A 72,089-nucleotide genomic window follows, 5' to 3' on the forward strand; every position below is an offset into this window, starting at 1 on the left:
CTACAGGATTATGATATAGTTATGTCAACAAATACCTTCAGAGCTCATCAAATAAAAAGACAGCTATATAATTAACTTGGGATGACATGCAAAATGCCAAAACTGGGTTACTTAACACTGGAAGGGTTTTTCGATTTTTGTTTTCTCCCACAGTTCTAGAAGCTTGCCAAAATGGTCGGGTTCTGAAAGAGGATCTTCTTCCTGCTTTGCAAAATACCCAACCTCTTGCTGTATCTTTGCAGAGAAGATGGAGAAGGGAGGGAAAATTCTGTTTATAAAGCCACAGTCTAGTCTGGCAAGGGCCCCACCATCACGAACCGTTTAACCTTATCTCTTCACTAAAGACCAAATCTCCAAATTCAGTCATACCGGAAGCATTAGCATATGAATGGGGTCACATATTAATCGCTGTCACAAGCTTCCACCCAGGAGGGACCCTTCACATTTTTTTCAGCAAAGAAAATCACACAGCCATGCTTAAAGTCAAAGGATGAAAACTTTTTCATATTCATGGAAGGAAAGGAAAAGTAGAAATACTGAAGTAATACCTACCTAGAAGCACCAGAAGGTTGGAAGCAGATTCGTGATATAATCATGTATTATAGAAAGCTCCCTCTTGGACCATGTAGAGAATGGAGTAGAGCCTTACAATCAAAAACGGTTGCATTTGGGGCTGTCTAAATGGTTCAGCAGGCCAAGGTGCTTCCCACTAAGCCTGAGTCTGATCACCAGAACCCACATGGTGGAAGGAGAAAACAGATTATTACTGGTTGTTTTCTAACCTCCACACATACCTGCACATGCACATATACACACACATGTATGTACACACACACACACAAATCATTAAACCTTTAAAGACAATCTTGAAATTCATCATGTGGTCTAGGGGAAGAATAACATCAAAACAGAGCTATTATGGTAGGTATGGAAGAAACCAGCGCTTAGAGACTTCAACAGAGTGTGCCAACTTTGACTTCCTCCTGCAAAATGAAGATTCAAGAGACACAAATACTGCAAGGTCAGACAAAAGTATCAGAAATGTGCTTCCAGTTACAACCATAGGTTCCAGATCACTACAGCTCGATTCCTTGAATTGAAAACATGTTTAATTAACTGCCTTGAAATACAAACCTCTACACATCTTTAAATTGAAAACATGCTTAATTAGCTGTCTAGAAATAAAAATCTTCATATAACAAAGAGTACATTGAAATGGCTTGGGTTACCCTCACACTGTTATTATAAATACCATTTGTTATGGCCTTTAAACAAAAAGGTCAACAAACACAACGGCCTATATATTTTTTCCTTTTTTTCATACTTTTCGTAATCTCATTCCACCAAAAACGATGATGGATGAAGATGCATAGGTATCACTACTGAGAACATCATAAAAGTGAGGCCCCAAGAATTATAAACTCAAGATGCGGTCAGTATATTATAAAAGTCTTTGAAAATCAAATTGAACCTTTTGTGCATGTAAAAGAAAGCTACAACCTAAACACACCCAGGGAAAGAATGTTTGAATGGGTGGAAATTATTTGCATGACCATTTAAAAAAAAAAAAAGAACAGTCAAAGACTTAGAATGTCCACTTATTTCTGGCTCTGCCCTAAACCAAATAGTGTGCTCTGGTTTATTTGGTTGTATGATCCTCTCCATAAATGAACATTTGTCATTAATGTTTATATAGTAATGTCATCAGAATTTAGTTAAGATAGATCTAAGAAATAAATCCACCTCCTCATGATGGACATTCTGCTTCCAGCCTATATAGGCTCCTTAATTTGAATTCTCCCATAAAAGCCTGGGGAAATAGTGTAACATAAGTCATTAATTTCAGATATAATCTCGGGAAAAGAAACATAAACCAAAGCATCAGCAAAACATGAGGGGCCTGAAGCTTGGACAAGAGATCAGTGAGATAGAGATCAGTGAGGCCTAAAGATGTACTGGAAGAGTTGAGAGAATACAAAGATGGCTGGCTCTCCTTCCTTAAGATTCTCAAGTCAATGTTAACCTGTGCTTTCTCCCACAGGCTTAGAAAAAATTAACTCAAAATTCTAATTCCACCATTACTAGCTGTTCTTCATGTGACCTTGAGCCGGGTGTTTAATTTCTCTAAACCTCTAAGTTTTTATCAATAAGAGATAATAATTTCTAATCTCCTGGGCTCTCGTGAAAATTAAAAAAAAAATAGAACAGGTAAAGCACTTTGGACAGAACCAGAAAACTTGTATATCCTTGATAAATGGCTACAAGGGTTGGTTTGACATTGAAAACCACAAGCTGTAAGAGACCCAGGAAATGATTGCCACGATGTCTGGGTCAGTGCTTTCTAAATATTGGTTCTCCTTTCAGCTGTGTTTCGTGAATGCTGAGAACTTGCCCAAAAACTGTCGCCTCGTTAGGCAGTGATCCCTCTTGAGAAATAAGAGTTAAAAGGTGACCAGCGTGAAGGGTGCTTTTCTCTAGAAATTTCACAATGAATGAGACAAACCATTTCCCTGGCAAAGCAATGTTTAAAGTTGAAGGTAAAATGCTGGAGCTCAGCCCTCCTGTCTCTTCTTGTTTTTTTTTTTTTTTAATTTATTTATTTATTAAGGATTTCTGCCTCGTCCCCACAACCGCTTCCCATTTCCCTCCCCCTCCCCCGATCAAGTCCCCCCCCTCATCTGCTCGAAGAGCAATCAGGGTTCCCTGACCTGTGGGAAGCCCAAGGACTGCCCACCTCTATCCAGGTCTCGTAAGGTGAGCATTCAAACTGCCTAGGCTCCCACAAAGCCAGTACGTGCAGTAGGATCAAAAACCCACTGCAATTGTTCTTGAATTCTCAGTATTCCTCATTGTCTGCTATGTTCAGCTAGTCCGGATTTATCCCATGCTTTTTCAGACCTAGGCCAGCTGGCCTTGGTGAGATCCCAATAGAACATCCCCATTGACTTAGTGTGTGGGTGCACCCCTCGTGGTCCTAAGTTCCTTGCTCGTGCTCCGTCTCCTTCTGCTCCTGATTTGGACCTTGAGATTTCTGTCCGGTGCTCCCGTGTGGGTCTCTGTCTCTGTCTCCTTTCATCGCCTGATGAAGGTTAATAATCAGGAGGATGCCTATGTGTTTGTCTTTGGATTCACCTTATTTAGCTTCTCTAGGAACATGAATTATAGGCTCAATGTCCTTTATTTATGGCTAGAAACCAAATATGAGTGAGTACATCCCATGTTCCTCTTTTTGGGTCTGGCTTACCTCACTCAGGATAGTGTTTTCTATTTCCATCCATTTGTATGCAAAATTCAAGAAGTCCTTGTTTTTTACTGCTGAGTAATACTCTAATATGTATATATTCCATACTTTCTTCATCCATTCTTCCGTTGAAGGGCATCTAGGTTGTTTCCAGGTTCTGGCTATTACAAACAATGCTGCCATGAACATAGTTGAGCATATACTTTTGTTGTATGATAGGGCCTCTCTTGGGTATATTCCCAAGAGTGGTATTGCTGGATCCAGGGGTAGGTTGATCCCGAATTTCCTGAGAAACCGAAACACTGCTTTCCAGAGTGGTTGCACCAGTTTGCATTCCCACCAGCAATGGGTGAGTGTACCCCTTTCTCCACAACCTCTCCAGCAAAGGCTATCATTGGTGTTTTTTATTTTAGCCATTCTGACAGGTGTAAGGTGGTATCTTAAAGTTGTCTTGATTTGCATTTCCCTGATCGCTAAGGAAGTTGAGCATGACCTTAAGTGTCTTTTGGCCATTTGAAGTTCTTCTGTTGAGAATTCTCTGTTCAGATCAGTGCCCCATTTTATAATTGGGTTGATTAGCCTTTTACGGTCTAGTTTCTTGAGTTCTTTATATATTTTGGAGATCAAACCTTTGTCAGTTGCAGGGTTGGTGAAGATCTTCTCCCAGTCAGTGGGTTGTCTTTTTGTCTTAGTGACAGTGTCCTTTGCTTTACAGAAGCTTCTCAGCCTCAGGAAGTCCCATTTATTCAATGATGCCCTTAGTGTCTGTGCTGCTGGGGTTATACATAGGAAGTGGTCTCCTGTGCCCATGTGCTGTAGAGTACTTCCCACTTTCTCTTCTATCAGGTTCAGTGTGTTCGGACTGATATTGAGGTCTTTAATCCATTTGGATTTGAGTTTTGTGCATGGTGATAGATATGGATCTATTTTCATTCTTCTACAGATTGACATCCAGTTTTGCCAGCACCATTTGTTGAAGATGCTCTCTTTTTTTCCATTGTATACTTTTAGCTCCTTTATCGAAGATCAGGTGTTCATAGGTTTGTGGGTTAATGTCAGGGTCTTCTATTCGATTCCATTGGTCGACTTCTCTGTTTTTATGCCAATACCAAGCTGTTTTCAATACTGTAGCTCTGTAATAGAGTTTGAAGTCAGGGATGGTAATGCCTCCAGACAAACCTTTATTGTATAAGATTGTTTTGGCTATCCTGGGTTTTTTGTTTTTCCATATAAAGTTGATTATTGTCTTCTCCAGATCTGTGAAGAATTTTGATGGGATTTTGATGGGGATTGCATTGAATCTATAGATTGCTTTTGGTAGAATTGCCATTTTTACTATGTTGGTCCTCCCAATCCAAGAGCAAGGGAGGTCTTTCCATTTTCTGGTGTCTTCTTCAATTTCTTTCTTCAAAGACTTATAGTTCTTGTCAAGTAAATCTTTCACTTCCTTGGTCAGGGTTACCCCAAGGTATTTTATGCTATTTGTGGCTATCGTGAAAGGTGATGCTTCTCTGATTTCCCTCTCTGCTTCCTTATCCTTGGTGTATAGGAAGGCAACTGATTTTTTGGAGTTGATCTTGTATCCTGCCACGTTACTAAAGCTGTTTATCAGCTGTAGGAGTTCTTTGGTAGAATTTTTGGGGTCGCTTATGTACACTATCATATCATCTGCAAATAACGAAAGCTTAACTTCTTCCTTTCCAATACGAATCCCCTTGATCTCCTTATGTTGTCTTATTGCTATTGCTGGAATTTCAAGCACTATATTGAAGAGGTATGGCGAGAGTGGACATCCTTGTCGTGTTCCTGATTTTAGTGGGATGGCTTTGAGTTTTTCTCCGTTTAATTTAATGTTAGCTGTTGGCTTGCTGTAAATAGCTTTTATTATATTTAGGTATGACCCTTGTATCCCTATTCTCTCCAAGACCTTTATCATAAAGGGGTGTTGAATTTTGTCGAATGCTTTTTCCACATCTAGTGAAATGATCATATGGTTTTTTTCTTTCAGTTTATTTATATGGTGGATTACATTGATAGATTTGCGTATGTTGAACCAGCCCTGCATCTCTGGGATGAAGCCTACTTGATCATAATGGATAATTTTTCTTATGTGTTCTTGGATTCAGTTTGCCAGTATTTTATTGAAAATTTTTGCGTCGATGTTCATGAGTGAGATCGGTCTGTAATTCTCTTTCTTGGTTGGGTCTTTTTGTGGTTTTGGTATCAGGGTAACTGTAGCTTCATAAAAGGAATTTGGCAATGACTCTTCTGATTCTATATTGTGAAATACCTTAAGGAGTATAGGTATTAGTTCTTCTTGGAAGTTCTGGTAGAATTCTGCATTGAAACCATCTGGTCCTGGGCTTTTTTTCGAAGGGAGATTTTTGATAACCATTTCTAATTCTTCGCGAGAAACCGGTCTATTTAGATCATTCACCTGGTCTTGGTTTAGCTTTGGTATATGATACTTATTTAAAAAAATGTCCATTTCTTTTGTATTTTCCAGTTTTGTGGCATACAGGCTTTTGTAGTAAGATCTAATGATTCTCTGAATTTCCTCTGTGTCTGTGGTTATGTCCCCCTTTTCATTTCTGATCTTATTTATTTGCGTGTTCTCTCTCTGTCGTTTAATTAGTTTGGATAGGGGTTTGTCGATCTTGTTGATTTTCTCCAAGAACCAGCTTTTAGTTTCATTGATTCTTTGGACTGTTTTCTGGGTTTCTATTTTGTTGATTTCAGCCCTCAGTTTTATTATTTCCAGTCTTCTACTTCTCCTGGGCGCGTCTGCTTCTTTTTTTTCTAGAGCTTTCAGGTGTGTTTTTAAGTCCCCAATGTATGCATTCTCCGTTTTCTTTAAGTGGGCACTTAGTGCAATGAACTTTCCTCTTAGCACTGCTTTCATTGTGTCCCATAGGTTTGAGTATGTTGTCCCTTTATTTTCATTAAATTCAAGGAAGACTTTAATTTCTTTCTTGATTTCTTCCTTGACCCAGGTGTGGTTCAGTAGTTGACTGTTCAGTTTCCATGAGTTTGTCGGGTTTTTGGGGGCAGCGTGGTTGTTGCCTTCTAACTTTAATCCGTGATGATCTGATAAGACACAGGTGGACACTGATATTTTTTTGTATCTGTGGAGGTTTCCTTTGTTTCCGAGTATGTGGTCAATTTTTGAGAAGGTTCCATGAGCTGCAGAGAAGAAGGTATATTCTTTCCTATTTGGGTGGAATGTTCTATAGATGTCTGTTAAGTCCATTTGCTTCATTACCTCCAATAATTCTTTTAATTCTCTATTAGGTTTCTGTCTGATTGACCTGTCCCTTGGAGAGAGAGGTGTGTTGAAGTCTCCTACTACTAGTGTGTGTGGTTTGATGTCTGCCTTGAGTTTTAGTAATATTTCTTTTACATAAGTGGGTGCTTTTATGTTAGGGGCATAGATATTCAGGATTGAGATGTCATCCTGATGAATTGTTCCTGTTATGAGTATAAAGTGACCGTCTCGGTCTCTTCTGATTGATTTTAGTTTGAAGTCAGTTTTGTTAGAAATTAGTATGGCCACACCTGCTTTTTTCTTAGGACCATTTGCTTGAAACACCTTTTCCCAACCCTTAACTCTGAGTAGGTGCCTGTCTTTGTGGTTGAGATGTGTTTCTTGCAAACAGCAGAATGTTGGATCCTGTTTTCGTATCCAATCTTTTAACCTGTGCCTTTTTATAGGTGAATTGAGCCCATTAATATTAAGTGATATTAATGACCAGTGGTTGTTTACTCTGGTTATTCTTATTGCTTTTGGTAGTAGAGATTGTGTGTCTCCTTTCTTTGAGATGTGCTCGTGAAGGGTCATTAGATGCCTGGGTTATTGTAGGCAGTGTTGGCAGTGTTTGATTCCTTGGGTTGCGATTTTCCTTCTATTACTTTCTGTAGGGCTGGATTTGTGGCTACGTATTGTTTAAATTTGTTCTTATCCTGGAATGTCTTGTTTTCTCCGTTGATAGTGAACGATAGCTTGGCTGGGTATAGTAGTTTGGGTTTGCATCCATGGTCTCTTAGCTTCTGCAGAACCTCTATCCAGGACCTTCTGGCTTTCATAGTTTCCATCGAGAAGTCAGGTGTAAGTCTGATCGGTTTACCTTTATAAGTTACTTGCCCTTTTTCTTTTGCAGCTCTTAATATTCTTTCTTTAACCTGTATATTTTGTGTTTTGATTATTATATGGCGAGGAGATGTTTTTCTTTGATCCAGTCTGTTTGGTGTTCTGTATGCTTCTTGAATATTTAAATGAATATCTTTCTTTAAGTTGGGAAAGTTTTCTTCCATAATTTTGTTGAAAATATTTTCTGGGCCTTTGAGCTGTGACTCTTCTCCTTCTTCTATTCCTATTATTCTTAGGTTTGGTTTTTTTATTGTGTCCCATAGTTCCTGAATGTTTTGTGTTGAGAATTTGTTGGCTTTGCTGTTTTCTTTGATCTGTTCGTTTATTTTCTCTATGGTGTCCTCAGCATCTGAGAGTCTTTCTTCTAGCTCTTGTATTCTATTGACTATGCTTATTTCTGTAGACTCTGCTCGTTGGCCTAGATTTTCCATATCCAGCTGGTCTTCAGTTTGTATTTTCTTCTTTGCCTTCATTTCAGTTTTCAATTCTTGAACTGTTTCCATTACCTGTTTGATGGTTTTTTCTTGGTTTCCCAGGGTATCATGTACGTATTTACTCATTTCTTCAAACTTTTTGTTATACTTCTCATCCATTTCTATAAGGGCATTTTTTACATGTTGTTTAAGGGACTCTCTTATCTTCATAAAGTCGATTTTTTCCACTTCTTCTGTGTTAGGTTGTTCAAATACTTCTGTTGTAAGATCATTGGGTTCTGATGTTTTCATGTTGTTTTTCGGATTATTGGGTGAGTTCTTGCCTTGGCGCCTGCCCATCTCCTCCTATTGATCCTATCCAATGGGTCCTTTAGAAACCGGATCAGGTTTCCCTGCTGGCCAAGGGCTCTGCTTACAAAATGCCCTCACTCTCTTTCGTGGTTCCTGCTGCAGGCCAAGAACCCTCTCACCCCTCCGAAGGATCTTCAGGATAGGACCAGGCTCCCCTTGTGCCAGTGACCTGGCCAACCAAAGGCCTACCTCTTTGATTCAATTGTAGTAGGGCGATCTGCTCTCCTTATTGCACGCCTGTCCCAGCGGCTTGGGTCTGGCCGCCGCTCCGCCGCGTCTGGCGCCGCCGCCGCTCCGCCGCGTCTGGCGCCGCCGCCGCTCCGCCTCTGTGCGTCTGGCGCCGCCGCCGCTCCGCCTCTGTGCGTCTGGCGCCGCCGCCGCTCCGCCTCTGTGCGTCTGGCGCCGCCGCCGCTCCGCCTCTGTGCGTCTGGCGCCGCCGCCGCTCCGCCTCTGTGCGTCTGGCGCCGCCGCCGCTCCGCCTCTGTGCGTCTGGCGCCGCCGCCGCTCCGCCTCTGTGCGTCTGGCGCCGCCGCCGCTCCGCCTCTGTGCGTCTGGCGCCGCCGCCGCTCCGCCTCTGTGCGTCTGGCGCCGCCGCCGCTCCGCCTCTGTGCGTCTGGCGCCGCCGCCGCTCCGCCTCTGTGCGTCTGGCGCCGCCGCCGCTCCGCCTCTGTGCGTCTGGCCCTGTCTCTTCTTGTTAAGCTCAGCTTTGACCTTCTTACACTTCAGGATACCACCTATGCAATGAAAGCAGAGAAATCCTTTCTCTGCTTGCTTCTCCATTTGTATTTGATTGGCCTCCCCTGACACTGGATAACTTTACTTCACTTCAAGCAAGTAGCTCATAAGTACGACTTGATGTGAGAAATAAAAAAGAGAAACACATTATATGAAATCACAGATGATAGTACCATAACACAGTCTACTCTATATGAGATGTCAACACAGTCTCCTCTGTATGAGATGCCTTTACAGGTTATGCCCTCATCTTATTTTTTTAATTTATTAGGGAAAAAAGTATCTTAGCCAAGTGGTGGTGGCGCACACCTTGATCCCAGCACTCAGGGGGCAGAGGCAGGCGAATCTCTGTGAGTTCAAGGCCAACCTGGTCTACAAGAGCTAGTTCCAGGACAGGCTCCAAAGCTACAGCAAAACCCTGTTTGAAAAAAACAACAAAAAAAAAACCTATCTTCTCATTTTATGAGCCAAATCTAGTTTTTACTTCTGTATTCCTCCTCTCTCCATCTTCCCTGCCCCATCCCATCCCCCATCCACTCCTCAGAAAGGATAAGGCTTCCCATGGGCAGTCAACAAAATCTAGCACACTGCTTTGAGGCAGGACCAAGGCCCTCCTCCACTATATCTATGCTGAGCAAGGTATTCCTCCAAAGAGAATGGGTTCCAAAAAGTCAGAACAAACAGTAGGGATAAATCCTGGTCTCACTACCAGTGATCCCACAGTCTGCACCAGCCATATAACTGTCACCCACATTCAGAGGGCCTAGTTTGGTCCTTTGCTGGTTTCCTCAGTGTCAGGCTGGAGTTGGTAGGCTCCCATTAGCTCAGGTAAGCTGTTTTAGTGGGTGTCCCCATCATGGTCTTAACCTCTTTGCTCGTATTCTCATTCCCCCCACTCTTCAACTCTATTTTTGGAGCTCAGCCCAGTGTTCTGCTGTGAATCTCTGTATCTGCTTCCATCAGTTGTTGGATAAAGATTCTATGGTGACATTAAAGATAGTCATCAATCTGACTACAGGGCAACGCCAGTTCAGGCACCCTCTCCACTGTTGCTTAGGGTCTTATCTGGGTCATCCTTGTGGATTCCTGGGAATTTCTCTAGTGCCAGGTTTCTTGCTAGCCCCATAATGGCTCCCTTAATCAAGACATCTCTTTCCTTGCGCTTTGTCTCTGCCCTTCCCCCATCTTAACTATATCATTCCCTCAAGTTCTCCTCCCCCATCCCCAACCATCCTGAGTGAGGTAACCCAGACCCAGAAAGATGAGCATGATCTGTATTCACTCACAGAGGAATACTTGCTGAAAAGCAAAAGATACACAGATTCCCCTGGGAAGGGAAAGTAAACAAGATCTCTTGAGAAAACTGGGAGGGTGGGAGTGTGGTGGGGCGGGGAATGCCCTCATCTTTTAAACTCAGTATACTTTCCTGCCGCTTCCACTGACAAGTTTTGATGTCGATCAGGCTGAAGATGTCCACCTAGTAATCAATTAGGCACTTTCCCACTGGTTTTGCACAGGGAAAGTGACTACTTGCTCCCAGGCAGCAATCATTTCAAATGATAGCCTCCAGACTCAGCAGATGCTAAAAATATGTTTTAAAATGTATATTTGACTTGACTTGATTGAGAAATTATGTGAGCTCATCAAAGGATCTTGACCTCCGTTGGCTTCTCTGGTGGGAGTTCAAGAGGATGAACATCCCAAGTAGAGTAGTCACGTCGCATTGAACCAGACAGGAGCCCACAAAAAATAGTTGCCATGACCATAGCTGATCATACCTACTCTCCTTGGCATCTGTAAGACAGAGGGGTTAGGAAAATGCCTTTAATTTTACGCAACTGCATGCGGGGGGGGGGGGGGAATCAGCCTAGTTGGACCAGAGGTAAGCTATACAATGAAATTTGGATTCTGTTTCCTGGCAACCCACTAGTTCTCACACCATAAATCTGAATCACAAACTTCTTTCCCCTCCTACATCCAGGGTCTATGGTAATTAACCCAATTTATTATCATTTCATAGCTTCCCTTTCTTTCCCACCCCCAACTTACCTCAGATCATTTTACCTCCCACGGGCATGGCTCTAGCCTCCTAGTGGACCCTCTTACCACAAGGTTTGATCTCAAGCCCTGAATCTCCAAACTTTCCCCCACAAAGTCACCAGAGCATCCTTCGTAAAAGCTGCTGTTTCCTTTGAAGACATTTGGTGACAGTTCATTCCTTAAAGGATCAAGATGAAATATAATCTGACAAACAAGACGCTGATCTCACCTGTGACCCCTTCCACGACCTTCCTGGAAGAGCATGAAGGTGAATCGCTTATGATTCGTGTATCTCTTCCTCTGACCTGCGCTGATTTTCCTCCCAAATCCCTGGCTTATTGGCAGTTTGCTCATCACCTGCCAGTCCACAGTCATCTTCAGAGCAAGGGCATTGTGTCGTTTTTCTCATGCCTCACTTTTGACTTCGCACGGAGCAACCCCAGAGTACAAGTGCTGTGATTTGAGAAGAATCACTGGGTGAGTGAAAAGAATAAATCAAATGTCTTCTGGTACCAGAACTATGTATTAACTGAAACTTTTTTTCCTCTTGCTTACTATCTCTCATTATTAAAACTCTATTTATTAAAATGGGGCATTACCACAATCTCAGTTTTCAGGTTCTATAACCAGACTTTCAAGTTCAAATTCTGCCTCCTTCACTTGCTAACTCTATAGCCCTGGATAATCTACCAAAAAAAAAAGTCTATATACCCTTTGTGCTGGGGATTCCTCTTCTATTACAGGGTGATGGTGATGACAATTTCTCCCTCCCAGGGTCACTGTGAGGTTAGGCAAACTCATCAGTGTAGATGCCAGCATGTGGCATGTAAGTACAACTTGGAAATCTTGAAAGTAATAATATGTTAAACAGGAATTTTTGTGTGTACTCAAAACTGGCAACAAAAGTCCGAAGCTGTGGACAAAGCAGCTGTACAAGCCCCACATTTTAAAACAGATCTGCCAACACCTGGGGCACAGTGACTCCCCCAGAGACCATAAGCCTAACCCAATTCTTCTACCTTCTACCGCCATCATAAATCTCTCTTCCTTCACAGTCCATAAATGATGGGGCTGGAGTGATGGGGGGGGGGGGGTTATACAGGCAGGGAGCAGAGTCATCAGTTATGGTCCTGGCTTTATCATGGTTTCCAGAGTCTTCGATAAGATGTTAGGATCACACATCCAAGGAAATAAACCAACAGCTTCTGGAGAATGCCTAGGGTGGTACAGAATGATCACCAGATGGGGCCATGGGCATTCCCTGCCAATTTTCAGTCACATGTCAAGTTCTCGACGCTTATCATACATAGAGAGTGACTGGGGAAATTGAACCAGGGCTTTAGTGAGAGGTGACTTTCTTAAAGTGATTAGTGACTACTTAAATCTGTAAATTTTTTCCAGAGAGACCCAGTACATTAAGAAGGGCTGTGTGGCACAAGGCCTGAGAGGAAAAGGATGAGAGTGTCTCACCGCTAGCATCCTGCTACGATGATCTCAGCATCTCCTTCCTATGAAAGCACAGGAGAAAGGCAAAAATCTGGGGCTACCAAGTGAAAAGCTACTTTCCTAGAAGTGTGATTGAAACATGGCCCCATCAAAAGCATCTAGAAGGAGGTTTTTTTTTTTTTTTTTTTTTTTTCTAGAAAGAGGACTGGCGGAAGCTAGTCTCACTCAGTGAAAGTCATGGAAAGGAGGCAGAACCACACCAGGCCCCACAAGCCTGACAGGCAGATTGTTAGCAGGAGATAAGTCTGATGCCACCATCTCCCTCCAGACTTCAAAAGTCCTCCAATGCAGGCAAAGTTAACCCCGCAAAGGGGTAGAGATGACTCACTGGGGCATCTCTGTGAAAGCACCCACACTCAATCAGTCAAGCTACCAGGGTGACAAAAGTGGAAGATAAAATTAAAGAGCTTCAGACCCCAAGCGATAGAGTAGATTGTGTCAGGGGAGGGCGGGGCGAGTGCCATATATAATATTAGTCACATAAAAGAACCAAAATAAAGCTCCATAAATGGAGCTCTGGGTTAATATTTATACATATCTAGGGAACTAAAGAATCTGTCTTCAAAATTTGTGGGGCAGCTGTCATTGCATGGTTGCAGGCTTATAGAAAAAAAAATTGTTTCATGTTTGTGCCCCCAAAGATCCATTACAATGAGAACTACATCCTAGAGAAAACTGTATGTTGACAACAAAGAAACCAAGGTGCCTGTGCCCAAGGCTCTACATGAGACCAAAGAGAAAAGATGGAGTCTTGAAAGTGTCTACCCCTAGAGCTCTGTGTGGTGCAAATTAGGGAAGATCAAGGTGGGAACTAACCTGGGAAAGGGAAGGAAATTACCAACAATGGAGCTGGAGGCCCCACTAGTTCTAATTAGCAACATTAAGGGACGGAATAGGTTGACCGAGTTTAAAGGCACAGTGTTAATGCACCTCCCTGGAGGCCCTGGGGGTCTGCCGGGTTTGATCTTAATGGAGGTAATGTGTCTTTGAAAATTATTATTGCCTCCCAGCTGCTTCTTACTTCTCTGGTTACCCCTGTTCCTCTGAAGTAAAAAGTTAAGCCTCATTTTCCTTCCTTCCCATGTGGTGAGGTGATGAGGGAGGGGATGTGAGCAACACACCAGAAGTCCAAGCCCAACTGGTAGTTATGAAAAATTTCTATTGATTCGACAGAGGGCCAGCAGGACTCATCCTTTTTATGCTAAGCAACAGCACAACCACATGGTAAGGCTTTCAAGACAGAAGAATAGTGTCAGAGTGTTAGACCGCAGACGAGAAAGCTAGTCCCAGCCCCCTCTCCCGAACACACACACACACACACACACACACACACACACACACACACACACTGAACACAGCCGAGAGAATAGGAAGAACTCTGTGGATTATTTCAAAGTGGTCCTGCATACTGGCACACACTCTTGAGACATGCTGTACAGGTGCCCGAGATATTTTCAGCCAGCCCTCACCGTGGGAAAGGAAGCAGGGAAACTCTTACAGCTGCTAAGGATCTCAACACGCCCCGAACAAAGCCCTGCCCTAGGGTAAGTCTTCACTATCCTCCAGTGCCCCAAGTCTGCAGAACAGCCCTCGGGTTTGCCTCCCTGGAGAGGCAATACCATCAGGGTGAGTGTGCAGCTGTACATCTGCCACCGGATGCCCTCAGAGAAAATGGCCTTGCAACAACAGAAAAGGAGGAACTTGCTTTTCAAGTGAGTTGCATCCGAGAAATGCCAGCCTTACACCATCTGCAGTGCCCTGGGGTAAGTTGTGATGTCAGCCCAGATGAATTGAGCTAGAAGGCAGCTCCTTGCACACCTAGAAGGGACATCAGTCCCAGGTGGTCACTTGTCACCTCCGTCCCCAAACAATATGCTCAAGAACAAGAGGGGACTCAGGACCTCAAATACTCTTCTTGTTCATAAATGTTCCTCCTACCCCCAAACACTGAAGCTTCCAGACTTTTATGCAACCTCTAGTTAAAAAGAAAATTAGAAAATACAAAAGTTTTAGGAAGTCTCCCCGCCAAAAAAAAAAAAAAAAATCACCTTTACTATGTTACCCAGACTGACTAATAGATTTGCTGCCTGAATTTTCTATTATGTTAATTATGAGTATATATATTATATATATTATGTACACATATGCATACAATATAATAAAATTAAAACATAAATTAGGAAGGAGGGTCTACATTGAACAGGCATGGTAGAAACTTGGGGAATCAGCTGCTTGGGTGTGAATCCTAATTCTACCTCTCACTGCTAATGGGTAGGCTCTAACAGGTAAATATTTGCTCAGGAAGTTGTTAAGAAATAGATTAAGGTCAAAGCACCAAAAATAAAAATAAAAAAAAGAATAAAAGAAAAAGAAAGATATAGACTAAGGGGCTGGGGAGCGCACTTAGCAATTGAGAATACTTACTGTTCTTACCAAAGACTGGCATTTGGTTCCCAGCACCAAGTCTCCATCTCCAGGAACTTCAACAACTTCTGGTTTCCATGACTACCTGCAGTCATGTGCACAAAGCTACATACAGACACACTCAGCCATACACACAGGTAACGATAAAGTAAGTCTTTTTAAATTGTAGAGTAAATAACATAGGTAAAGACTGGATGGTGGGACCTAGCACATCCAGAGTGATCTGTGAGGTTTACATTGGTGTTTTCAGTTGCCAGTTTGCTTTTTTATACCATAAGCAAGATTTTGTTTTCCTGTGTAGTCTATGAAGCCCTTTATAGGAATTATCACCGCTCATGTGTCCCAACCAATGCTGAAGCATCAAATCTAGAAGGCTGTCTGCATTGATACCACTCCCAAAAGAATGCAATGACATTGCCCGTATCTTCCTGCAAGAGGTTGATGAGACAGCATGGCAGGGGCCAGCTTGAATACCTGAAGGGGCAAGGGAAGGTTGTGGAGGTGGCAGCCGTGCCAGCCTCACAGCTGTCCTCAATTACCACAAACAGATGTTGGCAGCTCAACTCATTAGGCATGCAATCCAATCACCTTGGCAAGCGCATCCTCTCACCGTAAACTCGGGAGACCAACTTCCCAGTCCCCAGTTCCAGCAGTCATGTCAGTGAAGGTCATTTTCCAAGCAAAGATACCATGTGGCAAATCTCCATGGGGGTTAGAGCAGCAATTCTCAAGCAGGGTTGACTGAACTCCCCCGACACACACACACAAGATACTTGGCAAAGACTAGCGATGTGTTGGAGTGTCACACTCTGAAGGGATAAACAGTTGCTTCTGAGGTGGGGCAGATAGCCTTTAGATGCTCCTAAATATCTTATTAAACACAGAATGGCATCCCTACCAAAATAATATTTAAAACACAATGAGTGACATCTATCTTAAATGTCACCAGTGCGGAGATATATTTATATTAAAAAAAAAAAAACTTAGTTGGAGCCCACATAAATTAAATAGAGACCAGTCAGAGGAAATTGTATGGCTCCAGTAGGGTGGGAAGTGTTGGGGGTCTGTAGCTGAGATCATAGACATGAGCAGATGGGTTGTATCCTGCAATAATATATTGATATGCCTTTTCCTCAGCATGGGAGGAGAGCGGAATGCAGTTAAAGGATGCTCACTTCCTAAATAACGACTGCTCCAGTAATTACCCAACTCTATATCACCTAGAGAACAATGAGCCCTGTGGGACCCTGAGACTTAGACAGTCTAATGCTTAGCCGCAGGGGATATATGGCTCCTCCTGGTGCTATATGGATACCTAGTTGTCATTCTTCACAATTCCAGCCCAGCATTCGTAGGCTGTCCTTTCCCTGCCCACCTGACCCTGCCTCCTTCTCACCTCCTGCTGGTCTTCTCTTGCTCATTCCTTTATCAGAATCCAGGAATCTCACTGCTGGAGCTCCCAGTTCTACGCCCATAGCCCAGTGCAGTGTGTTCCACATGAGATAGAAGGTAAGTGCCTGCTGGATGACGGCTGATGGAATAAGGGAATCCAGTACGGGCATAAATAAGGCAAAGCAGAAACCGGTGGGGCTCTTGACCTGGCTCATTTGTTTGGCTTTCATTGCGCCCAAGTATTCTACTTGAAAATGATTCTAGTTTACAATGCGCCAAGGCACTTTTAATTGTGACCATTTATCTTTAAGAGAGGAGCTATTGGATTTGTTCACCAATGAGGAAAGTAAGGCTGGTGAAGATTGTAAAAGCTCTCAATAATGCTGTGCTCTTTAAGGAGCAGAGGTGAAAACCAAGCTCAGGCCTAACTTGCGAATCCTCTGCTTTTGTCATTGAGTACACAATCCACACATCTAGAAAGTAAATGTATGTCTGTGGTCAGAGCTCACAGTGAGCGGATAAGCCAGGGTATGCATGATTTGAGTCAACAGCACATAGTCACACAGCAACTTGCAAGCACGTTCTTGGAGATGTGTTCCCAACTGCAAAAATGCTATGAGAACTCAAGGCAAGAGAGTGGAGAGGTGAGATTGCTCAGGAAAATGTTTGGCACAGCTAGGTTGTGGTCATGGGCATTGAATATTTATAAATTACAAATCAAGTCAATAAACTATGAAGAGATCAACCTCTTATCTGGACAAATTACATCTTTACACCAACCTGAAGGCCAGGCTTGAATTAAAGATCTCCAGCTCCTCTGAGTTGTATGCTAGCACCGCACAGCACAGGCAGTGCCAGCCCTGCTCCTGCCTGCTTCTTCTACCACCATTTCTGTATTGAACTATTTGAGACCTCACACATCTGCAAATGGCCAATTCGGTCCAAGCCTTGACCACAGATGCCTCCTTCCTCCCTACAAACAACTATTCCTCAATGACTTCTTAGGCCTGCAGATATATGGTCCTACTTTGGCCAAGAAACTCAGGCAAGCCCCAGATAAGAGTATGTGGGCAAAGAATTCCAGTATTCTTGCAACTGGGTGTGGGGATTAATAGACTGAAAACCTCTTGACTCAGGGTGTTGGATACAAGTAAAAGAAAAGCAGGCACTAAAGCTAACCTTACCCAGTCCCCAACATAGACGAGTCAGTTGATAATGAGGGGGCATGGCTAGCCACCAGTGTCTAGTTGAAGCTCTGCACTTAAGTATTCCTGCACCACAGGAAAAGAAACCAAGAAGCTAGACAGAGCCCATGGATGCATCAGCAACTGCAGATTGGCACCTGTGACATGAAAGAAAGATAGAAGATGATGGAAACATAAGAAAGGAAAGGAGACCTCATCCACACAGTCCTGGATCTGACTTACCTCTCTTGCTTATTGAATCAAGAGTTTCAACGCAGGAAATGGAGATATGGCTCCACAGTTAAGAGTACATATTGCTCTTGCAGAAGACCCTTTGGTTCTCAGCAGCCCACATAAATTGCCTGTATCTCCAACTTGATCTGACACCTTCTTCTGCCCTCCAAAGGCACTGCACTAACACAAACATTCACACACACACACACACACACATACACACACATTTTTTTCTTAATTTTTGAGAAAGGGTTTTTGTGTGTAGCCCTGACTGTCCTGGAACCCACTGTATAGACAAGGCTGGCCTCAAACTCAGAGATCTTCCTGCCCCTACCTCCTGAGTGCTGGGATTAAAGATGTGTGCCACAATCTGGCAAAATCTCAGCATATAAAGAATCTAGCTTTGGTCATTGGGTACCATGTTCAACTGTTTTAGTAAAAGACATTCACCATAGGGGCTGAGGAGATGACTCAGTGGGAGTGTGTACCTACTGTACAAGCATGAAGACCAAGTTCAATTCCCAGCACATGCATTAAAAATAAAAAGAAACCTTGTGTGGCCTTAATCACACATACTTGTAATACCATCACTGAGAAGGGTGGAGACAGTAGAATCACTAGAGCTTGCTGTCCAGGCAGTCTAGCTGAGACAGTGAGTCCCAGGTTCAGTGGAAATCTGTCTCAAAGAAATAGGGTGGAGGGTGATTGGGCATGACACCTGCCATCTTCCTCTGGCATCTACACACATGCAGGGGTGTGCACACTCACACAGACACATCTGTATATAATACACACACACACACACACACATTTTTAATTTTTAAAGAAAAAAGTGTTTCCGCATAGCTAACTAGAATCTTCCAAACACATAAACTACATTTGCTTTCTAAACTAACACAAACAAAACAAGCATAGTGGCCAGTGAACCATGTTCAGGCTAAAGAGATATATCATAACCTCTTTATATTACCTATCTCGAACAAAATTATTTTCATTTTTTTAATTTTATCCATAGTTTGTCTTAATTTTATTTCTTCCTCAAATGTAAACCTGTTCAGTACCCTTAGAAAGCATCCTCAAATTTCATTTAAAAAAAAAAAAACAACTTTCAATAAGGAAATAAATAGACCAAAATATATTTCCTCTGTTCCCTCAATTGTATACATCACTTCCTTTTACACGGTGTAACTCCAGAAGCCCCAGCATTGCTTACACAGCTGCTCCTGAGGTGCTGCGGTGAGTTCCTCTCTTGTCACCAGCCGTGGCACTCTTCAAGAGCAGTGCGGTGGTCCTTTCTCCTCATCAATAAACTCACTAATTTTCCTTCATCAAGCCTTCCTAAAACTCGTTCAGGTGACAGTAAAAACCTCGGCTATACCCAAGTAGGGAGACTGGTTAGGCCCTGAGGAGATTCACCAGGCTTCACAGTCATCACCGCTGAGCTGAGTTCTCACTGCTGATAGCACACCTATGTGACCGACAGAGAATACACATTCTCCATCTGTGAGAATTGAAGATACGTCTACAAAGGAAATTTTGTTCAGACCTAGGAGGTCCTGGATGCCAGGCCAGGGCATCTGATCCCAGGGGAGTCCCCTCTGCCTTGGGAGCACGACACTTGTGGGTGAAGATGAACCTTCTCAAGGACTCACCTCCAGCAAAGCAGTTCCCAGGGCACGGAAACAGTAGAGACCTCAATCAAGATTTTGATGGTGAAATTGAAAAACAAACAATGGCAGAGAAAGGAATTTTACAACATGGATAATTGTGGACTTTGAAAGATACAAGAATAAAAAAAAATCATGAAATGACATTTTCATTGGGAAGCTAAGGGCAGAAAGGTACTACAGGAAGAATCGGAGACATTTTGAGAAAATCTGGCTTCAAGGAAGGAGATAAAGTCCGCTGGCTTGAAGTAGTGAGTGCATCGTCTAGGGGCTTAAAGTCATGCACCGAATATGCCAGATGGTTGCTCCTTCTCTGTCCCTTCCTGCCTCTGGCATTCTCCCGAAGTCATCCCCACCAGCACCACCACAGAGTCCCTAGAAGCAGAGAGACCATTCTTTTAATTGCATAATCTCCAAGTAGACATTATTTTTCAGACTGTCAGTAAAGTCAACCATTAGTGTATTACCACGAAAACTACTCTTTTATGATACTCCTAAAGTTTAAGCTAGGTTTTAGGGCCCACACTAATAAAATGGATGCATAATATTTGCTTATCTCCCCACCCTGCCCCTGTACCAACACCTGGAAATTCTGGGTAGTAAAACAGTATCATTCCTGAACTTTTAAAACGAGAACCAGACACTAGAAAACGCTAGTGCAACAGTGCCATCTAGTGAATGAACTGTTTCAAAAAAAAAAAAAAAAAAGAGTATGGTCCGACCCGTTTCCCAATTTAAAACGCACACAGACAGGACCTGTGACAACCAATACAAATCATCGGGTTTCAAAATAACCCTTCCATGCCAGGCTAAATTGTCACGTTTGGGAAGAAATCTTCACGTACCTCATATAAATAAGAAAAATTAGTGGGAGTCCGTGATTTCTCTACAGTCAAATGTTAGATAACCGGAACCTAGCCCTGATTAATGATAGGGTCAGCTATAGATTCTAATCTCCTGGTGCTGAGCTCAATAGCTTCTGTGTGACCCTGCATTGATGGAGCTGTTGCTCAAACTGAGAGACCACACGTCTGTCCTAGCCCGTGCTTAGTGCCTGGGTGACATGGGACAGTATTCACTCGTGGGAAGTACGGACTGAAGGAAGCATTTTAGGACAAGCCTATCACATGTGCTTGAGTATAATTAATATTAACTCTTGTCTCCTCTGCTCCTTGCCTTTATCTACATAATTCCCCAAAGGAGAAGGACACATCGGATTTCTCTAAAAACTAGACATTCACATTTTCTCTCTACAAATGTCGAGTCCATGTACTGAGTACATATTAGGTCCAAAAGATGAACAAAGTTTCTCCATGAAGAAACAAAGGTAATAAGAAGAGCTCATAGCGGAAAAACAATACTGAATCATGGCATGATGAGAAATCACGGTCTGGTTTAGCGATGACAGAGCAGAGCGCCTCTCAGAATGAATTTTGGTTTTACTAAGAGATGAAGAACAAATGCCAACACTGGGGAATATTCCCAAGTGTTCCCCCAGCGGCTACTTCTTAGAGTCACCTCATAAAGGCAAAGACTGTCTGAAGTAAAGAAGAGGTGTTTGCCTGCCCAAACCAGCATCCTATCCCATTGGGCACACCCCTCATGCCAGCATCCTATGACTTGATCACAATCCCAATATCAGCATCCTATGCCTCTATGACAATGCAATGCCAGCATCCTAGCCCCTTGACCATGCTCTCAGACCAGCATCCCATACTTCAACCAAAACACCAATGTCAGCATCCTATCCCTTTGACCATGCCCTTACGCCAGCATCCTATGCCTCAGCCATACCCCAATGCCAGCATCCTATCCCCTTGCCAGCATCCTATGCCTCAACCACAACCCCAATGCCAGGATCTTATCCCTTTGACCATGCCCTCATGCCAGCATCCTATGCCTCAACCACACCCCAGTACCAGGATCCTATCCCCTTGCCAGCATCCTATGCCTTAAACACACCACAGTACCAGGATCCTATCCCCTTGCCAGCATCCTATGCCTCAAACACACCCCAATGCCAGTATCTTATCCCCTTGACCATGCGCCCCATGCCAATATCCTATCCCCTGGGTCAACCTCACAACAATCATCTGACCCTTACCTCCTCCTTTGAAGGCCTGGGTTCCATTTTAGGACTTAACCACACTGACCGGTGGAAGGTACAAAACCAAGCTTGCCCTCTAGCTTTCCCCATCCTCTTCCTAGCCCGGTCTCCCACAGAGACCCTGATGTCTTTCCTCTGGGTGGATCTGTGTTCTAAATAGGATGACAGCACTGTCCATGTTCTGCTGTCTGCTTTAGGGTTGCCCATCACGTGGGCCTGCGCTTCTTGCACTTCATCCCTGAACTTCCCATAACCAAATCTCAGCTTCCTTCCAAGATCTACCAGCCTGTTTGTATCTCCAAAATCCCACATTTCACTACCAAAAACACTATTTTTTCTTCAAAAAAAATTATTTCAAGCCTCTATAATCCCACACTCTGGCTGGATGGTATAAGTTAAGCAGATTTCTTTTTGAAGAGTTTCCCATAGTCCTCAATATTCCAACAAGAGTATAAAATTGCGATGTAGTGTCTGCTATATTTCACAAAATTATTTGATCGTAGAAACCTTGCTCTGTAGTTTTTCATGGTAATTCTCCTTATAAAAAGTCAATTTTTTAGATCCCTCTGTGGCTGCTCTTCCTTCAGACCTTCCCAGGACCTTGTTATCTTATGAAGCTTTTCTTAAGGCATCAAAGATCTGCGGTGCTTTGATAACATAGCCAAATGTTACCCTATTTTTCAACACTCCACTCTGCAAATGCATACACCACAGCCTCTTTTCTCTTTTTGCTTTAGCGTGGACCCCCTTCAAACAAGAATCTTGGTTTACAAGCAGGTTTCCAGGGCCGCTCTTTGGGGCTTGCACATGTAGCACACAGTGTTAATGCAGGAAAGGAAGAAGACGGGAAGGAAGTTGAGGACAGAGTGAACCCGGAATAAAGTATAGCCCAAGGTGATTAAGATGAGTCACCCCATAAAGTAGTTATAAAGTACTTGCTTCATAAGCACAGGGACCTTAATTTGACACACAACCCTAGTACACACAGTAAAAAAAAAAAAAAAAAAAAAAAAAAACCTAGCATGGTGGCCTTCCTGTAGCCCCAGTATTGGTGAGGTAGAGAGGGAAGGTTCTCTGGAATTTGCTGACCAGTCCATAATTCAGATTAATCTAATTCTACTGAATAGCTAGATATTTTTAAAAATATGCCAAATAGTCTCAGTAAGGTATAAGCATATTTGTAACTGCTCAAAACCCTTACCATTGGGGAAATGCACATTATGAAGAAAATCAAAATCAGACCTAACTTGGAATTCAAACAAAAAAAAAATACTAGTTTTAAAAAAAAAAACTGGGAGACACTGAAAAATGCACCCACTTAGTAAAGTCATATTAGCAGCAGGCTGTAGCTGTTATCTAAATGTAAGTCACTTTTGTAATCATTCCTATTGTTAATAAATTCCATCCAGCTCGGGTAAGGCTATCAACATGCTAATGTGAATTTAGGTTTTGAAAGAGAGAACGAGCCAATAGTCACATTCGGGGGGTCTGGATTTCTCCCAATTACTGCCCCCAATTATATCCACACCTATTGCTGACATGTTTAATCTCTTTCTCCGGGCCTTAACGACAGCTCACGAGGAGGAAGGATGCTAGCTACTGCACGGCTCAGCAGAGTGTGGGTCCAATTTAAATAATTAGAAGCCCATTTCATTCCTCCTCTCCCTCTTGTTAAATGTACTTGAAAGGAAGCTGCACGCCTGGGCTTGATGCCTTTAACTTGTCCGAGGATGACTTACTGACCTCCTTTAAGTATTTTTTTTTCCCTTACCGCCTCCTCCCTCTCTGTCCTCTCGGACACATGGGATAATTTAAAGCTAGTGGATGATAATCAATAAGCCAGGGTCATCTCTATTGCCTGACTTAAAGGTCTTTGATTGAGTAAATCATTAATTTCTGCTGCCTATTTGAGCCTTCCAGTTAACCACGTGACCTGGCTGGACCTCTTATTCTTTAAGTAGATGAGGACGGGAGCCCCACAGACGTGGCAACCAATGAAGTGATCTGAAGTTCACTCAGGCTTGGACACTGTCTGCAGTTTCTCAACAAAGCAACTTCCCTCCCGTCTCTTCAAGTAGTCACAGGTCACTCGCTTCTCATTTGGCAAAAGCTTATGCCATAATTTTATCGCTTGGCAAGGAGAGCTTGCGTGTGTCATTTTCATGGATGAGACGCCCGCCCGTGCCAGATTTTGTAAGGTACAGGTGAGTCAGCGCACTCTGCACTGTTCTGGTTCTGTTTGGAGCACAATCCCATTGTATTTGTGACACGGTGACCCTTTGCTCAACGCCCAGGTTCCATCTGTTTGAGAATCCTGGGAATCCACTCTTAACTGCTGACTTGCTCGGGGACTAATGCCATGAAGGTGAGGAGCACGGGGGTCTGTGTTTTTAGGATCTGTGTTTATAACAAGCTGTGCACCCAGTTCTACGGGAGCCTCTGGTCTAAAATGGAGATAAACAAGTAAGCAGCTGCCTTGGCTCTCAAGTGAGGCTATAAGCAGGGGGTGGAAAAACAACAGGAACTTCGCTTCAGGAAAAGCAGGAAGACAGAAAGACATTAGGAACTGTTTGAGATGTCCATCCGTGGAGGTGACTAAAGGGTGACAGACAGGAGGGGAATGATAATCTTCCACCGCAGAAGTAGCAGAGACTAAAGCCCAGGTAACAACAGTTCAGTGTCGTTAGAAACTGGTAAAGAGTGCAATGAATGAACGTCTTGGATGCACACTGACAGCGGAGGCATGAGGAGAGTTAGCATTTATATGGAAGTTGGGGATTAAACCAGAAGAGGACTTGGTGGATGGATCTGGCCTGATATTTAAGAGTAATTTATAAAAGTGTATATTAGAGGAGTGTGGGAAAAACAAGTGGAAGGATGACCAGAAGTATCCAAAAGCCAGTGCTGTCTATGACGACTTCAAATCATGTAACTTAGAATGTTAACTTGGCTGTGTGGTTAAGACACTGTCTATCAGGTTTAAGCAAAATAAAGTTATTATTTTCCCTTTAAAACCAATAAGCATCTTGGGAATTTTTGAGCCTATTAATTAGTATACTAGTATGTTAAAACTATTTTTCCTCAATCTTTAACCATTTTAATTTTAGCATCTGATGTAGAACATCTTTGCAAGAGTTATTAGTAAATCACCATTGCTACCTAATGGTGATGTAGTAATTCCCTCATTCTCTACATTTACTGAATAGAATTCAGAAGAGTGCTTGGCTCGATGCTGTAAGCCCCAGGTTTAAGTTTACTGCAGATAAATACACAAGTGTGTATACACATATAAGTGTGTATGAGTGTGTGTGTGTGTGTGTGTGTGTGTGTGCGTGCATAAGAAAAAAGAGAAGAGGACTGAAAAGATAGCTCAAAGAGGACTGGCCATTCTTCCTGAGAACCCTGGCTTGATACCCAGCACCCACAACATGGCTCACAACCATCTGTAAATCCACTGCCAGGGGGTCTGCTATCATCTGTGGTCTCTGACCTCCATGGGCCCTGCACTCATAGGGTGAACAAACATACATACAAGACAAAACATCCTTACACATAAAAAATAAAATAAATATTTTTAAAGATTTAAAAGAAGATCTAAGTGTTCACTGCTACCGGAATGTTATTGTCCCCTGGTCCTATAAGCAGACACAGTTGAGGAACAGAGGTGGTGTTCTAGCCCATTCATACATATCCACACTTATTCCTTTATCATTTCTCCTGTCCATGCTCTAAAACCTATGTTTGTATTGACGCTTCCAGTTCCAATCACAAGCTGATTCTAGCCTCTTCTCTCATTATCTACATGTTCACATACTTGCTTAGTACCAGTATGAACAAGTCCTTCTGTTACTGAATTATTAAACCATACTCCTGTGGAAAAAAAATCTAGAATACATTTTTGTGTGCAATTTATTTTTAGCATAATAATATCCATTTTAGCATAGTAATATTCGATCAAAATGCCATTTTCCAAAGTTACATAGTTTAGTTTGTTTTCCCATTCACTTCACTGTTATGACATTTTTCACTTGTATATAGTTAATATTATTTATTTTGTTTTAATCCACTTTGCACAACACCAACACTCTAGTTGATGTATTTACTTTGAGAGGTATGTAAACCATCATTGTTCATAATTTCCTTCTGCCCAATTTAGAGATATAGACAGCTAAAAGATGTCAAAAACAATCTGTGTGTTTTATTATATGTAACTATAAAATATAATGTTCCTCTTTAATAGTGAAGTTTACGTAATTCTGTGCCAGGATTAGAGAATTGGTTTTCCTTACCCCTTGCCCAAATAGGATTTTGCCTCTTCTCTTCATCTTTGTGTGTGTAGGCCAAATATCAATGTGAAGTATCTTCCTCCATTTTTCTCTAAGTTCCTTTTTTATTGAGACCAGGCCTCTCACTAAACCTGGAGTTCTTTTGCCAGGACTGGCTAGCCAGTGAGTCCCTGGGATCCTCCTGTCTCTGCCGTCCAGTTCTGGGATTTCAGACATGTACCATCACTTGTAGTTTTTACACATGAGCTGGAGATACAAACTGGGGTCCTTCTGTTTGGATAGCAGGCCCACTGAGCCTTCTCCTTAGCCTCTCTCATCCTCTTCATAATGATTCTCCAACTGCATGCTCTTGCTCCAAACCAAATACTTGTTCCAAATAAAATTGTTCCTATAGTATCACAGATATAGTATACCACAGATAAGATTGTTCTTTTCACAAACAGTTAATGCCATGCTATCTGCTTGAAGCTTTTAGTTATCTCTGTTTTTTTGATAGTTCACACTATAAAATGACAAGGTTGATACTATATTTGTAAATACAAAGACCTTCCATGCACCCATGTAGACTTTTAGTATTCTCAATACGAGTAGTTAGATGGCAATTGTCCCTAAGAAGTTGCAAGGATTTCCTCAAATGCAACCATGAGAAAGTCCCTGTTCCCAGAATAACTATCTGTGACTTAAGAGAATACTATGCAGAGTAGGTGAAATTGAGTTTCTAGGATTAAAACAGAGAGCTATGTGATCTTTTAAACCTCCTCCTCGCTCTAAGCTGTAAGTCCATCAAGTGATAAGGAAAACAAGTTATATGCATATGATTCAAATAATACTTATGTCATTTTATATAAATATATTATTAATATATCTGTTATACATTACATTCATACTATATATTAAATGCATCCCTCTTTACAAATAAAGAAATTAAGTTGTTGTGAAAATAAATGTAAGCATGTGGACCAACACCTTTGTGAGCTTCTCAACATGTATGCAGCACTCAGAAAATGTCAGCCATTATCCACACTGTTATCATTTGTCATTTAAAAATTTTAAAAAGGGAGGCTGAAAAGACGATGGCTCAGCAGTTAAGAGAACTTACTGCTCGTCCAGAGTACACAGCTAGATTCCCAGCACTGTGGCTTACAAACATCTGTAACTACAGTTCTAGTAGAGTTAGACCCTCCTTCTGCCCTCCAAGGGCACCAGGCACAGGCATTCATCCAAGAAATGCACATAGATAGATAGATAGATAGATAGATAGATAGATAGATAGATAGATAGATAGATGAAAGATAGATGAAAGATAGATAGATAGATAGATAGAGATAGATACTGTTTAAAAAGATGAAATTAACAGAATTTATTAGAGTTATTTACAGGTTATGGTCCAATTATTCCAACAATAGATGTCTCCTGATGGAAAGTCCAAGATTCCAGTAGGTATTTAAGCCACACTGCTGAATGTCACAGCTGGTCTTCCCGATGTGCCAGAATCCTGAAGAAGCAGTCTCTACTGCCAGTGAAGGAATGAACTTGTCAGTGAGAGCGAGGGCAAGCAGATAAAGGGCAAAAGCTGCTTTCTTCCATGTCCTTTATATGGGCTGCCCCCAGAAGGTGAGGCCCAGACTAAAGGTGGGGCTTCTCACCTCAAAAGATCAAGATTCAGGATGGGGCTTCCCACTTCAAATAATTCAATAAAAAGCACTCCCTCACAGATGCAGCCAACCACTTAGGCTTTAGTTAACTCCAGATGTAGTCAGTAGGAAACCAAGAACAGTCATCACGCTATCACAGTTCAGATTAAGGTGAGCCCTGGATTCAAGACTGGGGGAATGCTAAGAAGAGAACACACTGAAAAACAGAGAGGGAAGAAGGTAACATCATATGTGGATAGGGACAAAGGTCAGAGTGAGGCAGCAAAGAGCTGTGAGGAGGCGCCAGCAAGAAGAAGAGAGAAAGATGCTTCCTAGGGTCTATCAGAGGAGCATGGCCCACTGTCACTTTTGAACTTTTTGCCTCCAGAACTGAGAGCAGATCCTTCTCTGTTCTTTTAAGCTACCTGGTTTGTGGTTGTCTATTGTGACTGTCCGAGAAAATTAACATACCTTCACAGAAAGTCATTTTAATGTCTGCCCAGTAATGTCCCAATACCCAGCATGTGTGTTGGGGGAGGCTGTTAGTTCATACCCGGAGCCCCAGACCATGAAATATACACACAGAAACTGTATTATTTGCAATACTGTTTGGCCAATAGCTTAAATGTATTTCTAGCTAACACTTATATCTTAACCCATTTCTATTATTTTACATTTTACCACGAGGCTCATGACCTACCGGCAAGGTTCTAGCTGGTGTCCTTCTCCTCGGGTGGCTCCATAGCTTCTCCTGATTCCACCTATTCTCTCCTCACTCTGCTTGGAACTCCCACCTTGCCCTAGCCTGTTAACCACTGGCTGAAACAGCTTCATTCATTAGCCAATAAATGCAAAACACAGACAGGACGACTTCCCACACCACATGTACATGGATGCCGTGTGCCTCCAGAATACACTAAAATTACCCTAGCATTCCAGGACACAGAAAGAAGTAGCTGATCACAATGCATGCAGTCGGAGGAACAAGAAGCACTAGGCCCTGCTGGGGTTCACAGAAACAAGCAGCTGGCGGGAATCCAGGCTTGCCTAATGTCACTTCTCATCACTTCATTTCCCTCCCATTAGCATCACTGGAGGGCATGACTTTCATCTTTATTGTCAAAGATACTAGAAGAATGAGCTTTCGCTGGTTAAGCTACTAAAACCCCTGTTGCTGCCTCTCTAATAATCTCCCCTCTTTTCTTTGGTTTCTGTACAGGTCCTGTTTTTCATATTTATTCTGTTTTCCTCTTATTCCTCTTCTGCATCGGACAGATGGAGAGACAGCTGAGATGTCTGAGAAGTCAGTCTTACTCCCCACAGGCAACAGCTGCTTCCACAAAACAGCCCTGTAAATGTCACCACAGGATCCATACATCTCAAAATGGAGCTGGTCCCATGTCAGAACTCCAGGGGTAGTGATGCCGGGACCCAGGACACACTGATAACCCATTGTCTTTCCCAACTCTCAACACTAGCTGAGCATCCTTGTGAAAGGCAGGAACAGCCAGTAAGCTTAACCCTAAGCAGCTGCTCAGTCCTCCCAATAGGCCCTCATTACACTTATTTGTGATCTTTTACCTACTGTGATTCTCAGTTCAGTGATGAAAAACTGTTTCCCCAAGCCACAAGTTCTGACAGGATGAACTTGGTTTTGTTATCTTCAAAACCAAAGCTTTATGTCAGTCATCTTTCCTGGTATATAACAAATAGAATTCCTCATGGAAGGCAGTGATCTAAGTTAGCCTGCTATTGGCTATATGTAAGGGTGGTCCTTACGGTCACAATACCATATGCCACTTTATGGCACCGATACAAGCTAAGAAATGCATCGTTGGGTGATTGCTTCACTGGATGTGCTCATACAAACCACAATGGTAGATACCTACTGACCAAGTCTACGGTCAGTAGATAGATACCTACTGTTCCGAAGCCCATGGTGAAAAAAAAACAAACAAACAGCAAGAGACTAAATGAAGGAAAGATAAAATGATGTGATCAATATATGGTATGTGAAGTACATACCCTAAGTACTCTATATCCTACAATAGACATACACATCCATACTTATTGCTGTATTAGTCACAATAGTAAGAAAATGGAACCAGAATAGATTTTCATCAAGAGATGAATGGATAATTAAAATGCCACATATATGCAATGCAGTTTTATTCAGCAATAAATAAAAAGAAAATAGATAGTTCTGAAAATAATTATGTTAATCAAGGTGATTCAGTTTCAGAAAGACAAAAACTATATGTTCTCAATCATGTGAGAATCCTAGATTGTAAGGTTAATAGATGACAGAAGATAGATAGATAGATAGATAGATAATAGATGAGTGTGAGTATGAATAAGTCATGAAATTGAGAAAGGAGACCCTAAGAGACAGAAAGTGTTGAAGAAGAAGAGGAAGGTGACACAACACAGGTGACATGTACAAGGAGAAAGAACAAAGAGGAGATCAACAAAAATAAATTACATTTAAAAATTCCAAAATAAAATCTAATACTTAGTATGGATTGGGAAGACTTATCAATGGTTAGACACTTGTAGTTCAGGCCTGATAACATGAGTTCAAAACTCAGAATCCACATAAAAGTGGAAGGAGAAAACTGACCCTCCAAAGTGGTCCTCTGAGCTCCACACTCATGCTGTAGAACGTGCATGCCCAAACATGCCAATAATAAAAATAAATGTGCATATAAAGACATGATAAACAGAAGATAAGTGTCTGATAACTGTATAACAGGAGACTTTACATAGTAAAAAATTTCTTTGAAGTAAGAATATACTCTACAGGACAGGCTCCAAAACTACAGAGAAACCCTGTCTTGAAAAAAAAAGAATATACTCTACAATGACAAAGATATATAGCAGCTGACATAAATCAATAAAATAATTTGTGTTGCCGGGCGGTGGTGGCCCACGCCTTTAATCCCAGCACTCGGGAGGCAGAAGCAGGCGGATCTCTGTGAGTTCGAGACCAGCCTGGTCTACAGAGCTAGTTCCAGGACAGGCTCCAAAGCCACAAAGAAACCCTGTCTCGAAAAACCAAAAAAATAAAAAATAATAATTTGTGTTATAAAGTACTATGCATTTTATGTAGTTGTATTGTGTATCGGCGTAAATAAATGCAATGCAGATAATAAAGAATATTTACCACTTTAATGAAAAACTTACAGAACCGAAGTTCCAGCGTAGTACAAGAGGTAGGAAGGAAAAAAGGGCCGAGCCGCCTCTCCGCGCGCCCATTTATTGGCAGGCATTCGCCCGAGGCCAACCCCGCCCCCTAAAGGGGCTGTCTTAACCCTACAGTATTGCTATGCATTCATAAGGCAGACCATGCAGTAGGCAGGTTTACATGGTCACCACCACAAACACATGAGAACATACTTCACTATGTCTATGTCTCTAAGTGATAGGAATTTTTCATCTCTATTTTAATCTTATAGGTCCACATCATCATACAAGAGGTTCATCAGTTCCTGAAACAGCTTTTTGGTGCACATAATTGTATTTCAAAGTCTCGCTCCCTTATTAGCAGAGTTAGTCAGGAATGAAAATAGCAGTAAAAATGATGAGGTGCAGTTCTCACAGCCATCAGGAATTCTTCCTCCTCTTCACACTCCACAGAAATATAGCCATGTGGTCCCCAAGAATGTGTGTGTGTGTGTGTGTGTGTGTGTGCGCGCGCGCGCACACGCGCGCGTGTGGTGTATACATATACATACAAAGACTTGTATATGTATACACCACACGTACACACCACACACACATTCTTCCATCACTTGAGAACCTTTTAAAAGACTTGATGCCCAGTTCATCAGCCAGAAAAGTTAACATCCGGGAAAGCGTCCACATAGCTGAAAAACTCCAGATGATCTCAGTATGCAGTATGCAGGAAAGTTTGTAGTACTTATGTGGTTATCATAACTACAGTCTTACCACCAAGAATCTTGCCTCATCACACAAGCTAAGCAGAATCAGACCTGGTTAGTACTTGTTAGGGAGACACATTGTCAAAGTAAACAAATATTTACAACCTACCATGGCTCTCTGGTTCTGAAAAAAAAAAAAATGAGGATAGCATTACTCCCTATCAGGAGTAGATTTTCAAAGACACGGGGCTTTGAGGTTCTTAGAAAAAGACATTATGCAAATATCAGCAATTATTATTGCAAGTTGGCAGGTGTCTGGGACATATATTTCCTTCTCTTTAATCATCCAAATGAGGCCAAATATCCCAGGGATGTGGAATCAACCGTCATTATGCCTAATGGGTACCAAGAATCACAGTGCAGGCGCTGTGAGAGGTCACGGAGCAATCACTTAGTTAACTCTTACTACTGGGACAGCATTCAGCCTCATTCAGCCTCATGCTTTATTTGTGGCATCCCCCACCTCCAGCAAGGTTCTGGATCCACAGCGTTGAAAACTTACAGCTCAGTTATGTGTGTTGCAGTACAAGCGGCCTTTTCTTCATTGACTGATGAGTAGGGGGAAAAAGAAGAAGAAGAAACCATATCCTTTGCTCCCAGGCACATCAGCCTCATCAAGCAAAATGGGAGTTTAATATTAAATCACTCGTCTGAGTCTAATTCAACATAAAACATAACTCACTGTAATGGTGAAGTCTAGAAGTGCTGAGATACCACACTGTAACCTCCTGAGTCTTGTTGTTTTTTTTTTCTTCAGCAGTAACTGTAGCCATAAAAGATTGGGGGACAGTATAAATATTTAAGGGCCAAAATAAATCTTTAAATGTTGAACAACCAGGTTATGCAGTAAGTAAACTGGAAGCTAGTCCCGAGATGGCGGCTCGTCGAATAATGATAGAAACAGCAAGTCCTTGGTCATTCCTCTCCAATCAGCGCACCAATGGTGTTTGTCAGCTTTGAGGTAGCTTACCCGGCCAGCTCCAGCAGATGGTGTTTTTACGACCCTACATAAACAGTATTAAGTCATTTTAACTCTTTCTCCATAACTCTTTTCCAATCGAGGCTGCGGTTGTCCACCTCTCATTTTCTAAAGATGCTCGCAAGAAAGAGGGCTCACATTTATGGAACACCTATTATGCGCCAGACACTCTTCGTGGGGATTTATTAACCTCAATTTACAAGAACAGCTAACTAAAGGCAGAGCCAGGATTTAACTGATGGTTTGATTTCCTTGGGGCAGCCCCTCCCACAGCTGCCCTCAAATTCTGAACCTCTGTTTTCCTTGATGAAACACACATGGAAGAAAGTCACCAGCTAAAAAAATAGCCTGGAGAAGGGTCCCCATCCTAGTCCACAACCAAAAGCATCCAAATTAAGCCTGGCTTGTTCTGGTTTGAAATTACCACTCCTTAGGGGTTTTGAGTGTTGTTTGATCTATCTGCTTGGCATTTGTAAGATGGATTGTCTGTTCAAATGTAAAACTTGACTACCTACCGTTGTGAGACACTATTCCAAGAGAGAGCGCCAAAGTCCAACTTAGTGAGACAACAAATTTTGCTGGAGTTACTTAGAGGAATATGGGTGAGGGGTTCCTTGCAGGGGCAGAATTGACTCAAAGGTCTCTGTATCACCGAAGCCCACCCCAGCATGGGTGACAACTCACAACAGCTAAAAACCTGGAGCATGCAGCACAGCCACCAGGCAACTGACGAGGTTGTGGAGTGTCCTTTCCGGGTAGTTCAGCTGCTTTCTGCTTCTTTCAGGCAGGTGGGCTTATCAGTTTCTCTCAGCTGGTTTTATTGCTTTGTATATGGTTGCAGAGGGCAGGGCCTAGTAAATTCGGTCAGTTTCAGGGGCATCCTGAAGTTACCAAGTTGTATACTTCCTGAGTTTAACAGGCTTCCCTGCAGAATGAAATGGTCCACATCCCCCTCACAACACCCTGTTGCTTTCTCTCCCTTCTAGGATCATGTGACTTAACAAGCTTCACTTCAAGGTGAATAGTTTTATTTCAGAGGAAATTAATACACAACACCTGTTTCACAAACCTAATTAATTTTACAATACATTGATTAAACTCCTATTTAAGCATTTCAGGAGCTCCAAACATATTCTTAAAGAGGTATGGTTCATGGTTCATGCAGTTGATATTTATCAAGCATTTGATTCAATTCATTAATTGATGGGGAGAAATCATATATAAATCCAATTAATAAATGTTAAAATAAGACTGCAGGACCACACACAAAATTGACTAATGTCTTACAGGGCAGTGAAACATGATCTTTGGGGTTATCTCTTCCCAGAAATACTTATTATTTTCACCTCCACTGGATAAATTTGATATGTTAGCCTATGCCCCTATACAGTTGTAAAACAAACCAGTCTATGAAAGATGAGGTCAAATTAGGTCCTAACACAGGGAAGACTTTTCCGCTTATTTTTATTTGGGATAATTGACATTTTTAAGACTCTGAAAAGAGAAGAGGTACTATAGTGTGTCTGTCTACAAAGGCCTGGGGTTAAACTTTTGAAGTTAAAAACATTACGTTTCTGTGACCATAATATCTGATGTAAACATCTGAGGGAGGAAAGTTATACTGTGGTTTATAGTTTCAGAGGCCTTCAGTCTTCAGAAAAAGGAAGGAATGGCAGAACAGCTCAATTCGTGGCCATGGAAGAATTTAAGACTGCAGCTAAGACCCTTTACAGGAGACCAGGCATCAACCTGTAGAGGACAACCCCTAGTGACTAATTCTACCTGTCAGGTCCTACAACCTCCCAAAATAGTGCTAGCAGCAGGAACAAAAAAAAATTTTGAGCCTGAGGTTGGGGATATGGTGTCTTAGTTAGGGTTTCTATTGCTGCGATCAAACACCATGACCAAAAAGCAAATTGAGGAGGAAAGGATTTATTTGGCTTACACTAAAGCATTTCTATTCATCACTAAAGGAAGTCAGAGCAGGAACTCAAACAGGGCAGGATCCCAGAGGCAGGAGCTGGTGCAGAGGCCATGAAGGGAAAACACTTACTTAATTGTTTCCTATGGCTTGCTCAGGGATGGCACCACCCACCATGGACTGGGTCCTCCCCCATTAATCACCGAATGAGAAAATGCCTTACAGTTGGAGTTCACTGAGGCATTTCCTCAACTGAGTCTCCTTCCTCTGATGACTCTAGCTTGTGTCAAGTTGACACACAAAACCAGCCAGTACAGTTGGTAAAGTGCTTGCCAGCGTGAACAAAACCCTGGGTGATCCCAAACACCATGAAGACTGGGTGTTACGGCACTTGCCTTTAATCTAAGCTCTGAGAAGGTGAAATCGGGAGGAGCCATGTTCAAGGTCATCCTCAGTTTTATAACAAGCTTATTCAAGACCAGCCAGGGCTGTATGAAACCTTATCTCCAGGAACTAAAAACATAATGAGCCTAGGGAGGAAATTCCATATTCAAACCACAACAGATACGGTCATGATCAGAAAGGCATCGTAAGTAATTGGATGATTATGTAGTATAGATTGTACACATGTGTGCCAGAATAAGTCAAAGAAAGAGGAACGTCATTATAAACTAAACTCTTGTTGACTGTTTTATTCTTTAGGTTTGGAGTGGGGGGTGGGCACCACCCAGCTTCTTAATAAATTGCACATGAAGGCTTATTCTTACTTATGAATGTCCAGCCTTAGCTTGGCTTGTTTCTTGCCAGTTTTTCTTTACTTAAATTATCCCATCTATCTTTGGCCTCAGAGCTTTTATCTCTCTCTATTCCTGTATACCTTTGCTTTCTTCTTACTCCATGTCTGGCTGTGAGCGGCTGAGTGGCTGGCCCCTCAGTTCTCCTCCTTCCCTTCTCATTTCAAGATCTTTGCTCCTGGATTTCATATTTATCCTCTCTGCCTGCCAGTCCCACCTATTTCTCTCTCCTGCCTTGCTATTGGCTATTCAGCTCTTTATTGGGACCATCGGGTGTTTTAGACAAGCACAGTAACACAGCTTCACAGAAGTGAAACAAACGCAATGCAAACAAAAGTAACATACCTTAAAATAACATTCCCCAACATCGAAGTGATGGATGCATGTGAAATAGAAAGTTGTCTTCTGAAAAGAGCTTGATAGAAATTACAAGACGTTCTTGGATGAACGTGACGAAGGGTGGTCCAGATGGGAAGAACATCTTCACTGTAGACACAGAGATGAATCTAAACCACACTGGCTCTCAATCATAGCAGCACACTGCTGCTACTTGACAAGATTTTTAAAGTCCTGCTTCCCCAAGCTATATGTAGACTGACTAAATCAGACTTCCCAGGCCTGGGACCAAAGGTCCAGTAGGTCATAAAGCTTCTTGGGTCATTCAGTAGGTGTCCCGTGGCTGCTCAAGTGCTACTCGGGACACCAAGACATTTCCTTAGATTCCCCCTTCCCTCTCTCCTTCCACTCAACAAGAAACTGGTGACTCCCATGCACATTAAAATTTAAGATTCTACGAGCTAATCTGTGAATAGGAATCATCTAGAGCCCTTGATTAGCATACAACTAAAGGAGGGAGGGAAGGAGAGAGGGAGGGAGAGAGGGAGGGAAGGAAGGAGGGAGGAAGGAAAGAAGGAAGGAAGGAAGGAAGGAAGGAAGGAAGGAAGGACTTGCCCATACATATGTTCACTCAGCCAGCTCTCTGGTGGCTAACCTACCATCTGAGGTCCCCGCTTCTGAAACTTTTTGTTAGTGGCTCTTTATCTGGTTTAATTTATTTGATATGGTTTATCTGTGGCTATATCCATAGTTACCCTTCTCAGCACTGTTTTAAGAGAGGGAAACAAGCAGGGTGGTGGTGGTGCACATCTTTTCTCTTAGCACCTGAGATGCAGAAACAGGCATAACTCAGTGAGTACAAGGCCAGCCTGATTTACAACAACTAGTTTCAAGACAGCCAGGACTACACAGAGGAACCTTGTCTCAAAAAGAGAGGGGGGAACAGTCATAAAACTTAGACTTTGTTATTATTTAAATACAGTAAGGTCAAAAAGTCAATGGACAGCTACCATTGAATAGAAAGTTTGTGATACTCACAGGTCCTGAGAGGCAGAACCATGCAGACAAACACCTGGTTGTTAGGGTTCCCACTAAAAGAAGCAGGTGAGACAAGGTAAACCAGCAAAGACTTGGCCATGTTAAATAGCTCCAGTGGGCACTGGAGCACAAGCTGTCTCTGCCTACCTAGTGCCCTGCCCTGGAGTGATTAGGAGGGGGAATTACGGTGCTGAGTGTGAGATCCGCTTATTGGAAGATAGAGGTCCAGAGGACTCGGCTTGGCTTGCTTTACTTGCAAGTGTTACTAAAGGTACTCAAGGGCAAACTGTTAACCTCCTCTAGGAGAAGCCTTGGAAGGGGCAGTCCATCAAGAGTCAGCAAGCCCCTTGACATCAAATCCAAACCAGAAATCCGAAAGTAAAGGACACGGTTAATACCAGACATATAATTAGAAATATAAATTCAGAGCCCTCACTACCACTGCAACTTCACGGCAGTTATGACAGCAACCAAGTTACTTAATGTGACATTTCAGACTCCAATAGCATTTGACAACACCATGAATCATGGCAGCTTGCTGCCTGGAGTGTTAACAGTAGTGCTAAAACACGGGACCACAAGCCCTCTCTCCTGTCAGGCGTTAGTGACAAGCCGTTCACTAAGGAGCCTCGCTACTTGAGAACTAATCAAGGAGATACTCCCACTTTCCCGTGTAGCTAGGACACTGGAGAGTTGCTTAAACCCTTGACTGTCCATCATAAGCTCCTTTTCCACGGCACCTCATCTGGTGAGAATGTTGTTTCTGCCTGTTTCCACAAGCCCTAGGGATTTCTCCTTCACACTGTTTGCCTTAGCCCTTTGTAAGTGAATGCTTGGGTCATCCTAGTTCACTTATCTGAAGTTCATTTCGATATACATATATACCTTTAAGGCTTAAAGGTTAGTATTCACCTTAGGATATGCTTAGAAAAACGCCTTATAAAAGGAGGGCAGTGAACTTCTCTCAACAGTGGGATGAAACGGGGAGAATGGCCTGATGTTGTTAAGTAAGCAACATAGCTACCATCCTGATGTGGATATGGAATGTCTCCCACTGCTTAGTCCCCAGTTGGTGGTATTATTTTTGCAAGGTTATGGAAACTTTGGGAGGTGGGGGCCTTACTGGAGGAAAAGGGTCACTAGGGGCATCCATAGAATGTCTACTTCTCTTTCTCCCTGCCCTCTGCTTCCTATCCCACCATGCTCCAGTTACCAGGATGTTCTGGCCAAAAGCATGAAGCCAAGCAAACACAGGCTGGGCCCTCTGACACCACAAGCCAATGTAAATCTTTCTTCCCTCAAGTGGTTTGGTTAGGTATTTGGGCCGTGGTGATGCCAAACTGACGAATACAGGTAGATGCCTGTGTGGTAGACACTTAGAACTCTGTCTTTCTTCCTGTGGGACAATTCCATGGTGTCAATTGAAAGTAACAGAGAAACTCCCCAAACTCTGAAAAGGAATGTTGCAGGGAGACAGTAGCCCAGAGCACTGGATCCAACAATAACAGCAAAGGAAGCAAAAGCAATCACCCTTATTGCAAGCCTATCATGTGCCAGGCACTGTTCTCAGCATTTCCCATGTATTACCCACCTTCACTCAGTTTCCCTGGAAACAAAGCCTCCTGGTTACCTTTGTGGGCAGTAGACTTCAGAAGGGTCCTCTGTCTCCGCTCACTTCTAGGTTCCTCTGTGTATTAAAGCCCTCTTTTTTTTTTATTTTTTTTATTGCGAAAAGAAGAAAAAAAACATAAACAAAAAACAAGTTTCCACCTCCTCCCAGCCTCCCATTTCCCTTCCCCTCCTCCCACCCTTCTCCCCCTCCTCCCACCCTTCTCCCCCTCCCCCCACTCCTCTCCCCCTCCCTCTCCAGTCCACAGAGCAGTCCGGGTTCCCTGCCCTGTGTTAAGTCCTAGGTCCTCCCCCCTCCGTCCATATCTAGGAAGGTGAACATCCAAACTGGCTAGGCTCCCACAAAGCCAGCACATTAAGTAGGATCAAAACCCCCTGCCATTGTCCTTGGTGTCTCATCAGCCCTCATTGTTCGCCATGTTCAGAGAGTCCGGTTTTATCCCATGCTTTTTCGGTCACAGTCCAGCTGGCCTTGGTGAGTTCCCAGTAGATCAGCTCCACTGTCTCAGTGGGTGGATGCACACCTCGTGGTCCCGAATTCTTTGCTCATGTTCTCCCTCCTTCTGCTCCTCCTTGGGACCTTGGGAGCTCAGTCCAGTGCTCCTGTGTGGGTCTCTGTCTCTATCTCTATCCATCACCAGATGAAGATTCTATGATGATATGCAAGATATTCGTCAGTATTGCTCTAGGATAGGGTCATTTCAGGTTCCCAATCCTCAGCTGCCCAAGGAACTAACTGGGAACCTCATCTTGGGCACTAGGGAGCCCCTCTAGGGTCAAGTCGCTTGCCCACCCTAAAGTGGCTCCCTTAACTAAGAATTGTGGTTCCGTGCTCCCCTATCCACCTTTCCTTTATCCCAATTCTCCTGTTTCCCAGGTCCCCCCTCCTTCCCTTCTACCTTTTCTCTCCCCATCTCCCCTTACCCCCATCCCACCCCACCCCCAAGATCCCATTTTCTCCCCGGAAATTTGGTCTACTTCCCTTAGCCAAGAGGACAACTATATGTTTTTCCTTGGGTTCACCTTCTTCCTTAGCTTCTTTAGGTTCACCTATTGTAGACTCCGTGGTCCTTATTTATGGCTAGAAACCAATTATGAGTGAGTACATCCCATATTCATCTTTTTGGGTCTGGGACACCTCACTCAGGATAGTGTTTTCTATTTCCATCCATTTGCATGCAAAATTCGAGAAGTCATTGTTTTTTTACCGCAGCGTAGTACTCTAGCGTGTATATATTCCATACTTTCTTCATCCATTCTTCCATTGAAGGGCATCTAGGTTGTTTCCAGGTTCTGGCTATTACAAATAATACTGCTATGAACATAGTTGAACAAATGCTTTTGTCATTTGATAGAGCATCTCTTGGGTATATTCCCAAGAGTGGTATTGCTGGGTCCAGGGGTAAGTTGATCCCGAATTTCCTGAGAAACCGAAACACTGACTTCCACAGTGGTTGCACAAGATTGCATTCCCACCAGCAATGGATGAGGGTACCCGTTCTTCCACAGCCTCTCCAGCAAAGGTTATCCTTGGTGTTTTTGACTTTAGCCATTCTGACAGTAAAGCCCTCTTTTTAAAACTGCAACCATGCCTAAATTTGCAAAAAGTTTTTTGCTTTATTACATTTTTTTCTACTTGATATCTGTGAAGACAGATGAAGAACAAAATTAAATATGTGTTAGATACAAGGATTGGGAGCAAGGTCAGAAGCAACTGAGTGTGGAAAAGGCAGAAGCTAGTCCTGTCCCTGTACAGCAATAGTGCCCTTAGGCTTTATCTCTGGCTCCAGGGCCAGAAAATAATGATAAGTCCTTTGCCTGTATTTGCTTGGCCCCTAACTATCTGTGCCAATGTTTTTCTCATCCCTAAACTTGAACAATGAACAGCAAGGGAGAAGGGGAAAGAAGAATGATCTCTTTTTGGAGGGCAGTGCAGATCTGAGCTTCAGTGCATATTCCATCTCCAGGGCTTTGCTCTGAGCAGGGAAGAGCTTTGCAAAGAATGCATCCTCACAGCAGCAATGCAAGGGAAGAAGCCTGTATTGTTCTCTCCATTCAGTCAAATGAGAAACAGAGAAGCTTATGGCGATCTGAAGGACCCTGCCAAAGTCACAGGCAAGTTCTGAATGACTTAGCAGGGGAAATGAGGCCTTGGGAGGCTAAACCATGGACCTGCTACTCGTAGAAACGTGGATTTACTGTGGAACACTCTACCTGTCGACTGCAGTTCATTAGAATTGGTGCAAGGTAAATCCAAGCGAAGGAGCTAGTCTTTGCCGTTCCAAAAGCCAATGCAACTACTTTTATTATGAGACAGGCTGTTGTATGGCCCATACTGGCCTCAAACTCCCCACGTGGAATAGGAGGCCTTGAATGCCTGATCCTACCTTAGCCTTTCTAGTGCTGGGACTACAGGCATGTGCCACCATACCTGGAAGCAGATATAACTTTAATAGGGCCTTCCTGCCTCAACACCTAGTATATACTTCTGTCAGTCTCAATGCAGCCAGCGGGGAGTAGACTCTAAATGTTCAGCCTTTTCCCTGCACACCCTATCTTTCTAGCCCTTCTATATGAGTAGGTTAACAAATGTGGAAGGGAACGTGCAGCATTTGATGTGCTTAATGTAACATGTATTCCTCGTCTCTCAGGATATCCTGCTGCTGGGAGTAACCTGAGCTGGCACCTGCGCTAAGACAATATTTCAGGAGCACAGGAAGTATCTAGGTTAATAGCTGAGAAATTGCACCTGTCCTCCCTACACAGCCAAGGCGCTCAATAGAACACACATAGAGAAATCCTTTAACCTATTACTGAAACTCAGTCAACGGTAGCAAATAGTAGCCTTTAGACAGAGTCTTGCACAGACCAGGAAATTGTATTCCTGATACCTAGAGATTTAGCTGGTAAAAAACACGGTATTCAGGAATGAGGTGATAGATAACAGAAGCCTGGTTTTTGGACACTCTCTGGAAGCAGGAAGAGGTGTTTAATTTTTAATATGTATGGGATGACAGGCTTCTTCTGCCTATGAGACATCAGCACCATCTTTAACATCACCCTCACCAGAAGTCATTTCACTCTGTGTTGAACCAGACAAAAGGTCTGTGTCCCAATTTTATGGGATCTTACAATCTTAGCTATGCTACATTGACACTAATAGGCTTAAAAATACAACTGTCTTCTGCTATACTCATGGGTCAGTGCCTTGTTTAGCCATCAGCAGAGAAACTTCCTTATGCAGCAGATGGGAACAATACAGAGACCTGCAGACAGACAATTTGCAGAGTAAGAGATCTCACATTCAGCCCTAAATGGGATGTCTTCATCAAATTCTTCCCCTTCAGAGTTCAGGGTACCCTGAGGCAATGGAGGTAGAAATAGTGTTAGAACCAGAGGGGATGGAGAACACCAAGATAACAAGACCCTCTGAATCATCAAGATCATTGCACATAATGAACTCACAGAGGCTAAGGCAACTTGCACAGGGCCTACATGGGTCTGCACCAGATGGGGTCCTAGAACTGAAAGGAGAAATGGACACATGCCCTCATTGATAAACCAGAAGAAATAGCTGAAGGATAATCACTTGCAAATGAAAATTTGTTTTTTTCTAAGGGAGTTTCACAGAGAAACAACCTATTTTTAAGGATTAGGCTGCATGCCCAACACTGAAAGCAAGCTTCATGGTATCTTTGGAAGGTCCTTATTTCATGATGTCCTCTCAGGACTTTTCCCACTTTTAAAATTTTATATTCTTATTCTTTGTTTTTATTTTTATTTATATATTTTTTCTTCTCTCTTTTTACCCTGCCAGTCCTGTGCACATGTATTATGGCTTCCAGTTTAGTGGTTTTATGGGATTTCCAAGTGTGTGAACGAATGGGTCTTTGTTTTATGCCTCTTCTTGGGCTCTTTTCCTTCTGGTGATGGTGGTTGTTGTTGGTGTTGTTGTTTGGTTTGGGGGGAGGTTGTTCTGTTCCATTGTATTCGCTTTTGTGTTATCTTATTTAATTTTATTATTATCCCTTGGAAGCCTGTTTATTCTCTAATGAGAGACAGGAAGGAGGTAAATCCAGATGGAAGGGGAGGCAGAAAGGCACTAAGAGTAATAGAGAGAGGGGAAACTATAATCAAGATATATTATGTGAGATAAAAAATATATTTTCACGAAAAGGGGAGAAGGAAAAAGTACAACTGTTCATGAAAACTTAAACCTGCATAAGAAATCATAGGAATACAAAGTTGCAATCAAAATCGTTGAGTGATGGAGGATTGAAGTTGAAGGCAAAAATGGTATTTTCCAGCTGATAACAGGATAGGACACCAAGAGTACAGAATGAGGGAACACTGAAACCCAAACCGGGTGGGGATTTGGTGTTGCATATATTCCAAAGTGTGTCGTCAAAACATTTGCGTCACTGAATAGTCACGGACTAACCTGAGTTTCATACAACTATGCCACTTTGAAAACCACTTTCTCAAGGAAAGATTGTACTTCAGGAGTCCTTCAAATGCCAGGAAGAAGAAATAAATACAGCTAATCTCCACGAAGTAAGAATGTTAAGAAACATCCTCAGTTGTCTGGTAGGAAACACCTAGACTACAGGGATTGAGGAGAAGCAGGGATAAGCAGGAATTCCAGGCTCCATAAATGGGGAGTGTGATGTTGACAAGCAGGAGGGAAATGTTCGGATTAATGAAACTTTATTATTATAACAGAGCCATCTAATGACTGAAAAAGAGAGTTACCCTTGTTCTTACTAACCAAAGGAAAACAGAGGGTAGCATGCCTGTGTGCCTTGCCCAATGTGACTGCAAACTGTCAATGAGAGAGGCGAGTATAAAGAAAAGGAACATGGCACAAACTCAGATCCCTCTATAATACATCCCCCACTATCACCAGAACAGAAACCAATCAGGAACTCCTCCACCAGAGCAGGCTGTAGATGTGTTTGTACATAAATACCCTTTTCCCACCACACACTTCAAATTTCTGAGCTTTTTGGTTCCAAGCAAAACAGTCACATAGAGTGGGGAGAGTCTTGTGAATATCTTCTATTTTTCCAGCTGTGCACAGGCCCTCCACTTCCTGATGTAGTTTGAAGAATCCTCCGCTGTGTCATAAAAACTACTCTCTGCTATAGAAGTTCAAGGAACCAGAGCCTGCCTCTTTCCTGCTCCCGAATAAGCTAAGGGAGAAATGACTCGGTCTTGGTCAACTGACGGGGGATAGGCCGGTGGACGATGATTGCCAAAACATACGCTGTTGTGAGGGTCACTAGATACTGCAGTGGTGGAAGCCACTCTTAATAGAAATATAATAGGAGGATGCAGACTAAATGGCTTTTTCCTCAGGACCGTTAGCTTCAACACTGCACATAAACCCCCATCCCAAGTTTTCTTCGCTCCTACTTGTATTTAAAGACCAGGCGTTGACCCCTGCTCTTGAATCTGAAAGTTCTTGATACCCTTCCAATAAATGATCTTTTTGTTTACACAACCCTGGGGTGGTTTCTGCTACTTGCAGCTAAGAAGACTGGCACACAACTAGAGATTCTACGTTGCCCCATTCACGCCCCTCTAGATCTTAGCTTGGCATGTCTAAGGAACCATTCTTTCGGTGGTCCAGTTCTCACATACCTGCTGAGCAATATACCATACAAGCAGAGAAGGCCCCCTATGTTCTCCCTTTGTTTATAATTCCTTTGTTGATGTACTTAAAGCTTGCTTTTTTTTCTCTGAAACCCTAGCTCATCAAACATTCCTGTAACACAGAATTCATCATGCAACAATTTGGATGCTCTGGGAGACATTGAAGAAGGAGCAACCCGAGCCGGGCGATGGTGGCGCACGCCTTTAATCCCAGCACTCGGGAGGCAGAGGTAGGCGGATCTCTGTGAGTTCGAGACCAGCCTGGTCTACAGAGCTAGTTCCAGGACAGGCTCCAAAGCCACAGAGAAACCCTGTCTCAAAAAACCAAAAAAAAAAAAAAAAAAAAAAGAAGGAGCAACCCGACAAAATGCAAACTTGTTCAATGTTTTAAATCCAGTGCATTCTTCCTATGTACCCAGAGCTGTTTTCTTTAGTTGGCTTCAGAGGGAATCAAGCTTCTATTTGTCGGGTTTATGGTGTTGATGCTTCCCTGTCTTGCTGAGGTGTTCGGAGTCTTAATTAGATAGCGAGTATAAAGTGCTTCGACAGCATCAGATGAAGAGTGCTGGAGAAATCCCTAGAGGGTCGCTTCATTTTGGGTGGAAAGACACAAGAAAATGAGAAAGCCTTAACAGTCGAGCTGAGGTTTACAAGCAAACTTTTGGGTTTCTCTGATGTGTCTGTGTGCAGTGTGGCATAAAGTCTGAACTTTTATTTTCTTCTACATTTTTAGTCTTTTAAGTAAAAATGAAAGAATCATGCTAAAATCCCCTATATGGAGGGAACAAGGAATCCCTGATGGGTCTGTGGGATTTAAAGAATCTAGTTATTGTATGAGGATCTAGATCTTTTGAGCAAGACTCCCATGTTTTGTTAATATTTCCAAGGAGAAGTTTAAAATTTAAATCTGAGCAAAATTGTAAGAGGAAACATTTCTGAAAACATGTGATTCCCAAGTAAGGAGTCCTCTTTCCTAAGATTGAGACACCATAGTCATATGGTTCTTAAAGAGTGAACTGATTTAGTTGTTTCTCCGTAAGTCAGATCCTTGGCTTTAGGGCAAAAGATGACGGTAGAGTAAATAGCAGTAACGGGGATTAAAATCCTTTGTTTTTAAATTGAAAGACTGTGAGAATACAACTCATCACTGAGCCAAACTCTTCCAGTGGAAAAAGATGCTCAAGATAGACGTTAACCATCGAAACTTACTGTATTTACATAAATATGCCATGATTCTACCTGTGAAAACAAAAATGTACTTATAGGTAGACTTGCTGACAGTTTAAAAAGAAGCACAAGAATGTTCATGATGATTTTCCTTAGAGACGGCAAACTTAATTTTCATTTTTACTCTCTCATGCTCTCAGTTTTGACCATGAACTTACTTTTACTTTACAATGAAAATCTAATTTTAAAACCAAAAGTCTTGCCATCCTAGAACCTTCATCCAGCAACTGATGGAAGCAGATGCAGAGATCCACAGTAGTGCACCCGGTTGAGCTCCCTAAGTCCAGTTGAAAGTGGGAAGTGATGGGGGAGAGTCTTCTGTTTTGTGTTAATTTCATTGGTTAAATAAAGAGACTGCCTTGGCCCTTTAATAGGACAGAAAATTAGGTAGCTGGAGTAGACTGAACAGGATTCTGGGAGAAAGAAAGCCGAGTCAGGCAGTCGCCATGATTCTCCTCTCCGAGATGGATGCCCCTTAGACTCGTCCCAGTAAGCCACACTCAAGTGGCGATACGGATATTAGAAATGGGTTAGATCAGTATGTAAGAGCTAGCCAATAAGAGGTTATAACTAATGGGCCAGGCAGTGTTTAAAAGAATACAGTTTCTGTGTAATTATTTCGGGGCATAAGCTAGCCATGCTGGAGCCAGGGCGGCCAGAACGCAGCCCACCGCTCTCCTACTGCAGGGAGGAGTGAAAATACGAGCAAAGAGGTCAAGACCAGGATGGGGATACCCACTAAAACAGCTTAGCTGAGCTAATGGGAGCCCACCAACTCTAGCCTGAAAGCGAGGGAACCATCATAGGACCAAAGTAGACCCTCTAAAATGTGGGTGACAATTATATGGCTGAGGCAAACTGTGGGGCCACTGGTGGTGATTTATCTCTACTGCTCATACTGGCTTTTGGAACCCATTCTCTTTAGAGGGATACCTTACTCAGCATAGATATAGTGGGCATGGCCTTGGTCCTGTCTCAATGTGCTAGACTTTATTGACTCCCCATGGGAAGCCTTACCCTCTCTGAGGAGTGGATGGGGAGTGGGATAGAGGAGGAAAGTGGAGGGAGTGGGAAGAGGGGAGAAAATAGGAACTGGGATTGGTATGTAAAATGAGAAAAAATAGTTTTTTCAAAAAAATAATAATTTAAAAAGTCTCATCTGCCACTTGAAACCAACTGCATCAAAAGTTATATTAAAATTCATTGGGCTAGAAAGATGTCTCAGATATTAAGAGTACTGGCTGCTCTTCTAGAGGTCCTGAGTTCATTTCCCAGGAACCTCCTGATGGCTCACAACCATCTGTAATAAAATCTGGTGCCCTCTTGTGGTGTGCAGGCATACATGCAGGTAAAACACTATATACATGATAATAAATAAATCTTTTTATAGAAATTAGTATCTTCGCATTATAGAATAATCTGCTATTACCTAAGCAAACCATAGCTCTTCTTATGATTCAAAGACGGCCCCCTGGGAGAGGAGGGAATGTGGAGTCTTCTCCCCTCCCCCGGGAACTGTACATAGCCCATTCTTTGAAAAGCTTTCTTCGTCGCTCAATGAAACATTCGCCTTTAGAACTCATCCCTCCAACAACCTGGGTCATGCGATGCAGGTCTCATAGATGAGCCCACGCTCCACAGGAACCGCAAGTCTATTAAGCCACAGATTCTGAGTAATTACGAGGAAGAGGGAACAGGAATGCCTGAGGCTTTCATGATAGGCAGAGGTGTCTCCCCTAGGGCTGTATAATAAGTATTATCCTCCAAGCATCATTGCCCCTTTCTCCAACCCCTTCTTTAATGTGAGCGCCCAGCCGCTGCCAAAGAGCATGTTTGATAATTCTACGGAGAGCTCAGAGGTAGAGTAATTTCCCAGCTTTCTGCACTTCCTGCTGGCGGGACTCCAGAGTCGACATTATCCCCCGACCCCCTGCTAGAAGGGGAAAAATTGAGGCCAAGGAGTGATTTATCATGTGGAGACGAACCTGCCCTTTTAGAGCTCTGAGCCCTGAGTGGTCTGTACCGAAAGACCCGCGCTGGGTACACCTTTACTGTGAAGACCAGCACAGGGGACTGATGAGAGAATGTGGCCTGATCCCACTGGGAAGACAGCCCTGCAGAGATATCCAAATCAAACATGTTTTTTGAGACCCAGGTAGAAATTAATGTTGAGGAAAGTTCTGGAAGGTTAAACGTGTCAGCTTCTCTCAGCATCGGGTTTGAGTTAGCATCGCTGCAGTGAATAGCTCTGCCTCTCCTTCAGTCTGTGAGTTCTCCCAATAGACCTCCCCAAGGGCTCTCTGCCCAAGAAGAGTAGGAAGCAGCCTCTTCACCTTCACGGTAACAACCATTTAGCCTTGCAGAAATGCCTGGCATGTCACAGATCCTGTGGGACACGGTGGCAGTGGCCTCTTGCTGTTTCCCAAGAGCAGTAGATCTGAGTAGAAGATGAGATTGGTCACTGTGACCTTACAAGAAGTATTAAATTAAGGGGAAAGAGGCATATTTTGGATCACGGTTTGAGGGAGTCACAGTCCATGGTAGTAGAGAAAGCATAGTGGGGTTTCTGGACATCAGAGGATGAGGGTGAGATTCCCCACATCTAGTCAGAGCAAAGTGAAGACAGTAAACAAGGAGGGGATGGACTTTAAAATCTCAAGGGCTGATCTAAGTAGACCATGTCTCCCACCTTTTAAAAGTTCCACAGTCTCCCAAAACAACACTACCAGCTGGGAACTATGTGTCCAAACCATGAGCGTTTGGGAGACCGTCAAGTCACAGCATAGACTGAAGGGATGGAGGTGGAAACCTGGCCTGTCGGGTTTCTGTGGCCTGATCTCACACCTCTCTCTCTCTAGGACACAGTCACCTTTCCAAGAAAAAAAAGCTACCACCTTCAAGCCTAGAAATGAAGAAATTTAAGACAACATTGGGTTTTCAAATGAGTGGCATGTGTGCTTTGCTCAGACTTAGCCAATTTAACTTCCCCTGCTCTTGGAAAGAGCTACTGTACCTGTGATTCATAGTCAAGAAGTAGGGAGGGACAGCTAGTATGTCCTACAACTAGTATATGCAACTAGTATACAGATTTTGAATATGTTAGCATCAAGGGAAGCTAAGCCAATAACAAATGAACTATTTGTCTTCCCAAATAAGACAGTAAAATTTACAATTCTTCTTTTATTTTTCCACAGAAAATACCAGGTTATGGCAAAGGAAAGTGTTGGGGGGGGGGGGGGGAACAAGACACTACAACAGCCAAGAGGTAAGTCTTGGCAAAGTGACTCCACCACTTCTGCCTCAACTTCTTCACCTATAAGAACTTGCACCTCACAGAGCTTGAGAAGAACTTAGCACACACTGTGTGCCTAGGTAACATGAATATCTGCTCTATAGTTAATGGCCCCCATTTGGGGCTGGAGAGCTGTGGCCAAGATAACTTCTTTCTGATACAGAAAATAGCATAGTTTCCAACAAAAAGAGTATCCACATCCTGCCATTGCTCTTAACCTTGTGTCTCCCTTTCAACACACTGCCCGAACCTTCTTACGTCTCTCTACCTCCTTGTTCGTCTCTATTCTTTCATCATTATTTTTGATCTTGTCTATCTTTCAAAAACCAGGCTCCATCCACTCACTATCAATCAATCCTCTTCTACCGATCAGCCACTCTTATTTATACTGGAGCTCTCCTTCCTCTGCAGATCTGAACAAAAGTGACTTCAAATTTTGCCTTAATTTTCCATAGCATGTAAGATATAAGTTGGAAATAGTCTGAGCAATGCATAGGCAGGGAGTTTTTTAATATATATATATTAAAATCAAGTGATACAAGTCTATTAGTGAACACAGTATCTCGACATAATTGGCTCAGTAGAGGTACTGAGACTGCAGCCACCAGAACACCGCATTTTGTTTCCCAGTAAAATTCTTAGGAGTAGCAACAGTACACCTTAAATAATTACAAGTAGGTTTAGCAATGTATTGATCACTTTCACATCACTGTGACCACAATACCCACTAGAAACAACTTAAAGGAGAAAGACTTCTTTTGGCTTGTTGTTTCAGAGGATTACTATCCATTGTAGTGGGGAAAATATGAGCAAAGAACAGAAGCTGTTGATACCAAGGTCAACTAGCAGACACAGTGAGGCAAGACCTATGGGGCAGTTTAAAACCTTCAACCTCTGGGAACCTATTTCTACTATTTCGACTCTACATCCTAAACAATAGATAACCCCCAAAAATAGCACCAACAGCTGAAATATAGCATTCAAAACTAAGTCGGGAATTGGAGGACATTCAGATTCAAATCATAGCAAATGTCCTGGCCCCTAAAGGTTTATGGATATCTCAAAATGAAAAATGCATTTAGCCCAACTTAATATATCCCCAAAGCTTCAACAGTCCCAACACTGTTCAAATGTCCACAGATTCAGGTTTCTTCTGATACTCAATGTAAACTATTAATTGTGAAGCTCTATACATTTATTATGAGGCCTCATTCTCTGGGGAAATGTTTTTTTAAAACTGTCCCCTTCTTATAGAGCACCCAAGAGAACTTTGATTCCACCAAAGTCCAACTTGAGGAACCAATACACTTACTGGGTTTACTTTACAGAATAGGGGTGAGGGCTTGCTTACAAGAACATAGGTGACCTCCAAGCAGTTGAACCACCAGAAAGACTCACCCCAACAGGGATGACAACTTTCCCATAGCTACACAGATGGACTATGTGTAGCTACTTTCCCACTCCATAGTTAACCTCTCACCATCTGTATACTCTAGAATCTCCCTAGACAATGCACATGCAATTAATGCATAATTCTATACAGTGGGATGGGTGATGCAGTCAACAAGCCCAATTTCAGGATCTCTTGAAAGCAGTCACAGCTGCTTTGATGAAAACGATGGTTGTTAGACTGGGAGGATAGTCCTATACAATAATCATTCAAAAGAAAGTCAAATACTTTTAAGATATAATGACCCAGAGAAATACTCCTACTCCAAAAGGGGGAACAGAAAGATGACAAGGAAAGACTGGATGAAAGTAAAACCAGACTCTAATAGGAAAAACATTAATCCTATAGCTCCATGTCTAGCAGTCAGAGCACATGGTGGTATCACCTGGACTCCACCAGGCTGTCCTCAGTGTAGTCCCTACCTTTAGCGCCAGTTCCACTCATTGCCTGTAGGTTTTCTTGGCATATTTCAACATAATAGGGTCTCAGATCAGAGTGTCTCATTTCAACTTGAGCTTCACCATCAAAGCTTTATAGACGGATCTCTCAGAGGCTCCCTCCAGGAAATATGGCCTTGTTACATATTACCTAGTCTCATGGGATTTTCTCCAAAATCTTGGTGGGAACCTCCATAAACTCTTTCACTCAACTTTCCTACAAAATCAGTACCATGTGGGTGGTGCCAAGTTCTGCCACCAGATCAAGAAGTAGTAAAGTCCCTTGAATCACATCTGCAAAGCCTTTGGGTACTTGATGACTAAGGCTGGGTAAGCACTTCCTTAAGCAGATCTGACCATTTTTAATCCAGTCTTGCTCAAATTTTCAGTACATAAGCAAATTGAAGACAAATTCTTTGCCATAATATAATATGAATGAATGGCCTCTGATTCAACTCCCAACAAGTACTGAACTTTTGTCTTTGTAATCTATATATTTCTAGTAGTGTTCTTGCCTTTTGAGCTTCCACAAGGATCACCTAATAAATTCTACTTGCAGTATTTTAGGACTTTTCTAACCTGTATCTCAAAATCCTTACCTCAAATCATTTCCATAAGTCTAAGAACCACACGATCAGGTTTAGTCAGAGCAAGGACCCTACCCCTGGTACCAATTTTCAGTATCAGTTACCTATATAGTGACAAAATTCCTGACAAGAACTTTAGGATGGAAAGTTTTATTTAGGTTCACAATTTCAGTCCTTCATAGTGGAGTAGACATGGTAGAACAGCTCAGTTCAAGACAGCAGGAGCATGTGTAGGGAGCATTGCACAAGTCAGAAATCAAGGCAGGAACACATGCTTGATCATAGTGACATCTACTCTCCACTTCTAAAGTATACACACACACACATATAGCTGGGGGTGGACATTTCAGACTGTGCATGGACTAGCAATATTTGCTCATCATTGTCATCAAGTATTATGCATATGCATAATTACATTGCCATCCATAGGTTTGTTTACACATCCACAAGCACTTTATGTGTTATGTGATGATATTGCTATGGCTACTGTGTCACTGAGGCAATAGAGTTTTTCAGCTTTGTCACAATCTTGCAAAATAATACCACCACCTCCTCTCATTGCTGCAGAGGCAATATGCTATTGATCAACTGCATCATTATTCCATGCTATCATCAACAGTTTCCTGGAGGCCTCAAGATAACACAAAACACTGGATGCAGGGAAAAATCACGCAGCTCCTAGACGTGAATATCTCTAAAATATAATTAAGCCTGGTATACTCTAAGAAATCCCTTTCCTAGGGCAGAAAAACTCGATCCCCCCCAACCCCCACCCATTGACCAAAGCTCAGAGAGCACCAAGCTGAGACCTGCCTTGTAAGTGATCGTTTTCCTGCTTTCCACAAATTCCAGCAGGCATGTTAAAAATGTCAAACCCCTCTCAAGGAAACCAATCACTTCCTGGAAGAACGAGAACAGATCCACTCACCATCAGGAAGACTGAGCCCCATTTAAGCATGAGCTATTCCAACCTCCATAGCCGGCCACAGTCTGAGGCTTGCCTTTCCCCAGATATACCTTGCTCCATTCTTAGAATCCTGTAGCTCTTCCTAGCCTCTTGCATTCCTTAGATAACCACGTGAGCAAATTAACACCCCTAAAGCATAGCCCCTCTTCACAGCACAGAAAAAAAAAACAGCATCTCCCTAAAAAACAGCCTGTTCATATACAAAAACCTCAACATAAACATTCATGGTTTACTCCCTTAGAGCCACAGCCTCTACGACACGTTTTCTGATTATAGTGTGACTGGCATTACCTAACAAAAGTGTGTGCAACTGGTATTCCCAGAGAGCAGAAGTAGGCTGCCTTTAATGTCTAATCTAGCCATTGTATTATACACGAAAGAAAAATTGCTTAGAATTAGAGACACACCAGTTTATCTACTTCTGCCCCTTCTTTATATGTTTTGAGAAACTTGGAGCCAAGGTACAGGCAAAAATCAGACTCCCGGGACCTGGTATTTCTCATCTGGCCAAGAAGACAGAAGAGAAGTGGGGCCTGAGACCTAGCAGGACTGCATCAGAAGTTCTCTCTTCTTTCTTCATGATGTGCTCCACAACCAGCTGCCTCTTGCCCTTGCTGCTGATAACTGAACTTCCAGGAACACCCTTGGCTTCCTATCTGATGCTGCTTTGGAGCCCAAGAAGTTGGTAATGCTGTGTGGTCTTTAAAGCTCCCTGACACTGGCGCAGCAGACAAGGTCTCCCTGTCCCCGAACGCAAAGTGCCTCATAGAGATGCCCCTTCTCTTTCCAAATGAATCTCTCATTTTGACACAAATTATGTAGAAGGGGTGGGGGAGGAAAGGCCCAGAGAAACAAATGAGCAACTTCTTAAAAAGCTTTCAAAATCAAATGTAAAATTCATTAAGAAAAGTAATGGAAATTTTATGGCTGGTGCACAGATAAATTCATTGCTGCATCTAAATTCATCAAGCATACATACGAGAGTGTATACTAAATTAATTGGAACTAACAGCCTCTGAGAAACTCTAACCAGCTGCAGATTCAAGGTAAACTAGTTGGAAAAAAACAAAGAACTTCCCCTCCTCCTCCTTCTTCCATATCCCTAATTGAATTAAAGCCTAAGCTTTCTCAACTCTAAAGATGTTGAGAAACTTTATTCTTTCATGATTGCCAAGCCATCTTCTGCTATTCTGGCCCAAGCAGCATCAGAACAAGACACAAATAAGAGGTCTTTAGGTATAAGGAACTCCAGTCATGCTCGCATAGCTCCAAGGATGCTGTTAGGGAACACTTGAAAAGAAAGATACTTTAATACTTATGTCAGATGCTGTTCTTGCACAGGTACCTGAGCTAAGGATAGGAATATTGGATTGAATTAAGTTTCTGTTACTTCGTAGGACAAGTTGGAAAGAAAGTTCTTGACTGTGACAGTCTACTAATATTCTAGTTCTTAGTAATGGCTTCCAAATAGGCCACCCAGCAGATGAGACAGTAAAACCAAAGGTATTCTGTATATGTCACTATAATTATTTATTTGAAAAAAGAATATAGAAACTGTTATAGAATCTCTAATGTGCCCCCAAAGACCCATATATTGAAAGCTTGGTACCCAACTCATGGCATTATAGAGAAATGTTAGAACCTTAAGGAAATAATTTTCAGTGGCAGAAAGTTAGTCCGCTGGGAACATGCTCTTGAAAGAGATACTAAGACTCCAGAGCCAGCTGCACAACTAACATAAAGTGAACAGGTATCCTTCAGCTCACATTCCCACAAGGATGTGTTGTCTTGGCACAGGCAATCCAGACATGGACCAAAACTTCAAAAACCATAAGACAGGATAAAATTAACCTGTTCTCTTTATAAATTGTGTGTGTGTGTGTGTGTGCGTGTGTGTGCATGTGTGCATGCGTGCAGAGATCAACCAGAGGTGTTATTCCTCTTCCATCCACTTGTTTTTTGAGATGGGGGGGTCTCTCATTGGTCTAGAACTAACACAGTAGGGATGGCTAGCCAGCAATTCTCCAGGGATTCCCCTGGCTGGCTCCACTTGCCCAGCTTTGATATTACAAGTGTGTGCCACCATGATAGGCTATTTTCATGCAAGTAATCGGGAACAAACTCAGCTCTTCATGCTTACACTCACCATCTTCCAGGCTCCCCTCTTTATCGGCCAATTATTCCAAGCATTTGCCACAGTAACAGAAAACTAATGCTTAAACCATTGCTCCTGAAGACAAGATAAATCCCTATCTACCTTAATCTAAAATAAACTCTTCTTTTCTTCCTCTCCTCCCATCCAGATCTGCACCCTTTCTGTCTCTCAGCAGATAATCAATAAGTATCTAAGAAATAATAAAATAAAGCAACAGAACAGAATAGGACAAAGCAACCAAAGCAGAAAAAGAATCAAAGAAAAATCAGAAGAACCACATATAGATAAAGAGGCATATATATTACACACACAAGAATCCCATAAAGACACCAAACTAGAAGCCATTATATATAGCAAAGGACATGTAAGGTAACAAAATGCCCTAACTTTATGAGACAATGAACCTCCAAAAATGTCACTGAGTAGTTTGTTTTGCCAGGTGGTGGTGGTGCACACATTTAATCCCAGCACTCAAGAGGCAGAGGCAGATGAATCTCTGTGAGTTCAAGGCTAGTCTGGTCTACAGAGCGAGTTCCAGGACTGAGTTAGGGAAGGGGCATGTGTCCACTTCTCCTTTCAGCTCTAGGACCCAGTCTGATACAGACCATTGGGGGTCCTATGCATGATACCTCAGTCTCTGTGAGTTCACATGTGTGCCAGCCCTGTTGAAAACACCATTTCTTGTTTTTCCAGTTTTTTGAGTTTCCTATTTCCAATTATTAGAGGTCCTGTGCAGGTCTTCGTAGACAAATAACTCCCTAGTTTGTATGTTCATCCTGTCTGTCTCTCTTTCTCTTGGGAAAACAGAAGTTCAACCAGCCTCCAAAGGACATCCCTGGAATCAGTACAGCCTAGTGTGATGCTATCCACTGACCAGGCCAACCTGTGAAAAGTCAGAAGGTTTTCCTATCGTAGATGAAAATGAACAAATCCCGATTTTATTTACACAGTGTTCAGTATATTCATATAATAAACATGTACTGACCCCGTTCTGCGTGCCAAGCTTACTGAAGATCTAGAAACCCAAATAGGTGTGATTGTCTTCATCCCCTTTAAAAGAAGAAAGTGATGTTCCAAAAAAGAAATTGCAGTAATTTTAAAAAAGGGATTCTGGGCAAGAATATGAAGGTAAATGCTTTGATAGTTTATACTTTTTCAAAAATGTAAGACATCTAATTAGGTCTCCTGAGAACTGACAACTGAAAACTAAAAGCTTCATATTTGCAGTATTTTGTGTATTTGTTTGTTCTAATTGTGTTTCTGGATGTCTGCTTAATTAGCTACTTGTAGGGAGTATGAAGAAAGCAATTGCATCCCAAGTTTTGTCCAGTGGTAGATTTGGAAGGGCCTCCCCATCTCAGAGAGAAATTCATTTCTGTACATATAAGGAAATTAATTGATAGTGGCTTGCATACATAACACATTATCTGCCGCACAGAAGAGTTCTGGAAGTCCCTCCAAGCCTGGCGAAGAAGTCCAAGATTCATTCATTATAACTCGTCTCTTTGTTCTCTGAGCCATCCCAACATTCTTAGCTTGCTGACCCTCATCCTCATGATCACTGCTTGCTTCTTGATCACTGAATGGTTGCCACATTACCAGAAAGCAAGTGAGTTCCAGGAAGGAATTAGAGAAAGAAAAGGCACTAGCAATTCAGGCTAGCATTGTGTTAGCCATCTCTGTCATATGGTCACCGCTCACTGCAAGGAAAATGAGGACATCAATGTATTATTTGTTTATTTGTTGTGTTTTAACAGAGAGCTGTTGTAGGAGGCCACTTGTTTATTTCCTGGCCAACTGGCAGCTCAGACCCGAAATAACCACACAGAAACTGTTTTAATTAAATCACTGCTTGACCTATTAGCTTGAACTTCTTATTGGCTTGCTCTTACATCTTAATTTAACCCATTTCCATTATTCTGTGTACCACCACAAGGCTGTGGCTTACTGGGTAAAGTTCCAGCATCTGTCTCCAGCTACATGGAATCTCCCTCCACCTTCTTTCTCCTGGCATTCAGTTTAGATTTCCCCGCCTATCTCTGCTCTATCCTATCACAAGCCCAAAGCAGCTTCTTTATTAACCAATGATATTCACAGCATACAGATGGGAATCCCACAATAGGCAGACTACTAAAGACAGAAATAAAATTAAAATGTGTGAGGTGAGAGCTTGGTCAGTTAAGACTACCTGCCACTGCTATCAACTACAGAAAGGTATAGTCATTTTTCGGATTGTCCGGACAGTTTATAAAGGAAGAGCTGTGAAAGAGGCAAAGTTATCAAAACTGTGCTCTATTTCAAATACAGAGTGCATATATAAAATTGAGATTTCCAATGCAGTAATTAGAGGGCAGAACCTGATTTGTTGGTACAAACCTTTGAAAGACCATGTCAAATGGTGACTCCACTTTCCCATTGCTCTTCAGAGCTTTATGGGAAGCCTGGGTGGTGGGCATTCTATACTAATCAGAGCAAGAAAGTCTACAAGCTTCTCCTTCCACTATCCTAAGGGAAAATTGGTCATGGCAGTCTTCATAAATAAGAAGATGAGATTATAAATTCAAAAGCACTGAGAATGTTCTCAAAAGAATCCATAAAGTATCAAAGGGCTCTGTTCAATGATGTTCACAAAATAAGAAAGGACAACTGTTGTGGGACAATGGTTTTACCCTGTAAAGATTTATTTCTTGTACTTGTTTAATAAAATGCTGATTTACCAGTAGCCAGGCAGGAAGTATAGGTGGGGCAATGAGAACAGGAGAATTCTGGGAAGAGGAAACAGTCAAGTCTGCAGTCGTCATTCAGACACAGAGCAAGCAAGAGGTGACTGCCTCCCCCAAAAAGATATCAAGCCACGTGGCTAACACAGACAAGAATTATGGGCTAATATAAGGTATAAGACTTAATAAGAAGCCTGAGTCAATAGGCCAATCAGTTCATAATTAATGTAGACCTCTGTGTGATTCTTTGGGGCTGAATGGCTACAGGACAGGGTGGGACAGAAACCTTGGTCAACAGACAACCTGAATATATCCACACAGACTATGACTGGTATATTATTTGGAGACAATCACAGATGTTTTTATGGCTTTCTCATCGAATGTCTTTCTTATGGTGCCCCTAGCTGTATTGCCCAAACAGTAGCCAAGAGCCACTTGCAGATACGGAGCACTAAAATGGAACGAGGCCAGGTGGAGCTGTGCTCTAAATAAAAATGCATGCTAGATCTCAAAGACTTTGGGGAAAAAAAGGGTATGTGTGATGATTCATTAATAATTTCTTCCCATTAAGTATGTGCTAAAATGATGATATTTTAGAAACACGTTGTTAATTCTTTTAATGTTTTAACACATCTAATAGGAAAAAAAATGGAAGTTAACCATGGATCTCATATTTGTGGTTTACATTATAGTCCTATTGTCCTGTGCTGGTGTGCAAGGTTGTTACTGAAGTTACCTATGATGGATAGTCTCATCCTTTGCATCGTATCTCCTAGACCTATTTCTAAGTACACCAACCCTCTCCAAGGACAGCTATAAACTTGTCAAGATTTCCCAGATCCCGTCTCTGGGGCATCTCTCCACCTCTCTGCATGAAAGCCCTACCCAGCACCTTGGGAGCTTGCCAGGACAGCTTAACTCAAACATACCTAGGAGTCATTGCTCTCATAGTAACTTTCAACCAACAAGGAATACTTAACAAGACTTCAGCAGTCCCTCAGCAAGACCACTTTAAAGCCTGTTGTACACATGCTCTCAGAGGTGCCCCAGTAGGATGAAGTCCCAGTTACCCACACTGAATAGCTGAGTGTTGACACAGACGTTATTATTCTCTTACCTTCCATCCTTTCCCCCTTGGGCTTTCTGGGGCCACTTTCCAAGTAAACTCCTTCTGCCAACTTATTAATTCAGCCCTGCTCTAAGGAGCCCAAAATTAAGAGTAATGCAAATGTGTTCACCATTAAGCTCCATGCATCCTGCATGCCAACTATCCTTGACAATTCATACTCACTCCCTCCCCAAGGCCATTATTGGGGAAAATGTGTTTAATTACTACTTTTTTTTAGAAACAATTCATTTAGGATTTCATTGTCAATGACTATATAAAACAAGATTCTGTTCTAATTAAACAAACAGCAGATCATTTGAAAGAGTTCATTCTTTTTTTCCTAAGTAATTTCCTTACATTTAAATTGTGCTTATGTGGTGTTGTTTTAATTATCAAGTCATTAAAGATATTGTTTTAGTGTTTTGAAATATTTGTTCTGCTGTGGCAGGTTCCTTGACTCAACAAAATCAAACTCTGAAAGACTATTCAATATATTTCCTATCAAGTCTTCAAGAAAACCCACAAACAAAAAGGCAGCAGCAAAAAGGGTGGCCACAGCCACCATTCCCTAGACTCTATAAATAAAGGCTAAGCAGTTATAGAGATGGCTATAGCATTCTAAATGCCTTGACCTGAAAGCATAGCCTATGTTATCTCAGCCTCTTCATTCACGACAATGTGGAGCTACTTAAAAGAAAATTAAAAACAACTTTAAAACCCAGTAGTTTTGAGTTTAAATCCTTTCTCTACCATCTATCAGCGCAACCTTCTTCAGGGCTTTCATTCTTTCTTAGTCTTAGCTTCCGTATGTATGTGAGGATATGGCTATCACAGGGACCATGAGGAGCATTTGGCTAGGACCTTACATTTAATACAATCCCGTGTTTAGATAATTTACATTGCCTTGAAACAAAATGTGTGCATATGCATGTATGCAAGAAAATACAAACAAGGTTTTAACTGATACTTAAATATTTTATTTTATTTTCTGACATGCCTTGAATCTTTATATAGTAGCACTCTGAGGCATACTGAGTGTCTTTCTTATATGCTCCAAAACAGTGTGATCCAAGAGAGTAGCCATGAATCACACGTGAACTGGCTGAAATAGAGAAGGAGTTCTCTTGACTCAGACCCTACTAAGAATGATAATGTCTATCCTATGCACCCAGTAATTCTCTTCATTGGTTCACAGGGAGCAATAAAGTAGAAATCTGTTTCATGTTTTCTTTATTGCTTCTTGGTCAGCTCTCCATTGGTCCTTCCCATGGCAACCTCTTTGTATAGCTGGACTTTCCAGCACCACAACTGCTATCATGTATCTGGCTCTCACACTGGTATTCGCTTAAACTTAACATGACCTCATAAGGCTCTTGTCTACGAAATATCTATGGGGAACAATGAGCATGCTTTTCAAAGACCCCAGTACTGGCCCTAGGATCACCCAACAGAACCATTAGATAACACAAGCTACAGCATATGGTGCGCATAGCACTCCCTTGTTGGTAGGTTCTCACCTCTTCGACATTCAGTCTTTTTGCCAGGAAATATAATGAAACTAGGACTTCTGCTTGGTGTTGTCTTCTATTTGGAATAATGATTGAGCACCTAGAGAATACATGGTGCTTTTTCTATATTCTAGAATAAAGAGGAAAAGAAGAGAATTATAAAGCAGCTTAAGATGCAGCTTCTGCCCATCCATACATACATAATTTGTCAAAACTAATGGGAAAACTACAGTGACTAGTCAGGAAATGTTCTTGAAATGGATGAGATACATCAAAAGGCTAAAATATTAAGGATTTGATGTGGTTTAAGATTCTTGGTTAGTGCCACCAAGGAATTCTCAGGTCCTGCCTTAGCCAGCCTTCCTTCATATTGTGAATTCTCCCACACAGGAACAGTGTCAATCAGGAGGTAAACAGCTGAGTCCTCTTCAATTACCCAGAATTCTCCAAACTTGTGAAAAGTTAGCTGAAAACTGGGTAGTGATTTTGTGGTCTACCTGAACATCCAATGGGCCTTTTCTGTCTCTCGAAGCCCAAACTTAGAATTGTACCATCATCTGACTGAGACACTGTAAATGACAGGATACGGAAATGCACGCTGGGGAACCACCAGAGAGTGAGACAGTGAATAAAGACAGGTGGGCCAGTTAAGAGTGGACTGCCCAAATACTGGTTAAGACACTGGGGACACTGGAAAAAGGCCATACTGTGGATGAATCCTGAATAAACAAGTACCCTAAACATGGGTAAATATGGCTCAAACAATGGGTAGGAGACTGGCTTCCTTCTATGCTTATTTGAAGTAATCTATCATTAATTAATTAATAAGATAGCAGACATAAAATGCTAAAACCTCAAAAGCTGGTGAAGGCATTGAAGGACAATAATTTTTTAAAAAAAAAAAGAAGCAACATTTACTTTTACTTTTGAAACCTCATAATCCTCCAGCCTCTGCCTCCTGAGTGCTGGGACTATGATGTTACTATACTCTGCTAACAAATACCATTTGGATGGTTTTTACCTTAAACACAGAAGGTTACAACATCAAATAGGATCAGACACAGATTCACCTTCCCTTCCGTTGCCCTGGAACTTTCTAGAGCTTCTTCCAAGGGAGCCTGTTATGTATTACATCTCACCTTGCAGTTTCAATACCTGCTTTCTCAACAGATAACCCAATTCTGTGGTCAATTACCAGCAAGCTCACATGCTGATCCCTCTTTAAAATACATATAAGCAGAGATCTATATGGCTGCTTTATAATATGCTTTTCACATCTTCTTTCTGGGTATTTTCCATAATTGAATTGTCTACAAACAAAGCAAGAACTGTGGCTTCTAATAACGTGGCGTTTTGGAGATACGTTTGAATGAAATGTAGCAAATCGCTAAAAGCAAATGTTCATTAACTGTGCAGCTCCGTCTAAGGAAAGGACACTCTGTGTTTCCAAGATGAAGGAGCTTGAACAAGGTGAGCATGCCTAAGAAGAAATAAAGAAATCTGTTTCCCTGAGTCAGGCAGAAAATGCCACATTCTGGCTGAAACTGGTAGAATATTGATCTCATTTAAATGGTACAATATTTAGAGAAGAATTCTGTTTGTCAGCTTTAGAAATGACTTAGAACTCACGTTGCCTATCCTATACCACCCTGTTACCTAGCTCTGTTTCTGTTTTCATTCTCTCTCTCTCTCTCTCTCTCTCTCTCTCTCTTTCCCTTCCTCTTTCATCCCTCCCTCTGCTTTTCAGCTCAGATCTATAACAAAATGTACTTTATCATCTCTGTCTACATGAACCTATAAAATATAAAGCAAGGATAAACAGCCATGAATCCCTCTTTCCTATAACCAGTCACCTCCTTCCTGTGAAAGTCACACAAATAAGAATATTCAATCTCAGTAATCTTGCCAAAATTACGAATCCCCAAAATCAAAGATAAAAAAGTGTTCTGCCACTTAAGACATATATGGACCTGGTCAATACTTGTCTATCCCATTATACTCCAACTTTAAGAGAAGCATGACATGTAAAAGTAGAGAGAAGGCCAAGAGTAAAAGCTTCTAACTCTAATCCCAGACTCAGGATACAAGGACAGGAGATTTCTATGAGTTCAAGACCAGCCTGGTCTACATAGAAAGTTCCTGACTAGCCAGGACAGCATGGTGAGATATAGGGGAAAGAGAATGCTCAGAACCACTAGAAATCTTGGGTGTTCTTGCTGGCTCCGGCTTTCATTTCTTACCTGTATTAGTTACTTCTCTTTTGCTGGGATAGAATATCTTGACAAAAAGCATCTTAGAGAAAGATAACACTTTATTTTGGCCTACAGATCTAGCGACAACCCATCATGGCAGGAAAGGCACAGCAATCAAGAAGTGGAGTGGTCACATCTCATCCACACACAGGAAGCAGATAGAGACAGGAAGTGGAGTCAGACTATACAACCCCCAAAACTCATCCACAGTAATGTGCTTACACAAGCAAGCCCCCACCTCCTAAAGGTTCCATAGCCTTCCTTAATAGCACAACCATCTCAAGAGCAAATTTCACGAGCCTACAGGAGGCATTACATATTCAAACCACATTACCACAATACTTGAGGAACTATCCAAGCATGTTCATCATTCTCTATATATTTTGCTATCCAAAATCTTTCGAAGAATTTAAAATTTATTCATCTAGGTCATCATACTTTGATATCCCCCAAAGCATGCAGGAATCATATACAAATTTTTACATTATTAAACTTAGTTACAATCTAGAGAAGCCAGTAATGCTGTCAATAAACAACAGGGATGAGAGGCATCCATGTTTGCTCTACTACTTAATCAACTGGTATGTACAGTGTACCCCCATAGGAGAGACTTCTTAAATGCGAAAATTAAATAGATATATAAGACTTAAGGGAAATAATACTGTGCTACATATCCCAGGAAGTAAGGGAGAGAGAAATTCAAACTATCTATAGAAAGAAAGTCTAGTTAATGATTAACCTAGATTTTGCCCTGCCTCTTAGTATGTTAGTGAGAATTCATCAGAGAGAGAAAAACCAATAGGATAACAAATAGATCTCTGAGAAGAAATCTGTATGGAGAACTGACTCATTCAATCATAAGAGTTATGACTTCCCATGAGAGCCCATCTATATGCTAGAGACACTAGAAAGGCCACAGAACCAGGGAGGCTGATTACATAACTCTCATTGAAAAGTTGAAAACCTGAAAAGCTTGGGACCAATGGTTGAAGTTGTGGAATCTAAAGGCCAGAGAGCCTGGAGTTCTGATGTGTAGGGCAGCAAAGAAAGAGTTCATTCCAAAAAAGTATGGGATAAAACCGGACTCGCTGAACATAGTGGACAATGAGGACTGCTGAGAAGTCAAGAACAATGGCACTGGGTTTTGATCCTACTGCATGTACTGGCTTTGTGGGAGCCTAGGCTGTTTGGATGTTCACCTTACTAGACCTGGAAGGAGGTGGGAGGTCCTTGGACTCCCCACAGGGCAGGGAACCCTGACTGCTCTTAGGGCTGAGAGGGAGGGGTTGATTGAAGGAGGGGGAGGGAAATGGGAGGCGGTGGCAGGGAGGAGACAGAAATCTTTAATAAATAAATAATTTAAAAAAAAAGAAAGAAAGAGTTCCTTCCAGATCTCCTAAGAAAAATGCATTCCCAGCTTGTGCATGCTCCCCCTGGGTCCATGACTCATTGGGTGTTGTCTGTGCACAACGAGAGCAGATCTTCCCCTACCTAGGCCACTCGGCTTCACTAAATGATCTCCTCTTGAAACCAACAGTTGCCCCGTGTTTATAAACACCAGTGGTTCACAAAGGTGTTCCATACCAGCTGCTGCAGCTCCCAAGCATTTATTACAAATATGTATTTATGTGCACATACACATAGAGTGGGTGGGGGGAGATGCTGTAAGATGTGCTACTGTTCTACAAGGCCTGCTAATGGCAACATGCAGGAATAGCTGACCCAGAGCAAGTGGCTCCTAGTTACACTGATTTTTCTATCTCACTAGAGGAAGTAATTAAAATGTCCATAACTACCTCATTCAGAGAAATGCATTACATCATTGTCCCCTAAACTTCTGTCCATGCACAGCAACATCACCTGTACTGACAAAATCTTTCACTGATCCTTGGTAAGATGAAATAAATTATCCCAAAGGTCTCTCACTATGTTAAAATTATGTTCACTGAATAAAATTAAAGTCTTTTGTAAGATTACATTGCTCCTACCTTCATATTGTTAAATCTTCATTCTTTTTATTGAATCATGATAATTAAAAGAGACGGGATTTTTAATATACTTAATTGGTAACATTGCATTGGTTCCCAAAAGACTTTTCAAAACAATGTCTTGGTCCAAGGAATCCAGACATCTGTAAATCACTGAAATTGGCAGAAAATGAAGCTTTGCCATAAAAAAAAGGCAGCTGAATTTATTTTTTGACTTGAGAGTAATGTTAGTAACCACAATTTTGTCTATTGATATTTCAGAAATGTCCAAATTGACTTTAAAGTCATAGAACCTGGTTTCAGTAGTATAGAAATTTAGTGAATGTCTTCTATGTCTAATGATTCCTATTCTAAGATTGCCACTTTCCTTACCTTCTTACTTGTGGGTAAAATACATATATTTATATAAATATATAAGTAATATATGTGTGTGAGTTCTAGTATATTTCCTTGGCAGATTTTTTTTTGAGATTCCCCAAATACCTTACTAAGAAAATAGAAAGGGTGAGTTAGAGACAGTATCATAAATAAACTATTATTATTTATAATGCACATTTTGTTCTCAAGCACTAATACACAATGTTATTTATTAGTTTAATCACTGTTGTAAAGATTGTTATTATTATTTCATGAAATAAAGCAGAAAGTAGAAATTGCAAAAGAGAAAAGAGAAAAATACATTGTATCTTGGGAACATGTAATATTTACTTGATCTAATCTATACACCGACAAACTGTATTTATATCATTCTCACGGTTCATTCATCAGTTCATTAAATTGGCTCCTAACTCAGAAGCCACTGGAGTGTTTGTGACCATGAAAACACAAATCTCAGTTCTTCCCACCCTCTCCACATCCTTTCCATCACTGTTAATCTAACCTGTACCATGTTACTCCCAGACTCCAATATCTGAGTCTCATGTTAGTACAGGGCTTAGTATACAGAAGCCACAAGTCGGTGGAAATAACAACAGCTTTGAAGGGAAGAGGACAAATGGGGAGCAAGATAAAACCAAAGTAGATGCCAATAAAAAGCCATTGAGACCAACAATGCCCAGCCAAGTATATGCCACATTCTTTTGTGGGTGTCTCCAACAGACACCACTGCCACTAAGGTCTGCTAGCTCCTTTCCCTCAATAAATTCCAAGAACACTCTCCTTGCTTTCCAGTTATAAAGAGAAATCCAAGCAGAAATGGCTAGAGTAGAATATTGAAATCATTTGAAAAGGAAAAGGAACTCTGGGTTGGTCTTTCAATCTGCTCACTCCTTTAGAGGGTAGGGCCCCGAGGCGAGGACTACTTCATTCCCAATTTGATTTAGCTAGCTCCCTCACAGGTGCTTGTCTCATTGGCTCTAAAACTATGCTCTTAGCATGAACTTCTCCAGGCCCAGGGTAAATAAACATCCCTCTTCTATGAGATCATGTCTCCGTCCTATAAAGCATTTTTGTTCCCTTCTCCAGGAGTTTCTAAATGTGTGCTTTCTTCATTTTGCAAGTAGAAAGACCCTGGAGAAAGGGAAAGACAGTGAAGGGAGAAGGGGCCAGCAAAGGCTTAAGATAAAAACATGGCAGAGCACAAATCTCGGGCCAGTGCTGACAGAGCATCCGCCTTGGGCTGCTCTTGAAAGCAGCGTATGCTTCCCAGACACATTTGTTCAGTCCCCACAGAAGGGAAACGTGGTCAGCAAACCCACTGGCTTCAGGCTAGACATATCTAACAAGTTAGAAGCAGCAACTGCAGCTCCCTCCTGCTCTCAGGCCTCTGTGGGCCTACATGTTGATTTTCTGCACTGTTTTATGGCTGAAATTCTTCAAGGGACTGTGAAATAAATGTCTGTAGTTCCAGCAATAGTGGACAGGGACCAATCTTAGCTCTTGACTGTGCTACTACCAACTCTTCAATCACCAATCTGTATCTTCCCTTTGGTCCCTAACCTCCTGATGCCAATTCAGGGGGTGGGGATGATCACTTTTTAGTCTTTTCTATGCCTTTCCTAAGGACATATCTTAGAGAAGAATTATTAACCAACAATATTTCTGCAAGTGGCCAATACGCTCACTGATCCTTGTGTGAACTGGGAAGAGGGAAAGATGGTAAAGCACTCTGGAAATACACACAGAGGATTTCACTACAGGTAGGGGAGATGGAGGAGATAAAGCATACATCCTAGTGGAATCTTCAGAGATTACCCATCACTGATGGCAGGAGGGTTTACAGTCAATCTCTAGTCTATTTACCACCGTTATTAGATAGGAGTATGTGAGGGAGATGGAGAGAGACAGAGAGAGAGAGAATGTTTGGGCACATGCATGCCACAGGTCATACGTGGACATCCCAAGACAACAAAACAACCTGGGGTGTCAGCCCTTGACATCTCTATACTTTTAGATAGGGCTTCCTATTTGTCACAGTATATGTCAGGCTAGCTGTCTTACCAGCTCTTCCAGTTCACCTGTCTCCACTTCTCATCTCAAAACAGAAGTGCTGGAACTGAATGCTTGCACTGCCATACCCAGCTTTAAATGGGTTCTAGGGATCCAAACTCAGGCTTTCGTGCATGGCAAGCATTTAACCCACTCAGGTATCTCCTTTGAACTGCTATGCTTCTCCCTCCATAACCCAGTCTGGTTAAAGGACACTATATTCCACAATATAGGTGATAATTCTAAATCAGGAAGCTGAGTCCTTTTGACACCGCATTACTAACTACTAGTTAGACAAGCCTAAGTAATACTTGCCACTTTGGGTCTCAGCATCATTTCCTGAAGTGGGAAGATGCTGGATCTTCACTGTATCTCTCCTGATCTCAGTGCAGAAGATGGCTTGTAGCCTTCACACACATGTCGTTCTCTTGGGCTTTAGAGTCACCACCTCACAGTCTCTCCTCTCCCTCTATTCATATTTAACTTCATAGGGTGCCAGGGGAATCCCTATGTGAATTGGAAAGTGGTCAGACTGGAAATAGGCAAAATAGTAAAATGAACATTTCAGATCATAATCACAGTCAGGTCCATGATTATTCTTGACAAGGGGTGGAGATCAAGCCCCCACTTTGTATTTGAGAAGTGACTTTCCCTTTGAAGTCCTCATTGCATTTTACACCCACATATAGTGATATTTTGTTTCTGATCTAACTAATAGATCTGGATGCAAAGCTAGCCATACTAGTCAGCCATAGGCAGTGGTGGCGCACACCTTTAATGCCAGCAGCCGCACTAATTAGCCATGAAGACCAGGTGACAACAGTGCAAGCCTTTAATACCAGTATTAGAGAGGAATAGGATATATGGTGGGATAAGAAAGGAACTCGTTCTCTTTCGGGTCTAAAAATTTCATAGAGGTAAGAGCTCTCTAGTTGTTGGCTGCTTTGTTTCTCTGGTCTTTCAGGCAAGCTTTATCTGCTATATAATAAACAAAATATCACAAAACCCACATCATTATAATGTAACCAATAGTCATAGGATCTCCGATTCCAATTTCTGAAAAAGGAAGCTGTAGTAAGAGCTGAAGCTTTAGAATCTATGAGCAAAAATTTGACCTTGATGCCCATGCACTGTGGACTTCTCCATATGTCTTAGTTACTTTTCTATTACTTGACAAAATACCATGAGTAAGGCAACTAAGGAAAGCAGACCTGCAGTTTTGGAGGGTTCGGGTCCATGATGGTGGATCAAAGGCATACTAGCAAGAACAGCTGTCATCCTGAGGGCTCACATCCTATGCACAAACAAGAGGCAGAAAGAGACAGAGTGGGGATGGAGCGATTCTTTTGAAACCACAAATCCCACCCCCAGGGACACTCCTCCTCCAACAAGGCCACACCTCCTAATCCTTCCCAAACAGTTCCACCAGCTGGGGCCCATGTATTCAAACCGTTGAGCCTACAGAGACCATTCTCATCCAAACCACCATACTGTTTCCCAGCCTCTGGGTACCAAGGAAAGATAGGGGAAGCTATGAGTAAGACATCACTATCACGTAGCAAATTATCAACCATGATCCTCTTCTCTCCCCCACTGTTGTCTGAATACCAGACCCTCTTCCTTTGAATGTGACATAATCTTCACAAAATTCTGCCATAAAATTATTATTGTTTCATTAGTTTTCAAGAACATACTTCCATCTCGGTTGGATGCTTAATGAGTAGACTAACATTTCATCCTGGTTCAATAAAAAAAAAAAAACCTAACACCTATGAATGTTCTCAGACTTTACTAGGTGTTAGGCTTCGAGGGAAAAGTCGAGTGGGCCATAGTTAAGTGTGTGCACAGATGAATGGGTCTCGCTGTTCTCTTGTTTCTCACAGACCCTTGAAAGAAACCTGGACTTACTAACAGACACTGTCAGATTTCCCTTTGACCACCTCAGAGTGGCCATGTGCCACAGCAGCCTGCCTACAGCCATCTAATTATGACAGAACCAAGAGACCACTGGCCAGCCACTTACTCCCTCAGCCTGTCCTTGATGTCTTAGGCAGCCTTGAAGCATGAGTGCTAACCAACCGGTATAAAGCAGATATTCTCAGACCTTCTTTATTTTTCCCTATACAATGTTTAACGTTGTGTGTGTGTGTGTGTGTGTGTGTGTGTGTGTGTGTGTGTGTGCGCACGTGCATGTAGGTATGTCACAGTACATGGGTGAGCAGAGGACACCTGTGGGAGTTAGTTCTTTCCTTCCACAACGTGGTTCCTGGGTATTGAACTCAGGTCATCTGGCTAGGTAGAAAGTGCACAGACAGAACTGTCTCCCCAGCACACTCTACAAACTAAAAGTACAAAGTGAAAAAAAAATCTAATCATTATCCGATTGTGCCCTATCCAGAATTGAGCACTCATAATTTGTCATGTTAATTTCTAATATTTAGTTGACTTATTTATTTATTGTGTGAAGGGGTTTTTGTTTTGTTTTGTTTGAGACAGAGTCTTCTATAGCCAATGCTGGCCTCAAACTTACTATATAGCCAATGATGACTTTAAACTTCCGATCCTCCTGCCTCAGCCTCTCACGCACTGGCATTACAGGCATGCACCACCATGCCCAGTTTTGTTTGGGCTTTTTGGAGGGAGGGTATTTATGTTTTTTAATCTCCTGCTGTGTAAAACATCGCATGTCATGGACTAGAGAAATTGTGCAATAATTAAAACACGTGCTCCCAAAGAATGAGGACCTGAGTTGGGATCCCCAGCACCTAGACCTGCAGAGATGAAGGCAGGAAGATGCCCTGGACTTAGTGGCCAGATAGGCTAGCTGACTGATGAGCTCCACATTTGGTAAGAGGCCCTGTCTTAAGAAAATTCAGGTGGGAAAGCAAGTGAAGAAGACTCCTAACCTCAGCCTTGAGTTTGCACACACACATGCATAAACACACACACAGAAATACGTGTCTATTATAAACAATTTGATTCAGAAAATCACACAGTCTAATGTAATAAGCAAGACTCTAAACCAAGAATAAGTCCTGTTCGTGTTATGTTTAAATGATCCCGCATAGCTTTTTATACTTAAGTACAGCAATAAAGAAAGATAAGTGCAAAAAGAGGGGGAAAGGAAATTTCATTTATAAAAAGTAACTTATACTTATATAAGTCGTTTTCATTAAAAAATACTCATTTTAAATTTACTTTGGCTTTAAAAGAAGTAAAAAAAATATGTTAATATTAAAGAAATCATTGCGCCTCAAATACATGCTTCCCCACTCTTCAGTGTTTAAAGGGTACCTCTGGGGTTAAGAAGTGAGTTTTTAAAACGTTAGGGGATTTGTATTTCACGAAAGCTAGTCATTTTGGTAAGGACACTTCTGGTTACTCCCCACTGCTGGCTAAGAAGGGTAAAGACATAGTCTCACATTTCCTGAAGATACAGCTCAGTTTGGAGAGTTCTTACCTTGCATGCACAAAGTCCTGGGCTCTATCACAGCATGGTATAAGCCTATGCATGGCCTACAAATCTTGGCACTTGAGAGGTTCCTAGAAAGATCTGGAGTTCAAGTTCATCTCCCTAGCTACACGATGAGTTTAAGCAAGACTCGGACACAGGAGACTCCATGTTCACTGGGTAACTCCATAGACATGAGGCCCTGAGTTTGGATACTGAGCACTTGTGTAAAAGGTCAGTGTGGTAGTCTACAAAAGGCACCGCCATACTTCAGAGGAGGGAGTGAAGACAGGAAAACCCCAGGAGCCTGCTGGCCAGTCAATCTACACGATTGGTGAACTCTATGATCAGTAAGAGACCGTGTCTCAAAAAAGAAGGTGGAGAATGTCTAAGGGTGATACCCAACATCAGCTTCTAGCCTCCACATACATGTTCACACATGAACGAGCACACTCATAAACATGTACCACACATACAGAAATAAAAGAAATAATAAATAACATGTGTTGTCCTTTCTCCCCCTTCTTCTGTTTATGATCATATTACATGTTTACCTTGTCTGTGTTTATAAGTCTCGTTTTGTTCATCAGACATGATGCCCATGGCCGCTTAGAATTCGCCGTACGTTTTTATGGGGTCAGTGTTCACCAGCTGTATTTACCAAGACTGTGTTCCCATTTCAGTTCATGCCTTAAGAGGTTTTATTTGCTTGCCGTTCCCTCCAAGTTCTTATAACTGCTGCATTCCTTGGAGCCTTTGTTCTTTTCTTATTAGGGTAAAAACACTGAACATATGGTCTGTCCTTTCAAACGGTATGTAATGCCGCACTGTCTCTGGGTAACGTGGGGTGTGCCTGATCTCAAGATGAATCCCTTCCCATAACTGAAACCTTATGATCATTCAATAACCACTCCCATTTTCCTTTTCCTTTCTGCCCCGCCCTTGGTTACCACTGTGCTGACCATATCCACACATTTCACCGTCTCATATACATGGCATCAGGACATATGTCCTTCAGCAGATGCGGTATTTCGACCCAATCAATGTATGCTAATGCACGAGGCTCAACAGCACTCACTGTTTGCCTATGTGACATTTTTTTTTTACCACTTGTGATGGACATTGGAGTTGTGTCCATAGCTTAGCTGTTGTGAGAAGACCTTAACCCTACAACGTCATTTCTTCAGTTCTGTTGAATAGCTATCTCGAGTGGGTTCGTGTGATCGTGTGGTACTTCTCGCTCTCACTTTCTGAGACAGTTACACATATTCTCTAATGGGCTCATCACTTTACACCCTCCCTGGAAGGACTCAAAACTGGCTCTGCAGACTGGCCTCTCATTCAGAAAAAAACGGTTCTCTTACTGCCTTAAGCACTTCTTTCATGGGCACCCTGCACTGGGTAGGGAGAGCTACTTCCTTGAGTTATTTGGAGGTCTGGTTTCTTGTTTCTGCAGCCCTTGGGATGGAACCCTCACATATGCTGGTAAGAAAGTGCCCTTCCACTATGCTATGTCCCCAATGCGTTGGGGGTGTTTGTTTGCTTGCTTGTTTGTTCGTTTCCTTGTGTGCTTGTTTTTTGAGACAGGCTCCCTCTTAGTTGCCGAGGATTTATTTGAATTCACAAGTCTCCTGCCTCAGCCTCCACAGTAGCTAATAATAAAGCCTGTACTACCAGACTGAGCAGAACAGCCCATGTTTTTATGCTCAAATTTTCTTAGGCCTTTTATAGGAGCAGTTTACACAGCAGCCATGCTGTCTACCTGCATTTTCCCAGGGCTCGGCAGCCCTGCACAGACTTTCCTGCCTCTCCTCTTCGCTCTGCATCGACAACCAGTTTCCTTTCCTGTCAAGGACAAAGATGGAGACAAGGGGAATTGTGGCTAGAAAACTGTCTTTGCAAAATGTGTTCACATCTGTGCTGTGTGGCATATCATTGTACCCGACACACCCGGTGATGGGGCGTCTTGTTTCTACTGCCCAGAAACTCCGGGCTCTGGTGCACTGCTCCAGCTCTATGCCTGACCACGTAGGTACTTTCCCACGCTGCTCCCTTCCCTCCCAGCATCATCTTTGCAGTTCCTCAGACAGAGGAAACATACATATGACACCAGGTTGTTCGATTTTCTTCTGTTCAAATGTGAAGTCCTAATGAAAAGTCTGGGGTTTTGCTGTATCCCCAGGCCAGCTGTGAGAGGTCAGGCTAGATTCCCCCTCTCTTCCAGCACCTCGTGAGCCTTTCCATCGTGTCCAGGGTGGTTGATTCTTGTGTTAAGTTTACTGAGTCACCTAATTTCTCTTCTTTTGCTAAATCAAACTTAGTGAATTTTTCTTTTCTTTTCTCTCTCTCTCGGGTAGATTTTACTATTTCACTATATTTAGGAGGCAGGAATGGAGAAGAGTCTGCAATTCGATTATGCAAGATTCTCCCACAGGCGGCCAGGGTAGTGAGCCATTTCTGGCATATGACACATGCCTCTTTCCTCTGTCCCCCCATTCCAGAATGAGCACGCAGGATGTAAGGAAGAGCTGCCACCCCAGTGGCAAGGAGCTCCTAATCGGTGGCACACACTGTACAGCTGTTCCAAATATCCCAGGCAGGGATGAGAAGAAGAGGTAGAATCTGAGTCCTTCTGTGACCTCAGCACCAACTGGAACAGGCAGCTGTGAATCAAGGCTACAACAAAGTTAAGATGATTTTACCTTCAAGCAGAAAGGTTCTCTGCGGGTCCGCGGCAGTGAAGGGAGCAGAGCTTCAAGCCCACGTGGAATGTGGCTGTATGTTAAAAGTGACAAGGAGAACCCAGTGTGGTGACGCATGCCTGGAATCCCAGAATTCCAGAGGC

This window comes from Microtus oregoni, unplaced genomic scaffold (genome assembly GCF_018167655.1).
Source record: "Microtus oregoni isolate MIOR12 unplaced genomic scaffold, Mior012 000009F_ref0000495, whole genome shotgun sequence".
Taxonomy (NCBI): domain Eukaryota; kingdom Metazoa; phylum Chordata; class Mammalia; order Rodentia; family Cricetidae; genus Microtus; species Microtus oregoni.